Source organism: Sinocyclocheilus rhinocerous, unplaced genomic scaffold (genome assembly GCF_001515625.1).
Source record: "Sinocyclocheilus rhinocerous isolate Xijiao unplaced genomic scaffold, SAMN03320098_v1.1 scaffold1406, whole genome shotgun sequence".
NCBI classification, from domain to species: Eukaryota; Metazoa; Chordata; class Actinopteri; order Cypriniformes; family Cyprinidae; genus Sinocyclocheilus; species Sinocyclocheilus rhinocerous.
Window position 1 is genome coordinate 788,412 of NW_015647095.1, and position 57,800 is coordinate 846,211.

A 57,800-nucleotide genomic window follows, 5' to 3' on the forward strand; every position below is an offset into this window, starting at 1 on the left:
AAAGCATTCTCTCGCGCACCCCTGCTGGTCGGTCTGTGCACCCCTAGGGGTGCGCGCACTCCAGTTTGGGAACCGCTGGCCTAAAGTAACATATATATATGACTGCTGTAACTGTCAACAGACATGTTTTCAAAGAGATGTGCATATTTATGTTTCTGTTAAAAATTGATGTCAATTTGAGTTCATTTATTGTTTAAAAATATTTGACTAAAATGTATGTACGTGATATTCAAGTTAATAAGTAGAGAATGTATTCCCTTAAAATGTTTAAATTTAGGGGTTCTTTAAGAAGTTACTATTGAAGCGTAACAGGTCACATGACCAGGTTGAGTTGAACGCGGGACCGTTGCATTATGGGTTGAAGTAACATGGATGCAGAGAAACTAATGGTATGCAGAGCCTGAAAAAGAGTACCTTTATCTGCATGGTCTAAGAGGGCGCACACGGTAATTAATCTTTAAATCTGTTGCATTTGTGTATCAGCGGACATTTACATGAGAGACTTGAAAAGGACTCAACCTAAATGCATATTTTGAACATTATATGCTTTATTTCTTGTAGTTTTCACGGTGTCTGCTGAAAAGGTACAGAGACAGAGAGACCAATAAACAGCAAAAAGACATCTGTATGAAGCGTGGCTGTCTCTTTTCAGCAGACACCGTGAAAACTACAAGAAATAAAGCATATAATGTTCAAAATATGCATTTAGGTTGAGTCCTTTTCAAGTCTCTCATGTAAATGTCCGCTGATACACAAGTGAACACATGCAAAAAATCAGAATCCAATGACATCGCTATTTACACAACATTGTTTACGTAAACTGATATAGAACAACACTATACACAAAATGCAACAGATTTAAAGATTAATTACCGTGTGCGCCCTCTTATACCATGCAGATAAAGGTACTCTTTTTCAGGCTCTGCATACCATTAGCGTTTCTCTGCATCCATGTTACTTCAACCCATAATGCAACGGTCCCGCGTTCAACTCAACCTGGTCATGTGACCTGTTACGCTTCAGTAGTAACTCTTCTTAAAGAACCCCTAACTTTAAACATTTTAAGGGAATACATTCTCTACTTATTAACTTGAATATCACGTACATACATTTTAGTCAAATATTTTTAAACAATAAATGCACTCAAATTGACATTAATTTTTTAACAGAAAAAATAAATATCCACATCTCTTTGAAAACATGTCTGTTGACAGTTACATCGGCCAAATATGCCTATCCTAACAAACCATACATCAATGGAAAGCTTATTTATTCAGCTTTCAGATGATGTATACATCTCAATTTCGAAAAATTGACCCTTATGACTGGTTTTGTGGTCCAGGGTCACATATGTTGCTTGAGTTTAACGTTCAGTATAAAACTCTGTGACCTGTCGCTATCAATGACTGGTGTCCTTTAGGCAGCCAGACTCTTACTGAGTTGTCAAACAGTGTCAGTTTATGTACATGACCTCTGAACACCACTCCTGACATTTTCACCAAACAATACCTGCCTGCTTTGTGACATTCATAGCCCTCTGGATTAAACAAATATATATGTTTAGTGCAAAAGACACAAATGTTGTTTACTAGTATGTTAGACCTAGTGAAAAATAAACTACAAATACATTTACATATTTATGTACTTAATAAAAATACTCTGCATTTGTACTTTTGGGGCCAGATTTACTAAACAGGGCAAATTAGTGCAAATTAGCACAATTCCATAAAAGCGCCGATGGGAGGGAAAAATTCTGTGGGTGATTTACTGACAAGGTGCACATTAAAGAGCACAGATGCAACATCTCATTTACATAATGACCAGCGCAATCTACCAAGAGCAGCGTAAATTACCACCTGCTTTAAGACATGCTTTTTTTGGCTGTTAAAAAATGCCGCAAATACCAGTGAATTGACAAGCGCAAATCTTCATATATCATGTTGCGTGATTCATTTAAATACTCTCCTCCCAGAAATGTACCGATCGAAAGATAAACTCCTACAAATGCATATTCAATAAGGTCTCAAAAATAACTGTGTCCACACCTTTTTAGCGCTAATTTCCCACTGCGTGTCTTTAGTAAATCCTGACAGTAGTTTTTAATGCCAAATGAGGGTTTGCGCTGGCACAAGCTGATAGTAAATCTGGCCCAAAGTATGTTAAATTGGAACAACTAATTTTGTACTTAATACACTGTAATTGTGTGGAAGTAGTGCTGAAGTCCAACTAAAGATATACTGACGTATATTTGATTGTACTAAAGTGGAACTATTGCAAATATGCTTCAGGTACACTTCACTTTAAATATCTCACATTTAAAGACCGATATTATTCAAAAATCATACAATCCTTATCAATAGTGACATTAAAGGCCCGTTTACACCAAGGACGATAACTAAACATAACGATAAACTTTAAGATATAGTTCCAAAAATCGTTCTCAATATTAAAGAATAGCAGAGTCCACACCACAGCTATAACGATAAAGGCACAGAGAAACAATATCGTTGGAATCACTTTCAGAACGATTTTTTCCAGCTGATGAACGATACAAACATTGACACCCAATCAGAATCCATAACAAGCTCGCGAATTTAAAGCGGCAGACAAGCGTGCGCTTAGAATAAACAGACGATATTGTCCGCTGGTGTGGACGCTAATATAGTTATGTTTATAGTTATCGTTCTTGGTGTGAACCGGCCTTAAAACACATTTTAGGCTTAATATTAAGAAATGTGAGTAGTTAAATTATAATTTTTATATCACCAGATTTTTATATTTACTGACAAGTCTCAAGCGATATGTCAGTAAATATGGTAATAGATTTGAACTATACTTAGTATGAAATAAATGTATTTTAAATATATTACTTTTTTTCTAGGGAGCACAGGCAATACAGATTTGATTTTTACCTTCTTGCACTTTTGCCATCTCTCAATGTGTCTTTCCATTCATCAATAAACTGACACCAGAGCAAACCGCAGCCCAGCATGCCCCTGTCGCTTGGTTACCGTGCAGCAGCAGGTTGCCACAGAAACAGGCTTATCACTGCGAGGCACACACAGTTGTGAGTACTGGTGCTATAGCTCACCTGTGCTGGTCCCAGTACTTTACTATATGTTTAGTGTCAAAAGTTCAGTTAGGGAGCCAGCTTGATATTTCTGTCTCTGTCTGGATTTGGGTTACAAAAGTAACTTTGTAAGCATTTAACTCATCCTGCAACCTAACAGCCGTTCAGAACACCATAGCAACCATATAGCAATGGGCACTCTTGCCATATAGCAGTGGGCACTCACTACTCTTGGTAGTGAGTTTTGCACTTGTGGCAAATGTAAAAATCTAGTTCTGAAATACAAATGCTAAATAATTTACTGTATGTGTATGTTCACCACTGTTTCCGAAGCTGAATGTGTTGATGTGCCTCATTAATGATTCCATTAATTTATAATAATGACTGCAATTACGGAAATGGTGATTGATAACATCAGACTCTGAGTCTTGATTGGATACCATAAGGGTAATGACTGAGTTTAATTAAACATCCAATATAAAATTTTGCTTGGGGATGTGAGCTAAACCAAAGAAGAATTTATTTCAGACCTCCGTGAGATATAGTGCAATTTACAGCAACCATTTTCTTTTAATTGTACATTTAGTAGCTAATTTGAGTGTTAAACTAAAGTTGGAACCCAATTTTGTGAACTACTGTGATTAAACTGATATTAATGTTCTTCTGCAGATAACCAGTTCAGAATGTCCATCCTGGAGCGGCTGGAACAGATGGAGCGCAGGATGGCTGAGATGGCTGGTCAGCAGCAGCAGGGCAGCGGAGGAACAGCAGGGACTGGAGGGGGAGGAGGAGGAGGAAACGGAGGCTCTAATAGCCAGTCTCAGGTATAGCAGCACATCAGTAATTATGTGTGAGATTAGAATGCATTTTAAAACAAAACTGAATTTTCATTTTGTTATTAGTATGCATTTTGCAAACATCTTTAGTGTCACATGATCCTTCAGAAATCATACAAAAACAGCCATTAAGAACCTAAAGGTAAATTGCATTTACAATAAACAATACTAAAATTCAGTTACATCACTTGGCTGAAAGGTTTACTTATTTTAATAACATGGTGTTTATTAACACTGCTTTTGTGAGCCAGTTGAACCAATTCATTGAGACAGTTTGTTCACAAATTGTATATTGCTGCAGCTTTTCTACTCGTGAGTTATAGCTTGCAGTTTGAGCCATAATGATTATTGCAGAAAGTAGTGGATTGTGACAGTTCATTGAGTTTGTGAAGATGTCAGGCCCTCCATTTTCTTCTGCAGTGTATCTCGGGACAAGCAGGAAGCTCTTTTGAGAGTCGTGTGGTTGTTGTTTGTGAGAAGATGATGAACAGAGCCTGCTGGGCCAAATCTAAACATCTGATTCACTCCAAGACCTTCCGGGGCATGACCTTGCTACACCTTGCTGCAGGCCAAGGCTACGCCACCCTCATCCAGACTCTCATCAAATGGCGGTAGGTTAAGAGCATTTAGATCTGTCTACATCTATGTGTAAATATGTTTTAGCTGACTTTGTGCTGATTGCTAACTATGAGAAATGGTATTTGTTGTCTTATGCAGCACGAAGCATGCAGACAGCATTGATCTGGAACTTGAGGTGGACCCTCTCAACGTGGATCACTTCTCTTGTACTCCACTGGTGTGTTCCTTAAGCAATTCTAATTGAACTTTGACCAAATTTGGTCAATAAACAGTACCTTTCTTGCTTTTCCCACACCAATTTTTCTTTGTTTCTTTGTTGTAGATGTGGGCTTGTGCATTGGGTCACCTAGAGGCAGCTGTGGTCTTGTACAAGTGGGACCGGAGAGCACTGGCCATCCCAGACTCTCTAGGGCGCCTGCCCCTCTCCATCGCCCGCTCCCGTGGCCACACCAAGCTGGCAGAATGTCTGGAGCAGCTCCAGAGGGAGGAACAGCAGCAGCAGCAGACCCCATCCTCTTTACCCCCCACCTCTAGCATGTCTTTCTCTCCCAACCCCGACATCCCCACCTCCAACAGCTGGATGGTCAGCTGGAGCAGTGACAGTATGGTGGCCCCCTGCGGGCAGAACACTGGTACAGCCACCACTACTACAATCCCTTGCACCAACCAGAACCCTGGTGAGAACCTCTAAAGTAGTTAGCTACTCTACAAGCTGCTAACAAAAAGTTGCTAAATACATGAAAGCTATTTAAAGGGATAGTTCACCCAAAAATTACAATTCTGTCATCATTTACTCACCCTCAAGTTGTTCCAAACCTGTAGTTTTGTTTCTTCTGTTAGCACAAAAAGAAGATATTTTAAAGAATGTTGGTAACCAAACATTTGACGGTAGCCATTGACATCAATAGTATAGAAAAAAAATATTATGGAAAGCAATGGCTACCTTCAACTCATGTAAACAGTAAAACAGCAATATTGTGAAATATTATTACAATTTAAAATAACTGTGAGAAATCATTCTAATATGCTGATTTGGAACTCAAGAAACATTTCATATTGTAATTTTTGCAAACAATTTTTGCTGCTTAATATCTCTTTAGAAACCATGATGCATTATTTTAATAGAAAGTTTAAAAGCATTTATTTGAAATCTTCTGTGACATTCTAAATGTCTTTACTGAGAATGAACGAATCTTGACAACATTAAATGTTAACAGATAACAAGAAAAGTAATATATCAGAAACAAAACATTAGTGAAAAACAGCATTTAACCAATACTTTGCTATCGAAAAGATGAGAAACTTCAGGGACGTCTGCACATATCTTTTTGAACTAGTTCATTTACACACCATCTGAAAGAACTAATTCGCTACAATGAATCAGACTTTCCAGCACTACATATGAGACAGATAGGGGGCGTTTTAGGAGAGCTCACTAAGTTGTAAAGGCTGCATGTTGAAAAACTGCTGCATGTTGCTCATTACTGGAAAAGCTGCACTATTTAGAAAAAAGATGAACTACTATTGCTTTACTAAAAAGATTATAGCAGATTTGCTTGCTTAATGTAATACCTTATTACATTCGCTTCAACAAGCAGTACTTGCTGCACAATCTAATTCCAACTGTCTTTGTTTAGATTATCACTAATAGCACCTAAGAGACAGAGCAAATGTAATGGAAATATCATATCCATCCTCTGCTCTGAATGCAGCTCACTCTTTCTTTCTCTTTTGTGCCTAGATTTGAGAAGACCGAGATCAGAGCCCTCCAGCTATTACAGCAACGAGTGCCAGCGGGACATCCCCCTCGCCAAAAAACACAAGCCCAACCCCGAGCTCGTGCAAGCACAGCTGGATAAACCCATGTCGGTTCCCTTGAACATGGAGCAGCAGACACATAAACTGTCAACCAGCCCTAAGACCCTTCCTTCCACCCCACCCAGCCCGGATAAGAGCGTCTCAGAGGAGGGTTTGGGGACAGTGGGTATCCCGCAAGCCAAGATGGCCTCTTACCGCGGAGGGCATAAATGGGGCACTAGAGAAGTGCCCAGGAAGGGGGGCATCAGTGGGGTAGGGAAGGAGAAGTTGGCCAGCCGGTTGCGACAGCGTGGCGAATCCCTCAGCATGCTGGGAATGGTGGAGAGAGAGATGGTAGACACTGAGATACTTTCTTACAAGGAGGATCTAGAGAACCAGGACTGCCTCTCGCACATGGAAGACCTACAGGTGAGAGAACTGCACATAAACAAATGCGCACGGTGCCCTTAATGGCACTCACTCACAGTCAGCCAGCCTCATTTACACCTGTACTGATTCATTTGTCAGAAATAGACTCTGCAAACAAACACAGCTACAAGCGTAGAGAGGCCAAGGGAGATATAGAGCACCATCCGTCCTGCTGGCATGTGAAATCAGCGCTAGAGAGCGGCGGTTGCGGCCCTGCTCTCTGTCCAGACTTTCGTCACCACATAATACACTTCTGCCATTGATTTGCTCCCATCGCCAGGAGTTAGTCCAGCCTCATTCATCTCTGTCACTCTATGGGGATAGAGGGGCTGTAGCAGTGTGTTCCTCCAAAGTAAACACCCCGGCACTTGATTGATCTGTTGGGTTAGCAAGTGTACGTGTGCATTTTGTCACAACAGAAAGTCTGTGCTTGTTTAACACTGAATGCATGTGTTTGTGCACCTCGCAGGCGAATATGATGAGCCTGGCAGAGCACATCATTGAGGCCACTCCGGAGCGTATCAAGCGGGAACATTTACCAACCGTGGAGTCTGTTCCTCTGGACAACAGTGGGCTCACCAACACCATGAGCTGGCTAGCCAGTTACCTGGGAGACGTGGAACACTTGCCCAGCATCATCCACTTGAGGTTAGTGTTTGTCATTACTTTAATATACATATGCATATAATATGCAGCAATCAGGGGGGAAATTAACTTTTTTGCCCACCAGCCACAGTGGCTGGTGAATGCTGGTGAATGTACTAGCCACTCTTTTGTCAATTCGAAAAATATGATTTGAAAAAAGTTTTTTGAATATTCAAAAAATGTTTGAATTTTTCCATTCAAAAATAATAATAAAACAACTCGCTGTGTATGTGAACAAATACATGAAGCATTAATATTGTTAAGCATTAACCAAAACGTGAACAATGTAGATGTGGTTCTAACTCTTTTTGAAAAATCTAAAAAGAAATAAAGAACTTTTAAAGAATTAATGACAGAATCAGAACATAACAAAAATAATTAAATAATAAATATATACAAATATTCTAATCTTTTTAATCTTTTTGAACTCTATTCATCAAAGAGCACTGAAAAAACGTATCACGGTTTTCACTAAAATATTAAGCAGCGCAGTTAATGTTTTCAACAATGCTAATATGTTTTCAGCATTGATAATAATAAGAACTGTTTATTGAGCTTCAAATCAGCATATTAAAATCTTTAGATATTTCTGAATCCCATGTGACACTTAAGACTGTAGTCATGATGACTGCTGAAAATTCAGGAATTACATTTTAAAATATAGTAAAATAGAAAAAAGTTATTTCAAATTTGTTTTTATTTGGGGTTTTTTCTTTCTTTCTTTCTTTCTTTCTTTCTTTTTTTATCAAATGAATTCAGCCCTGGTGAGCATAAGAGACTTCTTTCAAAAAAAGCCTACCAGGCCTCAAACATTTGAACAGTAGTTTAAATATAATTTTTGCAACATATAACGTTTTTCTCTAAACTATAATACTAAATATCTACGAACATTCAGGCGTGTTTATGTACTGATTTTATCATCAAAGTACATTTTTGATCAGCAGCCAAAAATTTTGGTAATTGCACAAATGTCAAAGTAAAGTCAACCTGCTGCGCTTTTAATTTCCCAGCCTGGCGATGATGTGCTTAAGGAAAAACAAAATGTATGCCTAGACCCTGCTAACTCCATGTATGTATGTGTGTGTGTTTTGTTTTTCTTTGAGCAGTCCCATATACAGTGAACCCCTGACCCCTCCCTCCAACCCTATCCTGAGCCCGGGTAACTCACCCATGTGTGAGGGTCAGTTTGAGAAGCCGACCTTGCCTGCTCCGTCCGAGTGGAGTGAGTTTCTCAGAGCCTCCAACAGCAAAGTGGAGAGAGAGCTAGCCCAGCTCACGCTGTCCGACCCTGAGCAGAGGGAGCTCTACGAAGCCGCACGGCTGGTGCAGACCGCTTTCCGCAAGTACAAGGTACAGGCCAGAGGCTCGGGTGCCACGCGCTTGTGTTGATGTGTGAATAGAGACAGGATGTAAACATCTGTGCGCAGGTATTGGTAGGAACAAACACAGGACACCCTCTGTCTCCTTCCTGCTTTGTCCTTCCTTATGAGTTCATAGACACACAGGCACAGAGTAGTCAGTCCCCACAGCTTCAGCATGGGTAAGGTGGCTTAACCAGCGCATGGCCTGGCTTATTGTAAAGAGCGATTGTTGCCTCCTGTGGCTGCCTGTAATGAGTTTCCACAAAGACTCACCAGCTGGCCAGACTGGCGGCTTGTGCTCAGAGGCGTCTGCTCTCTCAGCACCAGCTGCAGTTAAGCGAGAAGGGCGTCTTTTCTCTATCACTTTCATTGTCCTGTAAGTGAAGAGCCTAGTGGGCGTCTCCCAAGTGTTGCCCACTCCTCAGACCAACCCGTTTCCCTCTCTCTTTGCAGGGACGCCCACTGCGCGAGCAACAGGAAGTAGCCACCGCTGTCATTCAGCGCTGTTACAGGAAGTACAAGCAGGTAATCCTTTAAGATGCTCTGACATTGACTTTGCCAACCTTTGCTGGATGTCTGATTAATACGTCAAGCTCCAGCAAATGCACCTGAGTCAATTATAAGGCCTGCTGTTGTGGGAATTGTTGTTTAAAAGCTTTTGAAGAGCTCTTAGTGTAAGGACACACAGTTCCCAATTCATGACAAATCTTTTTTTTTTTTCCCTTTGCAAGCTAACATGGATAGCCTTGAAGGTAATTTTTTTTGTTTGATTGTTCATGCATTATTTAAAGCAGATTTTCTTTTGTCTGCACAAATATTAAAACTAATTTAATAGCAATGGCCATTTACACACTGTGTCATTTGCATATTTTGATGGAAGTAGTTGCAAGGGACGCTCCATATACTGTGGACTAAACAGACTGATCTCGCTAGGACAAGGGTATTCAGATTGTTTCTGGAGTCCCCCAGATGGCTGCAAGAGTGTTTTAGGGGGTCCATAGAAAATCTGAGCGGGTAAAAAATGCAAATGAGAAATACAAAATGCATTTCAAAGCGGTCACAGTTAACTGTAAATTAGAAAACTGTAAATCCTCTAGAACAATATTCATTGTAAGAAACACTATAAAAATACAATTGAATTGTTTCTCTTCAGGTTTATGCATCTAATATTACATAATAATGGGTTGAACTTAATACAAAGTCAATATTTTCTAGATCATATTTTAGTAATTTGCATTGGCTTCAATAGAGTAACTATACAAAAGTCAATAATTTAATTTTGGAAACAACATGTTGCCTTTATATAAAGCATTTTGTCTCACACAGTATAAACAGCTCTTTATAAATAAAAATATATAGCTACTTTTATATTTTAGGAAATGTTCCCTGAGGGCAACATATCTTTTAGTGGTTGTTGGCTTTAAAAAGTTTGCAAACCCCTCTTCTAGATAATCAGTAATTAGGTCTGGAAGAAGAAGTAAAAGAAGCCCAAAATAAGCAATGTGCCTCAGTTAAATAAGCCAAAATACACAACTGTATTCTAAAAATAAGATTTGAAAAAAATTGCAACCTGCTACTGCCTATATTTATAAGCAACTCTGTGGAAAAACAAGCCTCAAGACACGTATAGTAAGTCATCACAGCAATATTGATGGACATAATGTCTTTAATTGACAATATTACTTATTTACAACTGCAAACACCAAAACTTTGCTATGATTTTCACTCTGTCAATCATTGCAGTTTTGAGAGTAACTCATAAACGTGTGATAATTTAGTGATGTATACTTGAAGGGATAATCCACCCACAAATGTTAATTCTGACATCATTTACTCACCCTCCTGTTGTTTAAATGTGGTTGTCACTCTCTAAAGTGTGTAGTGTGTATGTGGCCAGTGTGAGTTGAATAGGGAGCAATTACATTTTTGTCATTAATATCTTCATTAATGTGTTTATGTATCAGTATGCACTTTATAAGAAGATGACGCAGGCCGCCATCCTTATCCAGAGTAGGTTCCGCAGCTACCACGAGCAGAAGAAGTTCCAGCAGAGCCGGCGGGCGGCCGTGCTGATCCAGCAGTGCTACCGCAGCTACAGAGTGTTCGGCCGGCTGAGGCCTCACCGCAGAGCGGCCACCGCCGCTCTGGTCCAGCACAAACTCAGGTAGCACTCACTAGACTGCCCTGTGATAAATCACTGCCTCGTAAATTCAGTCCAAATCTGATTCCAACTGGCGTTTGATCTTCTGTACTCAGCCAATAGCTCTTATGAATCTGTTCCAAGTGGCATACTGTTCTGAGCTTTGCCCTGCGAGATATTTTATTCATGTACTAGATGTAATGTGCAAAATTAAATGTGTTTAAGAGTGATGTTTCTGTTTCAGAAGCAGTCTTCTAACTAAGAGGCAGGATCAGGCCGCCCGCAAGATCATGAGGTTCCTCCGCCGCTGCCGCCACAGGTATTCTCCCACCGCCACATCGCCCCCTACTGGCCATCCCATTCATCCGCTACCTGAAACACTGCTGATACAACTACAAATGTGACACTTCCCATATTTTCGATTTTATTTAGTTATAATGGAACTTATTTTTTTATCCTTGAAAGTGTGATTCATTAATCATGAGTGGTTTAGTGAGAGGTGCTCCTCCCTTCCCTTGGCTCTTTTTCCTCACCCTCCTTCTCCATCATGATATCTGCTGTGTGCTAATAGCTGTCTGGTGTTGTTTTGCTGTTAATGCAAAGCCCCTTGATGGACCATAGACTATTCAAGCGGGTGAGTGCAGCCTCAGCGATTCAGTATGTCTCCCTTTTTTTCTATCTCTCTCCCTCTCGCTTGTCACACGCACACAAAGACCCCCTTCCCATCCCCTTTTGCTCCTTCTTGCCTCCTTCATCACCACTGCTTGATGCCTGCTTGCATGACAGCTACCAACTGGACGCACAGATGACTGAGATCAAGGGCCTCAGCAAATGATCGGCCTCAGGATATCGGTTGTGTCGTGCTATACACTAACCACTGAGACACTACATTAAACAAGCACCTTTTTCTCCTGTCTTGATTATTTACGTTTCCTTTACTTACTGTATTTGTAAAGAGGAAAAGATAAGATAGACGGAAGAACAGAAGGTTGTTTGGTCTAAGCGATGTTGCATGAATATATGACAATGAGTCTTGCTCTTTGACCATGAGGCATGCTGGGAAATATGTTACCCAGAGAAAACTGGGTTTGGTTCTGACTAGTTCAGCTAAAGCCTGTTTTATTGCACATGCTGCAGTGGGAACTGACTGTCTATCTGTCCATCTCTCTTTAACTCTTTGGTAGTAGATATGATATCTGTATACAAAGAAAGCATAGTATAAAAGCTAAGTTGGTCGCATTACCCTGTGCAAATGTCACCTGTATTTCATCAGATGTTTGAGCAACATGTTTCAAAAGGACGTAGACAGAATAATCAGCAGACAGCTTTAGTTTCTTGTCAGAAGCGATGAGATGAGAAGGTTTCCACTGATTTTGTATTAAATGAAATGCAGACTATTTTAAGCTTTTTGTCCTATTTGTCCTACTTAGTGCAGAAACTTACAAGGTGAGGCAATGAAGAAAATGGGGCAAATCATCAGTGAAGAACTTGTGCATAGAGCACTGGCCAGAAGAGTGTTCTTTCAAACAAATTATATTATTATAAAAATTATTATATTAAATTCTATACGCTACCGGTATTCGACAGATATTTTAAGCAGCACAACTGTTTTCAAGAAGAAATGGTTCTTGAGCACTAAATTAGCATATTAGAATGATTACTCAAAGATCATGTGACACTGGAGTAATTGCTGCTGAAAATTCAAATTTTCTATCACAGGAACAAATTACGTTTTAAAATATATTCAAATAGAAAACAAACGCAGCTTTTAACTGGTTAAGTGTCGTAACAATCAATCCTCAAAAATTAATTTTACACTGCGCTGGATATTTAAAGATTTTAAAGGGTTTTCTTAAAGCACACCAGTGTTCTTTTCTGTTCAAAGGGATAATTTGCCCAAAAATGAACCTTTAAGTTGTTCCAAAGCTGTATGACTTTTTTGTTTATTCTTTGGAACACAAAAAGAAATGTTAAGAATGTCAAGGTTATGTTATTTCTATACAATGTATGACAGGGACAGCCATTCAGGTTCATTGTATGGAAATGAGCGGCTTGGACATTCTGCTGAAAATCTGCTTTTGTGTTCTACACAAGAAAGAAACTAAACTTTTAACCAGGGCTTGATCTGACCTTCTCTGCCTTCTGAGATAAATGCTAAAATGACTTGAGATGTGAGATGTTCAACCTGTGTCCCTTAATATCTGCCTGTTGTTTTTCAGAGTGAGAGAATTGAGAAAGGCCAGGGAACATGAGAGCGTCCAGAAGAGCCCCCTCACAATGTGACATTACTCTCCAGACTCTTCCTTTCAGTTTTTCTGTTTCAACCAGAGATGTTTTACAAGAGGAAAAAAAATAGCAAGAACACTGCAACTCTTACTACTACTGTATGACTGATACTTCGGCTACTAAACAACTGCGTTTTTTCATATCTCTTTATTCCTTCTATGTTTATTTTATGAAGGAAAGAGCCAACTGCTGTGGATCAAAAACTCTAAGGACGTTGTTTAAGGAGAAACAACATTTGCTTCATGGCATTTTTTGCACTTTTTAATGGATTGATTTGTCATTTTGGATGAGCATTAAAATGTTTTGTTTGAAAAAAGGGAAAAAAAGGATGGATGGAAGTCCTGCTCTTCAGTGGCTTGTAAAGAGAAGATAAATGAAGTGAGAAAGAAAGAGAGAAGATGACAAAATATGGAGTCGACACAGAAACATGTTCCGACTGTATTTCATAGTTTTCAAAAGAAGTGTTTAGTGAGTAAAATTGTTACCAAAAATGATGAATAATTCATGAATTAGTTTTTGTACATGCTTTACTCCACAACCAGACAAATTCGTCAGAAACTTCTTCCAGTCTGTCCCTTACGCTTACGAATGTAAGAGGGAAACGAGGCTTGGGTGACATGTCAAATGCTGATGTTGATCTGCTAAAAAGATGTGTGAAAAACACATACAATTTTAACAAACAACTATTTTCAAATTGATGATATTCTGCCAGTTCAAAGTTAGCGAGACATCACAGTGCAGTGGATCGCTCCAGGCAGATCTTGTCTTATGCATGCTTGAAACTAGGCCGCAGTCTTTTCATTGTTTTGTTTTTAACTCCATGAATGTACTGGAGACACCAAATGTCATCACCTCTGCCCATCATTTACTATTGGCAAGTTTGTAACGTTTTCTTTTGTTAATCCAATGAAACAGTCACTTTGTTCAGTTGAAAATCAACTTCAGAGGTTTTCTAAGCTCTTTAAAGGAAAATGACATGCATTGCCTTGATATCTTTGACATACTTTGAAGGGTCTCCACACCTGGGGTTAGACAAATCCATATTTTTGGCAATTGAGCGGTTCCTGTACATAAAGAGGGTTGCCGGTACGCAAAGTAAAACATTTATCTAAGCGGGATTGTATTTTAGAAATATATTATTTTACTCATTGAAAGGGATCAAAACAGATTAGCGTCAAAATCAGAATATTTGTATAGTTTTGTTTGAATGCCTAAGAAGTATGGTTGTATCGTTTGTACATAGTGTAAATACCTGGGATAAAGTCAAGCTACTGTATGTGCATGACAAAAACGAACAAAGATACAAAAAAAAAAGAGTTCAAAAGCATTAGTGGCTATGCTCTGTAAAATTATTTCACTATAAGAGTATTTTATTTTACTTTGAATGTTCTTGAGAAGAACATTTTGCTAAAGCATGACTTTCCTGCAATTGTGAAAAATACTGTATTTAAGAGGTAGGAGAAAAGGCAAAATGATCATTAGGTTATGTTTACATCTGTTTGTTTGTTTTTTTTGGGCTACCAAGAATCTTTTTGCCAATGGTGCCAAGTAATGTGAATGCTACTGCTTAAAGGAAGTTAATCATTGCTGAACAGATAATCACCTGGTAAAACGCGATCAGATTCACTTGCATTCAGCAGCATGACCTGTCAACACAGCCGGTCAAGGATGATGGTGTATTCAGGAAGGATCTTTAAGTGGATCACATATCTCATTTGGTTTCTTTGTACTGTATATTTGTTTGTTTTGTGTTTCATAAGTCTGAATACTTTTGTATTATTTCAATGAAATGATGTAAAGTATGTTTTTCTGTTATAAATGCAGGTAGTGGAGCTTACAGCAGCGTTAAGTGTAACATTCTGACAGTCTAATTCAACAAGATGTGCAAAAAAAAACCTGTGAATTGACAGTAAAGAAGCTGCCTGAAATAATGACAGAACCTCTTTCGAAATCCACACTGCTACACTGATTGAAAGATTGGGTTCCCTGTTATGCATTTAAACGGGATTCTTTTGGTGCTAAAACGTTGGCGTCAAGGGCCAGCCAGATAGACCTCCAAAGATCAATCCGTTTCACCGGTGTTGCAGTGACGTTACTTTTAACAGCAGGTGTCGCCGTGGCTTTTGAAAAGGAGAAAGTGTATGAAAGCGCTCTTGAGAATGAGTTCTAATGCACTGAAAATGTGTAGATTTCAGTTTCCCCTCATGTCAAAATGCTTTTTGTCATATTTTGTATTTGCTTCTCTGTTCAAGAGAATGATATGTAAATGTTTTCTTCAGAGTGCTTATGTTGGAAGTGCCTGATCATATTCTAAATCCAGCGAGCCGTGTCAGTCTGCATGTGAGGTTTGCGATGGACTGGCATTAGCGAGAAGTGAACTGTCCGTTTTTATTTTCCGTTACGTAACTTGTTTCTTTGTCCGTGCTTTCTCCGTGTATTTCATTTTAACACACCAGGAATTTATGGCTTCGTCATAGCTCAGTCCTCTATTGGAACTGCCAGATGAACCGGCGAGGACTGGTTCTTGCCTTGCATTCATCATTCCGGTAGCAGTTTAGGTTGTCAGCTGATGCACTGCGGTGGCAACTCGAGTCTTATTATGCTTGCATGGGTAACATAGATAACCGGGTGGCTGAAAAAGCACCCAAAGCATGCTTATTTTTGTAGATTTGGTAGTCAGGTAGACTTGTCGACGAAATACTGTTCTGTAAAGCAGCTGGTTTTATGGGTTGCAGAACTTGAAACAGACCGAGGGCTTCGAAACATAACTTTACCATACAAAAAGTCAAAACACCTGGCAATTTGTCAGTACTAGCCTACTCATATTTACAGGGGCAGCATGAATCTTTTTTTTTTTTTTCAAATAGAATTTGGCTTCCTGTTTCGTTTTCGAATTCAGTTCCACTCCACTTTCCATTTACATTCCCACTGTTTTCAACTAAACCACAAAAACAGGTAAAAAAAAACATGTGTACCTCATACGAAAACACGCGCCACAGAACTGTGTCCATATCCGCGTTAAAGTGTCCATGGCACTAGTGCAGTTGAAACCTCGGGTGTGAATCTGACGGGTTCACTTTTGTATCTTAACTCAGGTGCCAAACTGGAGAAAAGGAGGAGATAGAGCAGGTCACTTGAGAATTAGTTGCTGCTTATTGGGAAACGAGCCAGACTGTCCTGATCAAATTACTGTGATTCTGAACATGTCATGCTGTTCACCTTTTTTTAATCAACTATGTGAGCTGAGTTTGCGTAACCTTAGGTCCCTAAAAACCGGTTTGTCGAAAGTGCGGCACTGACTGGTGTTGTATAAGAGTGATTAAGCCCGTTGCAATGGAGCAGGTCTACTCTACGCGAATGCGTCTGATGCTTGTGTAAATACGCATGGATGTTTCGGTTCAGTGCAGCTTCTCCGGATCCTATAGTCACTGTATAAACACACTGCTGTGGATATACTGTATCACAATAATGAAAAAGTGCTGCTCAGATCGATTCATCAACATCATCATCACTTTATTCTAGTCATAGATAGACGTTTCAAAGCATTTAAAAGAATAGCTGTAGATTATAAACGCCAGACAATAACCTCATCTGGTCGCATACGGGTTCATTTTGACAATTCTGCTTCTCAGCTTTAACGGTATCACAGCTCAGCCCACAGAAGATACCTCATCAATTTTGTTTGTCGCATCAACGGCTTCGAACAGAGACTGCCTTTCCTAAGCATCCATTCTTTAGAAAAGGGGGAACAGAGCCCTAGGAAACATCCCACCACTCATGGACACAGCAATAAGCAATTCTTGAAGTGGAGACCTGTAGACCTAATGGGGACAGCGATCTGTTGGACACACGTAGCTGACTTACTCTTATGCAAATGCCAGTATTGTGAGATTAGAATGCAGTAGTTTAAGGACAGTGCTTATACGACACCCTTCATGGAGCTGCACGTTTTCATCCCTTGAAACCCAGAAAATAGCGGCCCTGCCTTTATTACAAGCTAAGCTTGGGGCTCTCTACACTTTGCATGTTAAACTAGTGTTAGATCTACTTTTCCTCTCCTCTCTAGCTGTCTTTTTCTGTGTCTTTCCCAATTATGTAGCCCTCTCCTTTCCTGATGACCCCTGATTATTGTTTTGTTTTTTGTTTCTCCTTTTTTAAATGTCCTTTTTTTTTTTTCTTCCTTCCCCCTGGTTTGAGCAATTTATTTTTGTAATTGTGCATGTTAAAGAGTCACTGAATCGATGGATATGTTAAAAAAGAGAATTCAGCTGCTGAAGCCATGCAAAATGTTTTGAATTGCCCTTAAAATATGAAAGATGTTTTCTGAATGCTTTATATTCTCTCTGCTGTAAAATAATAAAAGGGGAAAAACATAAGATAAGCCTGTTTTTCAAGTTATTTTAGTGTATTTTTTAAAACTAAACTAAAAGAAAATGTTTTAAACTGTATTAGTTTAATTATATTTCAGTTTGAATTGTTTTGTTGGCTCAGTTGGGCCATCTGTTGGTCACTGCAGGCCACTGCATCCTGTCATATACGTAAAGATGCTTTGACAGTTATTAGACAGTTTTAGGTCCAAATGATAATGATAATGAATTAGTGAAAGGTCATACAGTAAATTAATTTTATTATTGGTTGTCCTCAGACTATTCAAATTCAGTGATTACAGTAATGGTTAGTTACGTTGTGTGATCAGGAATGGTGGATGCTTGGTGGGAATAATAGCTTATGTTAACAGGAAATGACTGCTGTGTGTGCATTTGTGCTTGTGCTGAAGAGGCATTTTTTGCTTTATTATTGACAATAGAACAGGGGACAGTGATGGGGTCAGTTACTGGCAGGGTTTATGGGCCAGGTAACTACCCTCTAGACTCTAAACACGTGGTTATTGGTCATACTCTTCTAAGGATATAAATTGTGAAGACAATACTTTAACCTCAGTGTAGCGCTGTGTTCTGAACAACAACAACCACCTGGGAATTGCTGGAGGCTGTTCAGGTAAGGAACAAAGTGTTTGTAATTTTTGACAGTTAGCCTATGTATCATTCACTTTATTTCAGTTCTGATTTGCTTCTTTGTGCTAATCATTATGTCATATGTTTTGTAGAAAAAATACCGTTGTACATATAATGCATGTCTAAAAAACATTAAAACAACTGAAAATGTTTATTTTTTCAATTTGTACATGTATATAATAATTTATATTGTTATATATGTTATATTGTAATTTGTGTGTGCAGTAGATCTAAATGTGTGTGTAGGGGGGGTGTGTGTGTATATATATATATATATATATATATACTTTTTTTGTATTTATATTTTTATTATGGAATTTATTTTAAGCAATATGTGTTATACTATTAAAATTTAGAATTTATACTATTTAATTAATTATATATAATAATTAATATATTATATATGTGTTTGTTTAATGCGTAAAAGCTAATTCATTGGCTATTTTCTTTTATCGTGTAATTTATGTATTTATTTTATTTATGAAATGACGTTTTTTTTCAACCTATTTTATTTGTGTTCTGCTTTACAGTTATAATGCAGGGGATGTTTGGCATGTCTGTCAGCCTGTTGCTGCTGTGTGAGTTGTGGGGTGACAGTCAGCCTGTACACACTGCTGCTCACACTGTCAGAGAGGTGAAGACACTTTTAGTGCGATGTAGTCATAAAAATGAGAAATTGCTCATTCAGCTGTTTTTGTTTATGGAATATTGGACTACCCTTAACTACTGTGTGTGTGTGTGTGTGTGTGTGTGTTTGTGTTTGTGTTTGTGTGTGTGTGCTGTTAGATGATAGAGCTCCTGAGGGCAATGACTCCAGTAAATGAGCAGGAGGGACAGGACACAGAGCCTGAGGTTCTGTGGCCTAATACTGAGGATCTGGAGAAGAGAGACCTGCCACGTCTAGGAGTAGCAATTCATAGAGCCTTACCCTCAAGAGTCCACAGCAGGTAATCAAACAACCACTGAACTGCTGTTCTTGTAAAACAGCAGCAGCATGATTTTTTATGGCCATAAAAAACATTTTGGACTCCCTAAAGAATTTTAAGAGATCAGTTCTTAAGAGAACTGTTTTTTTTTTCTTAGTGTAGTGAATATTTTAATATTCCAAGGAACCTTTTCCACTATAAAGAACATTCTATGCAATGGAAAGTTCCGTGGATGTTAAAGGTTATTAATGGAACCATAGATGCCTTTATTTTTAAGACTTGGTGCCCTAGATATGACCAAAAAAGTGTTTATTTTTTAATATATATTCTTTATATTTTATATAAATAGAGTAAAGGTGGCAAGTGGTGTTGAACACGTATGATAGCTTAACTTTGGCTTGTATTTTTCTTTTTGTGTGTGTTCAGTAAGTCCGTAGATGCATCTAGATACCGATTGTCATCTCCAGCTAAGTGGATGTCCAGTCTCCAAGGTTGAAGAATAGTCACTTTTTGATTCATCAGTCTCAAAAAAGCTTGAACCAATCAATCCAAAGCTACCAGGTTTACACTCAAATCTCATCCGCATGCTCTCTCTGTGAAGAACTCGTTGTAAAACATGAAATAAAAGGAGTTACAAAATATACAAATGCGAATTCTGTATTTCAATTTACAAGGGGGGGGTAACAACGTTATTGACAAAGAATGGAGGCTTTTTATTTCTTTCTTTCTTATTATTTTATTTTTGCATTTATTTCTAGTTTACAGTTATATGTCTTATACAGTACAGCTATTGGGGTCTCTTCTCACTATAAGATAGTGTTGGCACTTATACCAAATATTCCAGAATTATATGTCATTCAAAACTTACATAGATATGTAGGAAAAAAATCCCAGATATTTTACGTTAGTGGTTTACATCAGTCTCTCTGTGAAGCAACAGTTCTGCACAAAAGTTTTTATAACTGTGTCCTGTATATTTTTGCTTTTGTATTGTGTATATTTATGTGTGGGTGTGTGTGAAAGAGAGAGTCCATACTGGTAGGAAAAGCTATAAAAGCCCTGGGACTCAGTTCAATATGTCACGAATGCCTCAAACACAGTATTTCCAGAAGCAATCTGCACCGCCGCCTCTCTTCCTGAACTGTCTCCTGCTGCCCCACAGATCGCTGGGAGGAATGAGGCGATACGGTTTTTCTAACAGTAACTTAAAAGAGAAAGAGAGGCTGTTGCTCACATATTTGCATGAAAATGTAATATAGACACATGAACACAGCATTATTTACATGCTTAGAGATTATTTCATTTACCTCTCTAAGTGCCTCTTTAGGAGTCTGCCCAGGCGCTTTGATATCTGTGAAAGAAACAGTATGAGCATACAAAAGTGTGATTTCATTTCGTCTGCAGAAGAACTTTCAGTAACTCTGAAAGATGGTGCAGTTGTAACTTTTGAGATTAAATGTCTGTGTCTGATAAATGAGTCTCACTCTCTCGGCTGAGCAGCGGGGAATATCCTACGACTGCCGCCCTCTGCAGGAGATCATTGAGATCAGAGACAGAGAAATCATCTGGACTGACGCCTCCGGCCTCTTCCACTGAATCTAAAGCAGCAATCAGACAGACGTTATTTCATCAGCTACAGCAGATTTGCCAGAATTGCTATCTGACACCAGTATTACAAAATTAATGTTACATTTCTGCACCCTGTGTACTAATGTAAGCCAGTTGTCAATGAAAATGGGTATCGGTGGAAAAGAGAGAGAGAGAGACTGTTCTAAGAATGTCTCCTTGGGCAAAAATAATGTTACATGCATGGCGAAAAGCAAGATTTATTACATATATATTATATATTTGTATATATATTATAATAATTATATACTGTGTATGTATCAAATAATCATTAGTATTGCTTGTGTTGTTATTAATATTATTATTATATGTTCAGTAGATTATTATTATTATTAAATATATAGCCTAATAATATATCATTTTAAAAATGTATAAAAAATACTTCAATATATATTTAAGTAATATTATAGTATTCATAGATCCTGAACATCCATGAGCACAACTTTGCAAGAGAAAGTAAGAGAAAATATCCAATACATATACAAAAAATAAATCAATAATCATTGCCAGGGGAAAAATATCCTATATATACAGGATATAGTATATAGTACTATATATATATACACACACACACATACACACAAATAATAACATCTGAAACATTATGTCTGAATGCACTCACCAGGGCCGCTGTAAGTCATGTCAGCTGTGTCCATAACAGGATGTGCTAACAGATGACTGCAGGAGAGCAGGAGGACAGAGCAGGACAGAAGCAGGTTACAGATCATCTCTGCAGCAGGTTGAAGGTCCTATCAGGTCAGGCTTTGGTGAATGAAGTGGATGGATGCTCTCTTATCTTATATACACCACTCTACCAAAGCTGAGTGAGTGAATCATAATAATGCAGTGTTTTTATTGAGAGTCCTATTTTAAAATGTGGATCCTGTTGAGTTAATATCCCTGAATAAATCAGGATGACTGTTGTAGCAGGTCCACAGTGGCTTTATCACCTTTGAATCTCATTGACCTGTTTTACTGAATTTGCAAATTGGGGGACACAGGTGTGCAAATGTTCGTCTATCAACTCTTGAGACAGCAGAACACATAAAGAGATTCTTTTATGAATATATCAGCCGATTTATTTAGCCCATGAATCTAGTTCTTTTACGTTGAAAATGAAAATAGCTATATCTCTTTAAATTCATAGAAAAGGCTGTTTAACTGATGCAGGTAAAAATATTTTATTGGGAATTCAGGCAGCCACACTGATTCCAACAATATAATGTCAATGAAGGTAATAAAAATGAAGCTCAGGGATATAAATTCCAGATTACCCGTCTGCTGAGGAGAGCATGGCATTTGTTTATCACCCGCTGGCAAAGATGTATTAGTGATGCACATTTGACATTTACAAAGCTTGGAGTATAATCAGACCGAGCAGACCTGAGAAATGAAGAGCCCTTTTAAAAGGATGTACGTCACTCACAGTCTGGCTACATCTGTGAATTTAATTTAATAGGCTATGTAAGATTGATTTTATGAGGAATTATTGAACACAAAATCACAACACTCAAATGCACATTAAAATCAAATGTTCAATACACATAACAAACAATGCAATACAGAATATTGAATTATCAGGTCATAACCCCCCAAAACCCCCATTCAGAATTGAAGTTGATCAATAGACCTTAGTTACTAAAGTTTAAAAAATAGCAATGACAGATTCTTACTACTTTTCTTAAATAAGTATTTTAATTATTATTTTTTATTTAGTTATATCCTGCTTCAGGGGCGTAGATTAAGCGGGGGACGCGGGGGATTTGTGTCTCCCCCCCCCCACACTTTTAATATCACGTAAATTCGTCCCCCGCACTTTTTCGGAGCGCTAAACATTCCATGCAGTGTGTGTTTCATTCACACTCGAAGCCGGAGGGTGCTCTCGCGCAGGAAGTCATATGAGGAAATTCCTAATATGGACAAAAGCGTCCAGCTATCCCTGTATGAAAACAGTTGTTTTCACAGAAAAACAGAAACGTTTGGGAATATGAAGACATTAAACATACGATTGCAACAATATATGGTTTATTTGTGTTTGTCAAGTCATCTCCAGGTAATAAATAAACGACATAGCATTTATTACAGTATAGAAACTATTCTGCCTTATTATGTGATAATAGTAAAAATATTTTACAACATTACTGCTTTTGCTGTACTTTGGATCAAATAAATGCAGGCTTGGTGAGCAGAAGAGACTTCTTTATAAAACATTAAACATCTTACTGTTCAAAGACTGTTGACTGGTAGGTTATATAGATTACAGAAATTTTATATTGTAATATATTTCTGTAATATTTCTGTCCCCCTCACTTCTGAAATGATGGCTACGCCCCTGTCCTGCTTATTCTCCGTCGAAAAAAGATGCAAGGAAACGGCAAACCATGTCTCCTAGGACAAGATAAACAAGAAGGATTATCTTGCATGTTTTGTTTGTTTCGCAATATACAATACAGTAATACAATAGACAAAACATAATTATATCATGTTTACGTGTGCTAAACTGCAGGTGTGTCATAATGAAGAGAAATGTTTCCTTCAGAATGCTTGAATTTTAAGACTCAATCACCAGTAGAGGGCAGAATATCATCCCACACCTCTGAGGAACACTTTGTAACAGAGTAAAATACTATGCATTTATTATGCACTATTCATTTAGCATAACTAGAAAATTTACTGAATAATAATTTGCTATTATTTTTAATGATATTTTGACAACTTATTGTACATTTCAATAATTACAATTAATAAAAGACTTTCGATCTAAGTATATTTCAAAGAGCTAACCAGGGCATCAAAGTTCCCCCCTCTTTATGAATTATTAAAATATATTTGTGTTAATATTTGATGTGATTGGATGCACCAGTGTGATGTAAGGAGCGCGCTGGTCGAGGGAGGGAGCGTGAAGTTTGTCCGCGCTGGCTTCCCATCCCTGTGGAAGCTTCATGCCATTGTCTCGTTGTCAAAAACAGTCTGTCTAGTCGGAAACTTTGAAACTGGGTAATTATAGTTCAGGCTTGTTTCAGACCCTGCCAAATCCAAGTATGAGTTTATGAGAAGTGAGAGTTTTTCGAGTAGCCTTAGTATGCAACAAGTAGTTGAACGCAGAAAAGAGCATTTATAGAGAAGAGAAGCGCGGAGCAGGTAAGGCACTGTGTTTGGTGTCTGTAGTGAATCGTGTTTTCAGTGTTTGATGTTTTTGGGATGAATCATTGTGGTGAAAATCGTGAGGAATGTGAAGATCCATTTACCGCACTGTCCCCATTCATTTCACTTTAGCTGGTTCGTTTGTCTTTTGGTTGTTTTAGTTTCGCTTTGTTTTGTTTCGGGGCTCTTTTGCATTAGCTGCTTTGTCATATATTGTGTCTTCACACAGTGTTTGTTTATGCTTTCTGTCAAAGCGTAAAATAGTAGGCTAAAACACAATTTATGCTCTGATTGAGTCGATATTTTGGAATTTACGTCTAAATTTGAATGTCTTTTAAACCAGTAATGAATTTGAATAATTAAATTCATTGACTGAATGAATTTAATCATTTATTTATCATGGCTGTGTTTGCATTTATTTACAGATGACTTCTTAAAGAAATTGCTTTATTTTGTTTTATTTTATATTTTTATTTTATTTATTTTATTATTTTATTTTGCAAGTAGTTTAAAGGAATTACTTATTTAATTTTACTTTATTGATGATTTCTTATGACGTTTTATTTTGAGAATTTTTTTTATGTATTTTACAAATGTTTTATACAACAACTCCTTATTCCTGTTATTTCTTTTTTTTTTTTTTTTTACAGATGATTATTTATTTTATTTATTTTTCTTCAAATATTGTAGCAGTGGTTTGTCAAAAGATTTGTGTTTGCAGTGCACTATGGTCTCAAAAGTAATATGTATTTAATGAGACAGTGGTGAACTGTGTATCTGTTGGGACACTCACAGTGACCAAATAAGCTACTTTGGCCCAGTCGTTCTAGCACTAACCAGAGTCTCTCTCTCATGAGACTAGGTGTTGCTGAATGGCATGAGTTGTTGAGCAGTGCCAGAAGTCATGGCAGAGCTGGAGGTGGATCAGTCCAACCTGCCCAGAGTCCAGGAGGGTAAGACCTGCCTGACATGCATCATAGTTACACATTGCAGACCATTTCATTTTGGGTGATTTGTGCTATTATGCTGTATGGATGCGTAAGATTCCAAAATTTGTCACATCATTGTGGGATTGATTGTTGATTCCCATTCTGATGTCTCAGATTTTCAGATGTCTCATTCTGATGTTATATCCCATGTGCAGCAAGCTTTTATTGATAAGTCTGAGATCTGATTAATATTCCAGACGTCTGCTGTATATCTCGGAAGCAAAAGAGCGGTCTTTTTTTCCATTGGTGAAAGAGCCTTTCCACATGGCTCTGTTTGCTCCAGTATTGTCTCTTATGCTTCTTTTGAAGGGGGGAATCTTGATGATGATTTCCCTTCCGTTCTCTTTCTGTACAAAGTGCTCTCATTGTTTTGCTTTGTATTTTTACGCTTAAACAAGCACTGGCTATAGAACAAAGACTCTATTAGATCACCCAATTAACTAATGTCTATGCATTACTATGCCATGTTTTCCCCATTGGTTTTATATCCTTTAAACTTGGCCTGTGAGCAACAGTGTTTTCATTTCCTCAGTTTGTTTTCAATACTAGTTCCCCAAAGCATTGTGTAATAAATATATCTTAGTGAGCTCCCTTTGTCTTCACTCTTGTTTTATCAGTTCCCGTGGATGTGTTTTTGCTCTGGTAGTTCTCTTGCCGTAGTCTTGGGAATGCTGTCTCTATACCCCAGTTCCCTTGAGAAAAAGCAGCCTATTTCCTCTCTGCACTATAACCCCTTTGCATCCTTCACTCCATGCCTTCACTGACCCTTTTCCTCTTTATGCCGTGAAACCTCTGCCCAGATAGATATTTAGGCCTATAAATGTCTGGTAGTGGCAACTATATATTACTGTTCAAATGTTTGGGGTCAGTAAGATTTTTTTTTTTTTCTGAAAGAAGTTAATATTTTTCTTCAGCAAGGGCACATTTAATTGAGCAATATCAGGTTTTACAAAATATTTTTGGTCAAGTACATGCATGTAGCCTTAGTGAGATTGGCAGATCCATTTCAGACTTCCTATCTCAGCTCAATAGTTTGTCAACCACTTGTTTGTTTTGTTTCATCTCAGTGTCTTTGTCTGTTTTGCATGCTGTGACTGCTTAATCTTATTTTTTAAATGGGCGTTTCATGTTTTTAAAGTATGCATATATGCTTTCAAACATATGTTTTGCCTGTCTTTGTAATATGAGCATGTCTTTTTGGCTTGGCTTCTGCAAAACTAGTTTGACAACTTTATATCCACACCCTCTTGCCTGCCGATCCACTCAGCGCCCCAATCAGACACTTGAATGCTGAGGTCAGGTCCACTAAACCACATCGCTGCTAGAACCGGGTCTGCAGGCTCAAATCGCTCCTCCTACAATGAGAGGAGCGTATGAAGTTAACAGGTGTTTAGACTGTCGAGAGTGAATTTTAAAGTAACACAGGTGTACAGCTTCTCCCTCATTGACTGGATAAAATGGACGATCCTTTCAGCGTGTGAATCTGTGAGTGTTGTTTTTTTGTTGACTGCAAATATAGAGACATGAGCCTCCTGCTGTTCGGGTTCTGGAGTTCCTCATCTGTTGATAAAGATGAACAGAAATCCCAGCATTGACTAAACTGTTATGGGGGTGTATACTGCTGTCAGGAATCTTATCAGTTTAGGTGTAGTTTGAAGGACAGATCAGTGTTTGGAGAGAAGACTAATGTGTTTTCCTGACCAAACCTAATCAACATACTAAATTCAACTGTCAGTAGTTCATTCTGTTGTCCTTGTGTTATTAGGATTGTTTTGACTAAAGGAATCAGACCAGATGTTTTTTATAATTGGCTGTTGGCGTATGTGCTTGGCTAGCATACTAGCTTAGGCTTCACATGTCTTTTGCTGTGTTATGCTTCCTGAGAACAGTAGCTCTGATTAAATGAGGCTGATAATTTTATAATCCAACTGATGGCCCAGTCGTGAATCTTATATTGCATGTAAACACCTTGATACAAAAGAAATTGATTGAAATGTGATCTTAAGTTTGAGAATAATGGACGGTCACTTTAGTTTGGGGAACAATTCTCACTATTAACTAACTATTATATATTACTTTTGCCTCAATAAACTCCTAATTTGCTGCTTATTAGTTAAGGTAGTTGTTAAGTTTTGGTATGGCGTGGATTAAGGGATATAGAATATGGTCATGCAAAATAAGGCATTAATATGTGCTTTATAAGTACTAATAAACAGCTAATATGCATTAATATGCATTCTAATAAGCACCTAGTTAATAGTGAGAATTGGTCCCTAAAGTGTTACCTAATTGTCATGTACTCTACAGCACCCTAAGATTGTTTAGGTTTTTAAAGCATTAAACAGCTCACCAAGGATGCATTTGTTTGATCAAAATACAATAAGACGGTAATATTGTGAAATATTTCCATTTAAAGTAGCTTTTCTATTTTTATCATATCTTTACAAAGTAATTTATTCCTGTGATAGCAAAGCTCAATTTTCAGCATCATCTTCAATGTCACGTGATCCTTAAGAAATCATTCTAATGCTGATTTGGTGCTCAAAAAACAGTTCTTATTATTATCAATTAAAACAGTTATGCTGCTTAATATTTTTGTGGAAACTCTGATAAATTGATTACAGGATTCTTTGATGAATAGAAAGAAACGGCAATTATTTTAAATAGAAATATTTTGTAACATTATAAATGTCTTTACTGTCACTTTTGATCAATTTAATGCATCCTTGCTGAATAAAAGTATTAATTTCTTTAAAAAAAAATAAAAAATCTTACTGGCCCCAAACTTTTGAACAGTTGTCTAAATCTTTAAATCTAGTTATCTTGACATTTGATGAATAGGCGTGTATGTCATTTGTAATGCAACATCATGTGCATTTTCTGGCATATGTTTAGATATTAGCAAGGAATAGGCCTATATAGGGTCCACAAATATTTTTGTAGTGTATTTCTGTTGATGTTAGCGTTCTTGTCATGCCCTGTCCCCAGGCAGAGAGTATGTTGGCTGCTGTACAAAACAAACCAGCTACTGAGTCTACAGAGCCACTGGATGTCTCAAAAGAGGACAAAGACACTGACCATTATGTTTTGCCCTTATCTGTATGCCTTTCCAAAGTAAACGCCACCAATCTCACTATCCTTCTACTCAGCTTGTGTCTTTTTCCTGCTGCTGGCACATCTGGAAACCATTCCTCCTGTGTGCAGGCGTATGTGTGTGTGCTCTGGGTGGATGTGGATGTGTGAGGGCATTGTTGGGAGGTGCTTGTGTAATCTGATATGGGTTATCGCAATATGCAGCAGGTGGGCTCAAGCAGAAAATACATTTGTCTTTTCGGATACTGAAACGGATGCATTTAAACCTGGGATACCCCACAGAAGGATTATTTCTCTCTGCTCGCATTTTTAGGGGATCGGTAGTTTCAACCCACCAGACGGGGTGGCTGGGCCTCACAGCTATACATAGATTCCCACCAGCTGCTCAGGTCAGAGGTTGTGCTGAAGTCAGAATGTCTCCATTACGATATTATGGTCATGCTACTCTAATTCAGCATGAGTCACTTTTGATCAATTTAATGCATCCTTGCTGAATAAAAGTATTAATTTCTTTAAAAAAAAATAAAAAATCTTACTGGCCCCAAACTTTTGAACAGTTGTCTAAATCTTTAAATCTAGTTATCTTGACATTTGATGAATAGGCGTGTATGTCATTTGTAATGCAACATCATGTGCATTTTCTGGCATATGTTTAGATATTAGCAAGGAATAGGCCTATATAGGGTCCACAAATATTTTTGTAGTGTATTTCTGTTGATGTTAGCGTTCTTGTCATGCCCTGTCCCCAGGCAGAGAGTATGTTGGCTGCTGTACAAAACAAACCAGCTACTGAGTCTACAGAGCCACTGGATGTCTCAAAAGAGGACAAAGACACTGACCATTATGTTTTGCCCTTATCTGTATGCCTTTCCAAAGTAAACGCCACCAATCTCACTATCCTTCTACTCAGCTTGTGTCTTTTTCCTGCTGCTGGCACATCTGGAAACCATTCCTCCTGTGTGCAGGCGTATGTGTGTGTGCTCTGGGTGGATGTGGATGTGTGAGGGCATTGTTGGGAGGTGCTTGTGTAATCTGATATGGGTTATCGCAATATGCAGCAGGTGGGCTCAAGCAGAAAATACATTTGTCTTTTCGGATACTGAAACGGATGCATTTAAACCTGGGATACCCCACAGAAGGATTATTTCTCTCTGCTCGCATTTTTAGGGGATCGGTAGTTTCAACCCACCAGACGGGGTGGCTGGGCCTCACAGCTATACATAGATTCCCACCAGCTGCTCAGGTCAGAGGTTGTGCTGAAGTCAGTATGTCTCCATTAGGATATTATGGTCATTCTATTCTAATTCAGCATAATTGCCCAGGCCATCCTGAAGTAAAGCAGATGTAGCTAAGAGTCATTTGTGTTTCAAGTTGCAATCCTGTTGAGTGTGAATCCAGCAGTTTCACTGATGGGGTGGCTCTTGATTTAGTAAAATGCTCCCTTTTACTGTTCTCAGGGTCTGTAATGTTCTCCATCCCGACCGCAGGTCCAGCACCAGCGCTAAAGCCTCAGACTCCAGCTGTTGTGTCAATTACAGGCCGTATTCTTTTCAGAAACTCTCTGCGACTCAGCCGCCCTGTAAATCGCTGAATTTAAGGTTGCCTTTTGCTAAATTTGAATTTGGCATACACTTTGTGGATATCCTGAGGGGCGGCACCACGGGATTGCTGAAGTTTTGTTGCCATGAGCGTGTTTATGAGAGCTGTATATGTTTGTTTGGTAACACCAGTGACACTGCTTCAATCAACACTACTCAACATTCACCACAACATGTAGTACCAAAGTTATTTACTCCTTGAGGGATTCTGCAGTGAACAGAACACTGTACTGAGCTTTTTTAGGTTTACTGCGTACTGTACAAAGTCACCCAAATTATTTACAGCACCTCAAGAGGTTTGAGTATAGGACTAGTATTTATTTAACTTTTTTTCTGTGATGCTTTAGTGCTCCAAAAGATCTGCGCTCAGCTCTCATATAAGCAGCAACTTTGTTACACACGTGTATTTTATGTGGCTGTATATCCGCTTGAAAGACTCTCAAGAACTGTACTTTTCGGTTCACATGCACATTTGTTAAATTCAGAGTTCACTGACCTGATACTCTGTGTTTTTGCTTCTTGTTAAAGGAATGTTCTGGGTTAAATAAAGTTTCGTTCTATCAATGGCATCAAAATGCTGCTGATTAGCACAGAAACTAATGCATGACCAGATCTTCATCCACCTAGAACAGTAGTCCTTCCATTAAAAGAACAATTTAGACAATTTTAGAGCTCGGATAGCTAAGTAACACTTTAGTACAGAAGAAAATGCAATCTTCATATTTCTGCTTTAAATCCTCTGAAATGCTTGCCCCATAGACATTACTTAAATTTTGTTTGGCTTTACAAATTGAGAGACAAATTATTTTCAATAGCACGATACAGATTTCTTTTAAGATTTTCCTTAAAGCAGCGAGAGCCTTTCTGGGTTGTCAATTATTTTAAAATAGGGTTTAAAATGAAATGTGACACTTACGGGACCAAAACCACAAGTGTAATTTTGTTTTTAACTTTCCAGGGTCAGTTATTGTCATGCAGACTGTTATTATGGCTTTATGAAATTTGAGTGTCTCGTTTTTAAAGTTAGTATATAAAGAATTTAAGACTTTTTAAAAAGGGATAAAATGTTTTTTTTTATTTGTTTTGAAATATGAGGCTTCACAAATGTGGTGCTATGAACATTTTTAAATGAGCTTTACTAAAATGACCTGAAGTGATTTCTGAAGACATGAAATAACACGGCATGTCTCTGAACACAGTCCAAATGTCTGCCAGTATTTTCTGACAAAGTCTCCTGTTACAGCCTTGAATGCAAGTAATTTATGGTTAAACTACTATAGATACTATACTTTTATAATCTGAAGTGATCATAAAGACCACAGATAAAAGATCAGGAGCATTTCTCATAGCTGTTAATTGTTAAATTTATTGCAGTTGTATTGAGTGTTGTTTTTCCTCTGCAGTATGCCAATGTTTTGCTGTACTGGAGGATGGAGCTCTAGCTCATAACCTGCAGGAGCAGGAAAGTAAGTCCCATTTCTCTAATTTCATCTGCCACACCTAAAGCATTTTAATGCAAGCTTAAAATCTGTTTTCTCAGCCTTGACATATTCAGCCGTCTTTTGTAAACTTCTAAAGTGGGCAGGTGTTCACACACACCCAGAAATACAAGGGTGTTTCAGTACATAAGGTAACAAGACCTCTCATGTGAGTCAATCTGCCTGCTTAACTAAAATATCCTGCTTGGTCAAATAAGGTAGAGTTTAGTTTTAGTCTGTTCTCTGAACAGCCGTCCACAGAGATCGCCGCATCAATATTTAAGTTAATGTTTTTCATCTCGGCCTTTTACCCGCCCCTAAATGGCATATGAAAACAAAACAAACTGTGATTAGGTTGATTTACATGTAAATCAGATGATCTCTCTGTGCAAGTTTTCACAGTAAGGCTACAGGATTTACTGAAACGAATACATCATATGTTTAGAAATAATTTTCGAGGTTTAAATATTCTGATATACACTACAGTTCAAGATTTTAGTGTCAGTAAGATTTACTCCTATGTTTATGTGAACAAAAATGCAGTAAGAACAGTAGTTATTGTAATATTGTAAAATAAATAAATAAAATATATTCAAAATGTAATTTTTTTCCTGTGATGGCAAAGCTGAATTTTCAGCAGCCATTACCCCAGGCTTCAGTGTCACATTATCTTTCAGAAATGATTCTAATATGCTTATTTGCTGCTCAAGAAACATTATTACTATATTAATTTTGGAAACCATTGCTCTGCTTAATATTTTTTGGGACCTGTTATACATTCTTTAATAAATAGAAAATTCAAAAGGACTTATTTGAAATGGAATTTTTAATAACATTATAAATTTTTTGTCTTTATTGTCACTTTTGATCAATTTAATGCGTCCTTGCTGAATAAACATTGATTTATTTTAAAATAAATCCTTTAAACAGTAGTGTGTCTTCCATGTGCTCTTCTGTAACCTTGCATGCTTTCTTCAACAGTTGAGCAGTACTACAACTCAAATGTGCAGAGGAGTCAGCTGGTGCAAAGGGACATCAGAGTAGCCAAGAGACTCCAGGATGAGGAGGAGCAGAGGGCTCAGATGCTGCAGCACCAGGCCACTCGCCAACTGTAAGATCACACACACACACACACACAGTCAAAGACTAGTCACACCACTATCAGATATGACACTGTCTGTTCATGGTTGTATACTGTTTATCAGCAGTTCAATAAATGATAACATATCCAAAGTCCACTAATGTCCAATAGTGCAACAGTCTCAGCATTTCCTCTTTACATTAAAGGAAACAGATGTGTTTTTTAGTTGTTTTCATTATATCAAAGGTGTTTTTTTCTGTGAAGGGAGGAACGAGACTCAGAATACGCACGCATGATTCAGGAGGAGATCCAGCGGCGTTCGGATGAAGCTCGGAGGAGGGAGGTGGAGGACGAGGTGTGTAACACACTCCAGGCTCAGTAAACGTCACCCCTTCTGTTTTTCATTTACACCTCTGAACCACTTTGTCTGAGGGATCAAATGGATCAATAATTAATGAGTCACTGTGGGACGCCAGTGAGATGATGTATTCAGCTAGTCTCCTGTGGAGTGTAAGTGCTGGCAAAGACCACACGGGAATGAGCATCAAGCTGCTATAAAGCAAAAATCACGCTCATACTGTGCATTAATCAACTTCAGATGCATTTAACTCCAGCCCACCTTACATAACCTCCCCAGGCACCTTTCTAGTCTTCGAGTTCAGTGAGTCACAAGCAGAAAAGCTGAGTGTGGAAATGTTCTCCTCCAGAAATAAAAGGAAATCTCTATGGATCTGCAGCTTTTCTTTAGTGAGGGCTTTGTATCAAGGGTCCCATAAATGTTATAGCAGTTCTTTGTGTTGGAGGTGGTGTGGCATAGTGGTTAAAAAGCTGCAAGCGATAATCCATAAAGTTCCGTCCAACCAGCATTGTGACCTAGTCCTTAATGGGATAGTTCACCCAAAAATTAAAAATTTGTAATCATTTACTGACGCTCATGTCGTTCCAAACCTGTATGAGTTTCTTTCTTATGTTGAAGATAAAAGAAGATATTTTGAAGAATGCTTGTAATCAAACAGTTGTTGGTCCCCATTGACTTCCATAGTATTTCTTTCCCTACTATGGAAGTCAATCGGAACCAACAAATGTTCGGTTCTTTAAAATTATTCAAAATATCTTCTTTTTTGTTCAGCATAAGAAAGAAGCTCATACAGGTTTGGAATGCCATGAGGGTGAGTAAATTATGACAAATTTTTTTGTGTGAACAATTCTTTTAATGTCTGGTTGCTCCTGTAACTGTACTAAAAGTTATTTTAGCATCAGCTAAATATGAAATCTTAAAGTTTATAAATATTAAATCTAAGTTCTCCCCCAAAATGTTTTTCTGATTTATAGTAAGGCAGTAAATATAGAAGTATTTGGCGAAACGGTTCCGGAGCATTAAAATACACAGATAAATACACACGCAGATACAGTGTGTACATATAAAAGTTTGAGAACCACTGCAACAAACATGACCAGACAATTCATTTGCCTAGAATAATAGTTGTCCTGATAAAATGATTTACACTTTTTAGTTCAAATAACACATTTTTATATTAAATAATATTTTAGCAAAGGTAAGAGATGAGCATTTCTGCATGTAAGACCTCCTGATTGCATTTGTTGAGTTATTGATTATTGTCATGTTCCAGGACAGTCTCTGAGAAATTTAAACAGGTAGCAACAAGGTTTCTGAGTCTACCAGGAAAAATAATTAACTTGTTCAGCTTTTATTTTTCTCTTGAATGACATTGCAGCGAACCTTAATTAAAGATTCTCTTGTTCAGATTTGTTTGAAGACAGACTGCCTGTGGGGGTTACTGTGGAAATCAAAGCCTAAGTGTTTTTGGGGGTGTCTTGAGAGTGGGAGAGTCCCGGGTGATTCAGGTGGCAAAGCTGGAAATTGTTGGCTCAGCAAGTAGAAAAACTAAGTCCGAGAACATTGGCATATCAAGTTATTAGATCCTGACCACCTATAATCATGCAGGTGATCTTGGAAATTTGGGTTCCAGATAAATCTGAGTCAACATCTCTGTGAGGCAGTTCAAATTACAGTATTTTGGACATTTGGGACATTTTATGATTCAGAGTTGTATAATGAGCATGATCTCTGTTTCTGCAGGTGTTTTTGACTCCTAAAAGAATCATGACTTGACCTGCCAGCTTCACTGCAGAAATCATGTTCTTAAACATTTTTGTCTTGTTTTGCAGTTAATATATCTAAACATCCTTCAAACAAAGTTTAGAACAAGACTAGTTTGAGAAAAACAAGACTTATTTGAGAAAAATAATTATTTTTAGAGAATATATCTTGAATTAAGTTTTTAATATACTTGCTTCTCAAGTATATTTATCTTATTTTATTTTAAAGATGTAACTGGAAAGCACCAAAAGTGCTCATTGCCATTTTGAAATGTTAGTTTAAAATTAAGCTTTAAAACGGACATGATAAAATATCAGTCTGCTTATTCTTGTTTAATTAATATTTACTAGTAATCTTGAAGGTGTTTTCAAACCCGTGTGGCATATTTTGCACTGACAGGCCTCGCATATTGCATAAAATGTCATTCCGCTGCATTAATTATATATATTTACACCCCTGCAGCCCTGTGTTAATTAAAGCCTGTGAGGCAGCAGGTCGCATCTAAATATCATCTCCACACACGGCTCTGAAGCCTGCTGTCCTATCGAGCTCCTACAGGAGCAGGAAGAGTAATGCTGAACTTAATTCTCATCCAGTCATTCTAATAGTTGTGTACACAAACAAACCTCATCTGGAGGGGTGATTTCTTTAGAGTCCAGGTGCCAGATAAGCTCAGAATCAGACCTCTTGAGACAGGAGCCGGTCCCTGTGTGGGGCAAAATCTCTCAGCGCAGGATGGTGGATTTAATTCGGTTGGTGCTGTGAAGTAAGAAAGGTCAGCATAACCGGTTAATTAGAATAGGAGGACACCAGGACCTGATGGCAACAGACATAGAGAGACACTGCCGAGGAGGTTAACATGACAGTTTAATGTAAGGGGCCCCTAGATATGAAGATTTCCTTCAAAGGGACACTCTTAAACGCAGATATATATTTTTATGTATGCAGACCCTTTTATGCTGTGTGTGGAAAAATATTAAGCATGGTATCATACAAAATTTTCCAAAATTAAAAGACTAGCTCTTGTCATTGGCTAAAGCCAAAACACTTACTAATTTTATACAGTATACAGGTGCATCTCAATACATTAGAATGTCGTGGAAAAGTTCATTTATTTCAGTAATTCAACTCAAATTGTGAAACTCGTGTATTAAATAAATTCAGTGCACACAGACTGAAGTAGTTTAAGTCTTTGGTTCTTTTAATTGTGATGATTTTGGCTCACATTTAACAAAAACCCACCAATTCACTATCTTTTTTTATTTGTAGTTAACAGCAAAGTCAACAGCATATTTTGCTTTTTCTACAAAACATTAGTTTTTATTTCTACTATTAGAACATTGGAGAAACATAGTTAAGTTTCACAATAAATACCTATTCAAAACGTAGTTTTAAAATACATTGCTGTAAAATCTTTTTATTTTCTCTCAAATTTTCCGCAGGTGCCTTGTAGCACCCCCTTGTGACCCATTAACGGACTCGAACTTAAAAAACCTCTGACCTAAACAGCTTGGCCATCTCTTTACTTACTGTTCTCCCATGTTCCCATTTCTCCCATTTTCAAAGGTGTTCAAAAACCTTTTTATAAATATTTAGCCCAGCTCCTTAAGTCTTACATTTTTCCTTTATGTTGAAGTATGTAAACAGCATTAAACTCCCAGATTTTAGCATCAGTAGAAGTCAAAGTTTTATGATAGTTGGAAAGAACTTGTTTTGTCATTGAGACAGAACTCTGCCATCTTCTGGTTAAGTGCTGTAAATTCTCTGTCATATACAGGGTATGTTGACACATTTATGGCTGTTTCTGCAAGACTTTTAAAGGACAGTATTTCATAACACAGTTAAAGGCAGGTAGAAATACAAAATAAGAAATCTTTCAAAGAGTAACCAAGTGAGACACTAGTGACTTACAAGCATATGTAAAATTGTAGGGGTTCAAGTAATGCTTTCACAGAAATCATAGCTTGTAACTTTCTTATGAAATGTGCATAAATTTAATCTTTATTTACATGGCACAAAATGTTGGTAGGCATGTGATAAAATAAAAGAAATGGTCACTGTGGTAATCTTACTGTAATTGATTCAGTTAATATATGTTTCAACTATACTTTGTCAGAGGAAACTTGTGAGTCATTGTGGTCAGCTTTGCGATAAATTGTGTCCCCTGTTTGCCAGTCTAGTTGCAAACCGAGCACATAGCTGTTTGAAGATTCGATATGGTGGGCTTTTTGCAGTAAGAGCAGGTAGGTCTCAAGGCCTTTGATACGTAAGCGTGGAAATTCCCCTCTGCTGACGTACGCCAACTATCGCTGGCGTCTGTGTTGAGTGTATGAGCGGATATATTTTTAGTCACAGAGCCCACGCTTAGGTTTGAGGATTTCACCTCGATGTGTCATAACTGAACAACTGTCAATCTATTTCTTTCTGATGTGCTATTATAGTAGGTTTTTGTTTTTTTTTTCAAATACAATCTACACCTATATTTTACATGCTTTTCTAAATTCATTAAAAATTTGTTTAAAAAAAAACACAGATCCTCACTTCCCCAAATGATCATTATGATCTGTAAAGCTTATTTTTGTTGTTGTTGTTTTTTTTTAGGAAGTAGCAAAAAGGATACAGGAAGAGGAAGAGCTTTATTTGAGACACTGGAGCAGTTACCAACATAAAGATGGTAGAGGTAAAATACTCCTCTGTAATTTATGGCATTATTGAACCGTTTTTATGAAGTGGTGTAACTTCAACAGTTCAGCAGGCTCACGTTGTGTTCACACTGACAGTGTTTCTGTTGTGTGACAAAGCTGCACTTCTGTATAGAAAATAAAGTTACATTTCTAGATTACTGCATTTAATATTTTCTTTCATAATGGCCATACGTTTTATAGATTATTAGGAGTGTGAAATCTAAATTACATGTCAAGGGGGTCACATTTACATTGACACTGAACCCAAGCCCCATAGTATAGCTATAAACTGTTTAAATTATCTGAATCGAGTCTGATTTTGAGTTTGATTTGTGAAAGATCATGTTGATAAATAGGTTTACAGTGCAGTTTAAATGAGTTTGTTATGTGAGGCCCAGCAAAAATATGCTCAACTGTGATGATACTTTCAGTGGAGCTTCTGGGAATCAGCGACATGTTCACATACAGTATAAATGCTGTATACTGTTAATATGGGTGCCATTCACATGCTGAGGACACAATGTGTGAAACTCAACTTACACATGATTAAAGCAGTTATTTTGCTTGTATAACAGTATTTCTGCTTGTCTCCCTCGTTTACTTAGTAGCTTTCTTGGAGAAATGAGTAGTAAACATGTTCATAGTAAGAATTTCTTATTCCAATAACATTGAGACTGTCTCAATGTCTTGTCACATGTGTTTTCTTTGTCTAATCAAATGGTTGTTTCCTGTATAAGCATCTGATTTGCTGTAAAATAATGTGACACCACGGGTGATTATTTCTTACACAGAATACTCCATCATCTTTAAGCAAATTTGGAATATTAAATCTACTGAAATAATACACAAATACTTTGTTTCAACATGCAGTGTATTGGTAATGCATCCATCATACAGTATGACACACATAGCCAGCTGCTTCATTTGCTTTTTAAGCCCCACAGGACATGATATCATCTGGGATGATGATCCTAAAGTCCAGTTCACTCATGTTTGTTTCCTGTTTGAAAAGTTCTATGGTTACACCACATCTTTTGTGTCTGACATTAAAACCTGAATTCCTTTTAATGGCATAAACAGAGTTTCAAGAAAATGTCAGATTTTGCTTTAAATACATTCTTCATTCATGCCTGCAAAATTGATGCGTTTCCACTTCTTTGTTTTGCGAAACAAGCCCAGTTAAAGTATAGTTTACCCTAAGGTGAAAATTTGTTTGGAATGACAGAGTGAATAAATGATGACACTACTAACCACGTCCTGAATCACCCTGAATTCAGTGAAGCTCCATGGTTTTTTTCTCATGTAATGCATGTTTTATTTTCATTTGTCCTTTTTACTTTTAAACAGAGCTTCATATGTTAACTGTTTTATTCTGCACCCCTCGATCTCTAACCATTTCTCAATTCCCCTGCTTTATGTTTGCATGGTTGGCTTAACTAAAGAGTCCACAAGCATTCCTGCTCGTCCATACTTACCCCAACCTGTTCATGTACCTCACAACCGGTCTCCAACCAGATGGCGGCAGCACTCCTCCTCGCCCACCTACTCAGACTCTGAGGAGGACCTGATTGAGTACAGTAGGGCTACAGTCATACGACAGGACGGCAAACCCACTGTAGGGCAGAGGAGGCTGATCGGCAGACCCCGAGCTCATTTAGAGCAGGACGACAAAAGCATGACCAGCCAAAGCAGCAGTAACAGATCTTCACACCTGTCAGGTGGATGGGGTGATGTCATTAAGCTCATAAAGAACGATATGAGTGAGCAAGGCTACCTCAGCCACAGCTCTGAGGATGATCTCTTTGAACCAGTCTATAAACTTGAGAAAATATTGCGACAGAAGCAGCAGGTCTCGGGAACGGGGCTGAGTCGACACAGCAGCATGAGGGAGGATCGTAACAGAATGTGGCAGGGAGACGGTTGTGGCCATAGAGAGAGTTTTAGGGAAAGACATGTTCATTTCCTGGATGAACGGAAGCGCTCTAACAGTTATCTTGCCAACGGTTGTAGGACCTATGAAAATGGTCACAGGGACGCTAGGGAAAGAGTTCAGTGTTCAGAAGGGATACTAAGAGATGATCACACACACCTCAGAGAAACTCAAGGTCTCCACACTCAAGCTCAGGGGTTTCGACGGAACATTTCAATGCGACGTAGTTATCATGGTAACATCAGGCGGACATCGGTGCGTGAGGGAAACAGAACATGCAGCGTAGATGATTCTAACTTGGCTAGACCAAGACCCTCAAATAATGCCCCCTCACTGCAGCCTAGAGTGCCACAGTTGATGGAGTTGGAAGTGGAGGACCGTTTGAGAGATTCGAGAAGTTGGGAGATGGCGAGAGGCAGAAACGCACGGCAGAGAGCTCGATCATTAACGGAGGATGAAAGGAGGATAGACCGATACCACAGGCGTGGAGAGTGTAGAGTGAGGCGAAGTCAAAGTGAACGCTGTCAGACCTTCGAGGAAGAGAGATCGAGCACAGAGGAAGAGTTGGAGAGGGAGAGCAGGAGGGAGGAAAGACGGATACAAAGACTCCAGTCTTGCAGTGGGCGCTCTTCTGGAGCAGGTAACCCCTCTCTGCAGTGTGGCTGAGCCTGTCCCTACATCTGCTCATTGCTTTCCAATCATCCCCAATCAGTAAACAAGAATTCCTGTGTGCTTCCGGTGTACATCTTGGGAGTTGATACCATTATTTTGGTGTCATCTGCTTTTACTTAAGCTTGATCCCTTCACCAGTGAGACTAGATCTCATCCTTGTTTCTCAAAAACCTCAAAATCTCATCTGCTTCTCTTTCTCTTAGAGCAGTTAAATATTCTTGGTTCTTCTTGACTTGGCCTTGCAATTACTTTTTGATTTGGCTCTTACTTTGTATGACCTTTAGGTGTGTTTTCAGGGCTGTAATCTACCCAGTAAGATTCCCAATGAGTTAAATCAAATGGAAATCCACATTCAGCAGTCTCAGCTAGAAGTGTCCAATCCTGGTCCTGAAGGCCACCTTCCAGGAGAAATTAGCTCCAGCCCAAATTACACCCCTGAACCAGCTAATTAAGGTCTTCAGGATTATTAGAACCTACCAGGTAAGTGTGTTGGAGCTAAACTCTGCAGGACAGTTGCCCTCAAGGAGCAGGATTGGACACCTCTGGTTGTGGCCCAACTGGCTGAAGGTGATGGTGGCCTGAAAACCCCTCTCCACATTATCTAGTTGTGATTTTGTCCTTATTGCCTGACAGGACCTGCTCTTAGAAGTGGAAGGGCTGCGCTTGACTTGGGAGATTTGGAGCAAGTGCTGCTGGACGAGGAGCTGGCCCGCAGGCTTCAGGAAGAGGAGGAGAGATTGGCCGAAGAGGTGAACTACAAGACCAAATATATCTACCGCAGTTTTGGTATATGCCACTCACTCCTTAATCAAACACACTTGATTCAGATCATCAGCTCATTAGACATTTTAAGACTCTAAGAAATTGGAGTGTCAGACAAATGAGACATTCAAAATGTTTGGTGTTGAGGGGCTCCAGGAACGTGATTGAATATCACTGGTATATTGTATACCAAGCCATCCTTCTGCTGGAGGGCCACTTTCCTGCCAAGTTTAGCTCTAACACACATGCCTGTAGGTTTTCAGGTGTGTTTAATTAGGGCTAGCACTAAACTCTGCTGGAAGGTGGCCCTCCAGGAGCAGGATTGAACACCCTTGGTATATACCATCATACGGCCCAGCTCTATAGTTTTAGTGCTCTTCCATGAAGTCTGTTTAATATCCCTATCAATAACAGTAGCAAAAATTCCTAAAATAATACTGAAGTGTGTTCTCTTCTCTCAGACTCCGCAAGGTTCCTCTCCTCTTAGAAGGGACTGTCCTATTGGAGACTTCAGGGCAGCACAGGTTGCTCAGGATGAGGTAAGCAGAGTTTGAATGAAGGCTACTTTTCCAATGCATAGATGGGTGCATAAATTGTCGTTTTGTGGCAGGAAATTGCACGTTTCATGCAGAAACAGGAGATAAAGACTAAACGGAGGTCTCGTGAGCTGGAACCTGTTCAAGAATACAGAGAGAATGATAGGAGAACAGCATGTGACAGACAGGTAGCCATACTTTTAGACTGACACTATCTTTTGTTGTTGCGTAACCATGTACTCATTACTAACTAACCAAAAATTCCAACTATCTGAATGTATCAAATGACACCTCTGCAGAATTGCCTTGTCCATGCATGTCTTGGGCACAGTTCCTTCAGATATTAGTACTGATGAACTGGTTAAACCTTACTTTTGATCATATGATTCATCAGTATTGCCACATGTGTTCTTTGGAAATATTGATCTTTCAAGGATGATTCACACTGACTCAGCAAACACCAATTTCTAACAAATTCTAAAACCCTGTTCGTGTTTGTTGGACCAGAGTGAACTGACCTTTAGTTGCCTTTTTTTGTAGTGGTACAAAGAAATTACAAAATAATATTTTAATTATGAATTTTGCTGTTTGATATACAGAGGCAGAGACTGGATTCCGAAGGTCTTCAATCCCCCGTTGATGACTTCACCCCAGACAATCAGCACCCTAGTCACATTTCCATGACAATGTAAATCACTATTTTCTCTATGAACTATGGCTTAATTTTCAGGAAATATTCTTTAACTTCCTTTGGTGTCACCACAGGCAACCGCAAGCCATCAGGAATATTGCAGAAGAGCTGGACCCCACCTTTCAAAGGAAGGACGCAGCTGAATCAGGTCAAAGTAATGATGCTCACATAACACAAACAGCTTCTAAAGTATTTATGAATGGTATGAATAATAATTATAAAAATATTAACTTATAGATTCCTGTCAAAATCAAACTTCACAACAAGTAGGTTTGTACAGCCCCTTGGAGGAACCTACTTTTGTGCCCCCCACGAAACGACTGAGTGACAAACTGGGACGAGTAAAGCCCAAGGAGAAAAAGGAAAATGCAAAACAGAAAGAGAAAGAGAACTGCAAGCAGCAGTGATGCTGGACATATAAAAGTTTGAAATCAACTGCAATACTGAATTAATAACCAAATTAGATTAAAGAAATGCATGCATGTCCTGGCAGTTTGGGGCTTTCCAGTCTTCTGCTTTCTCCAAGACTTGGGATACTTTTGTAATCAACAAATCAACTTGAACTTGCAAAACAGGGACACTCCATCCAGATAATGCTGCTATTATTAGTAAACATCTGTTTAAGCCATGTCATGCTCTTTTGGTTTGTTTCATTTTTATTTAGCAGCTGGTTAGAGGCTGGTATGTAACCACAGAGGGAAAGCTACCACTAGCAGTACTTGGCATTACACATTTGACTTCTGGGAAAACCTGAAACGATACTATGCTTTGATAAAGGAAGTTGGCACATGGTTGAGTGAACCTCTTTGGAGTTTTTCTGCATGACTCTTGATCTCTCAAGATATTCAAGCAGGCATTCTTTTTAAATTGCATGTACTTTTTTCCTGTATTCCAGGAACTACACTAGTCTTAATTTGCCCAAAGTGTTATTTTCATTTCTAATGGTCGCCTTCATTATGTAAGAACTTGTGAAAACTTTTTGCAGAACCTGGTCATGCATTCACATTGTAGAAATTAAACATTTACTGTTTATAATATTATTTTAATAATATTTAGTGGTTTACACCATTTTGGCTTGAGTCGTCTTCCTTCTTTGTAGTGTACATCAGCATAGTCTATATATATGCAGTAGTTTTGCCAGGCTGGAGGAAATGAAACTTCCATGTATTTATGTACTGATGCTGAATGCTAACATTATACTGTATTTGTTTTCATTGTATATTATGGCAACAATGTAAATAATGTGTTGTCATGAATCAGTAGGCCTTCATTGCCTATATAAAGTTTAATGAATGCTTTGTACAGAAGACATATATATATAAAATTATAATACCCATATCTTTCTTGATTCACATCAATAAACACATTTTACATTTACAGCAGCAATTGTGTGGAATTAAATTTGAACTGTAGATAAAGGTTAAGACTTTCCCTAATCAACAAATTCATGCAAATCTCTGCGGAAAGCACCTCAAACATCAATTTCTAGTGAGACCTTCTCTTCCCACAAAATGAAACTTCTGTGGGGAAAAAAAAAAAAAAAGGGATTTTTTTTTTGTTTTGTTTTTTTTCACAAGAGGTAGGAGCTGTTTTATAAACAGGATTACCCGGTATACGGCTTTACACAGTAAACCCATGGTGATGCATAAAGTGACATTAAACGGTGACCTTTTTTTGACAGTTAAAGACTAGCACCATTATCACATTGCTCACCCACCAGTTGTTCCACTCCTGTTCCATTATTGCTGTTATGCTTATAACGCCCTGAGAAAACAGCTCCTTGGAGCCAAATAATATGAGGTTTTTCTTTTTTGTGGATGCAGAGCTCAGCACGTTGGTACACGTATGTCTAGACGTGGGAGGAAAATAAAACTGGAATGCAAAATGATTCATCATGATTCCTAGATTAATAACATTACAGATACAGTAAATATTTTTCAACTCTGGTCATCAGGGAACTCCCACTGAGTCAGCAGGATATACAGTCCACTGAACAATCCTTTTAGATTAGATTAGATATGTAAAACCATGTCAGAAGCTACTCGCTTTAACTGGTTTATTGACCTCCATTCTCAGTGAGAATAAACTTAAAGGAAATCGTCCATGTTTTTGCAGTTTCAGAGGATTTTGTACCCAATAACTTGTTTAATGACCTCAGTATCCACTCCATGAACTCAAGGTATTTACCTACAGGAAATTCCCAAACACCTGGATTCTCAGAACCCTGGGGCAAGCTGATATACAATTACAATATTGCCTACAGAACAAGCCGTGCAGTATACTATAGTGCAACGGTAGGAGCTGTTTTATAAACAGGATTACCCGGTATACGGCTTTACACAGTAAACCCATGGTGATGCATAAAGTGACATTAAACGGTGACCTTTTTTTTGACAGTTAAAGACTAGCACCATTATCACATTGCTCACCCACCAGTTGTTCCACTCCTGTTCCATTATTGCTGTTATGCTTATAACGCCCTGAGAAAACAGCTCCTTGGAGCCAAATAATATGAGGTTTTTCTTTTTTGTGGATGCAGAGCTCAGCACGTTGGTACACGTATGTCTAGACGTGGGAGGAAAATAAAACTGGAATGCAAAATGATTCATCATGATTCCTAGATTAATAACATTACAGATACAGTAAATATTTTTCAACTCTGGTCATCAGGGAACTCCCACTGAGTCAGCAGGATATACAGTCCACTGAACAATCCTTTTAGATTAGATTAGATATGTAAAACCATGTCAGAAGCTACTCGCTTTAACTGGTTTATTGACCTCCATTCTCAGTGAGAATAAACTTAAAGGAAATCGTCCATGTTTTTGCAGTTTCAGAGGATTTTGTACCCAATAACTTGTTTAATGACCTCAGTATCCACTCCATGAACTCAAGGTATTTACCTACAGGAAATTCCCAAACACCTGGATTCTCAGAACCCTGGGGCAAGCTGATATACAATTACAATATTGCCTACAGAACAAGCCGTGCAGTATACTATAGTGCAACAGTGTAGTTTTTACATTCTATATGCTTTTATGGGGCTTTTCACACTGACCTTAAAGGGGTCATATGATGCGATTTCAAGTTTTCCTTTCTCTTTGGAGTGTTACGTTGTCATCTTTGCGTGTGAAACGATGCGACGTCAGAACGTAAGGGCCAACAACCAATCATAAACTAAACAGCGCTCGCCTCATTAATTACTCATGCGGTTTGTAGAGTTATCGCAACATTCAGCGTTTGAGAGGTAAATGTGAAACAGTGACGGAAACGCGTTAATTGGGGTGAAGAAACTATTTTAATTTTACAGTTGAAAGTTCGAAAAGTATGTTTAGCATAAACCGGATGGTACAGCCAGGAATAAATAAGCCCAACTGCTGCGTATGAGCGAGACAAGCTTTAATTTAAGCAGTTCATCCAATGATATTGACTATGCAAATAAGAATTTTAACCCGGGATTTACAAATGTAGCATGTGAAACCTTAAATCGAAACCTAAATGTCCAGGGTAAATTCCTAACCCCAGATAAAGAAGGAATTGTGAATGAATGAACAGTAAGTCATAATTTTGTTAACCCAGGGCTTAGAAAGGCAAGAGTTGACAATTTTACTTATTTTTAAATCCTAATGTACAAAACAGTAAAATGCACCAAAAAATCCTGAGGTCAAATGTTTAGTTTCAGCAGTTCACTTCCTACATGATACGGTCAACCACATTTAGCTACCAAAAAACTACTCTGCTGATTTCCAGACAATAAAAAAATTGAAATAAAAACTGGACAAAGAACTATTATTAAATAAAAATGGTTAAAGTGCAAACATTCCATTGAAAACAGTCTCATTGTGTTTATGTTATCCTCTTTGTTCTTGATCCAAAGATCATTTTTTTTAAATGGTGCTCTTTTAGAAAAAGTGGGGAAGCCCACCAGGGTATTTCAAGAGGGCTTTGACCTGAAAATGTGACACAAGCACCAGTAGATGACGCCTACTCTCATAAAAGTGTTGACATGCTGTCTGCTACTGCACACCTACATTAACAACCTCTCATCTTTGTGTTATTAAGGTGCACCACACTTCAGAAACTCCGACGTGAAAGTTCATTTTGTTCTTCAGAACAAATGTAACTCATTTTGTTCAAATTAATCACCGATACACCAACTGGAATGGCGGATCGACGCCCAGTCAAGTATGTATTTCACAGTTTAGTAGATGTTCAGAGGTTTTGTCCTCTTGTCCCTGTAGCAATGCTAAAGTCAGATAAAAAAAATAAATACTGTCCAGTAAACTCACACTATGAGTTTAGACTCTGAGTCTTGCGTATTGATGGATTCTGAGCTGCCACCCTGTTCCTGCTCAGGATGACGAAAACTACAGTCTTCCTGCTCAACAACCATTACCCTGGACTCGTCTGAGTGGTCTAAAAGAAAGGAATGACAATACTGTAAAATCAGACAATATCATGACAGGTAGTTTTATTCTAAGAACGCCATATAGGAAAGACAAAATGAACACAAAGGTTTAAGTGGTACCTTGGTCAGGGGTATCGGTTTTTGGCTTCTTCTCTGTTTTGTTTTGTGCCTTTACGTATGCAACCACAGATGCTATGATAAAAAGGACAGCCAAACCTGCCATCCCTGCAGCAATGAAAACTGGAAGCCAGTTTGTCTGTTCTAGAGGAAACAAAAATGCCCTTGAGGTTAGAATTTGATATTCATTTTAAAATATAAATCCAATTAACTTGAGCACAGCTCTGCAATGGTGATAATGTTTTTTTTTTTTCACTAGATATTTTAATTGACCATTTTCATCTTTTGCCCCAGTAGGTAAGAGTTTTGGTCTCGGTTCTGTAACAGACACAAAAACATTAAATGATGAGGCATGTTGCTTGCCATCCAAGTTATGTTCTCCTGTATTTTCTTCTTACCTTCTAAATATATGCATGTACTGTCACTGGTAACATTTCCTTTGACCAAAGTCTGTCCATCAGGACAACTAGAGAATGAATAAGAAAGTTTGAATGAGTTTTATGGCAAATGCATTTCAGAGAAATAATATTTAAAAAACAGCCAAGTGTACGCTACCTTTTTCTCCATTCTTTGCACACACTGTGGATTTTATCATTGAATTTTCCCTCTGGACATTTTCTACAAGATCCTGCAAGCATTAATTTACAGAATGTTATTAAAAAATAATACAGCATAACAGCAAGCAATTTGATATTAAACAGCCTGAGAGCTTCTTAATCGGAGAAGGTCAAGAATAGGGGTTAAATTCAAATCTTACGTTCTTTGGTGGGCTCCTCCCCCACCTTGCATTCATCAACACAGAAGGAACATTTGTTGTTTCCACACCGATATCCGTCCTTGCATCCACATACGGTATCGCTGCTGATAGTGCAAGGTTTATGTGTAAACTGATTTCCTGTAAACATGTACCAGAAAGATTAATGCTTACTCAGTATGATATTATGTATATATTATGTACTCGGCATGAAGCACATATCAAAGCTTATGATGATGCAGATAAATAAAATCATTTGTTCTCTCATAGCCATTTATTATCTTTTGCTAACCAAAATGGTAGTGAGGATGTAAAACTGGAGCATACCTATGCACTGGGTACATCTCAAACAAGATAATTTTAGATTGTTAACGTAAGTTCCGGGTTCACAGGGGGTACAGAGCTTTTCTGGGTCTCTTCCACAACTTTCCACCAAGCGGTTCCCTGTAACCACAAGCAGCTGCTTTCAGCATGGCCACTGAATCTCACACACATTTGACACTTATAGACGTATGACGTCAGCACTCTAATCACTAAAGGGTGTCCGAAGGTCTTAGGGATTTTTTTTTTTCATATCATTAAAATCCAGCAATAAAAAAGTTTTGACAAATATAAAGTTCAACTTTTTATCTGATAATATATTAACGTTTTAGTCCCACTGTATGTTTAACTGATGTCATACAACATAACGTCTGCTTATCTGGAATGACATAGGATAGTTACTGCTAATAGAGAATGACACCCACTGCGTCTCAGAAGGTTTGAAAATGGACATTTCGAGTAAGCTTTACAGAGCTCCTTATTTACAGTAAGATTTCTAGGACAACCCTTTGGGTTCTCTAAGGATGATCTAGTCATCTTTACGCAATGACAGAACAATTCATGGATTTCCCTTTGAGTGCTAAACCACATCCTTTTCATGTGACACTTTCAAAATGATCTGAAACTTCCTTCACTAATGTGTAATTTCAGTGATAATCTGTAATCCGCTTTTTGGCATCTTCGATATTCCAATAAATTATTTTTAAAAAGGAAAATTATTAAATTGCACCTTTTTAAAATTAAGATACATTTTTACAAGAATATGTCAGTATTACAAAAATATTATTAGGTTACATAACGCAGTACATTGCTGTCAGTAAATGTCTCTGTACCTGGCTTGCATTTCTTGCAGCAGACACCATCGTTTCCATTAAGAATCCAGTCATCACATCCAGTGTCAGCACCTAAAGTGGAGTTCAGTACTAGACTGAATATTAGCAAAATCCTTGGAAGTCCTCTGAAAGCAGCCAACATTTCTTCCTGCACAACAAATAAATCAATTTAATAACTAAGGAAGATTGTTAAGCAATTATTAATTAACTGTATGTGTGATATAATACAATATAATTGTTTAATTACACTGACACTAAATGACACTACTGTCTTCAGTAGAGCTGAACTGAACTTTCATAATGAATGAACTTTACAGTTATTGAACTGAACTAAACCAACACTGAACTGACTGGAGCTAAACAGTGACACTATTGTCTTGCTACAGCTGCTTTATAGCAGAATTTGGATTTGCCACATTTTTCAAGTTTGCATCATTTATTCTGTTACTTTCCTGTTTAATAATGTGTTGCTGCTTTGAAACAATCTCTACTGTATAAAACACTACAAAAATAGATTAATTATTGAAATATTATTATTAATTAAGTGTAATTCATTCATTAATCCATTCAACTCTGTCAGCAGTGAACAGTGAAGTAAAATAGTCTCAATTAACTTCTAAAATGCTCAAATGATTAAATATTTTTAAATGTAGCATAGAAATGTAGCATAGTTACAATTATGTATATATGATTAATATTAACGAATTAGTCACATGTAAATAATATTCTCTTACTGTTTTCAGTGTAGTGGTCCTGACTCGAAGCAAACGCGCACTAAAATGAGAATTTCCACTGGCTCATCATTTAAAGATCACAAAATTTACAATCTCTCACCCCAGTAGGCGGGTCTTTGACACGTTCTTTCTCTCTCCGTTTCTCTCCCACACACACACACACACACACTGTAGCTCTTTCACCTCTGTCAGTTTGACTTTTACTTCATCGTCTTCAGTGTTTGTGTCCTCACACATTTAATGTCGCGATATAAAGCGTTACAGCGAACAGAGAGAGAGAGAGAGAGAGAGATAGACCGCTATATACACAGACAGTACTAGCTGCGGCTCGTTTCGGAAGCTGCGTGCTCCGGAGGTCGCATTTGAAGGCTGCATAGTATGTGCAGTGCATACGTCATTAAGGATGTCTTATTTAAGAAAAGTAACCATAATAAAATTCACTGTTATTCCATGTGAGGTTTAAAATACTATAATTTCTTTTTTACTTTGCAATTTAACATTACTTTTCTTAAATGAGACTTTTCCGATGACGTATGCAGCCTTAAATGCGACCTGGAGGACGCAGCCTTCTAAACGAGACACAGCTAACTGTTTGCACTTTAACAGCTGGTTAATGACACATCATGACTCAGTTCTCTCCAAAGGACTCGTGGCCATCACCTGCCATGTCATCCACATTAGAAACTCTGCGGAACAGCAGTTTCGACTTCCTCATAAGGCTATATTTTAATTCTTTCCTTATTAGCCTACTCCTGCTTTTGGAATGGAGTATGAAAGAGGCTTGGCAGTAACCTAAATTTCCTATACTTTTTAAGAAACAGTTGATTAAGTCATTGCCCCAGCAGGCTTGTGACTTTTTTTTTTTAGGCAACACAAGGAAAAAAATACCCATAATGAAAACAAAACATGCGTGTTATGTGGTCATTAAAGCGTTTTAATGCACAATAAGATTAAGATAAATGAATTTGTATAAGACACTTTTTGTAATACAGTCTTGAGCAATGCAAAAACCCATGAAAGCCACATTACACAAATAATCCAGCCCAAACTGCAGTATCATGCTGCTTTCACGCTGTCATAATTGCCCAGTCATTCTTGAGAAGTGGGACAAAACAGGGTGCAAAATTGAAAAAATAAAACCTTGTACTCAGACAAATGAAACGACATTTATGTATCTTATATGTACTAAGCTACTGAGCTATGCTTTGATACAACCTCCCAACTTTTCTCTTTTTTAACAAAATGTGCTTTTTTACCTTGGACTGTGTAATATAATTTCAACTTTATCTTTAACAGCACTCAAGATGTTTTTAACATTTCAAAACACATTCTCGTGTTAGCAGACAGATTACACTTTCACATGTGACCAACAATTCCACAACAAATATAAAATATCATAATGAAATATTATCAAAATTTTCAACTGACGGAGGTGACAGAACTGACGGAGTTGACACAAAACAAGCTCTTTTTCATCATTAAAAAAACATTTTTATCCATTTTATTGCATATGAATGATTGAACCCTTCTCTGTGGACACACTGTTTTAGAGGTAGTGAGAGGACATTAAGAAACACAGATTTGGTATAATAATGAGAAAATTAAATTGAAGGTGATAATTGTGTTAAATACCTTCTATTATTAATCCCTCATGACATTTAAAATTAAAAATATTGTTATTTTTTAAAGCTAATAGTAGTTACCATTGCTGGACCTGTTTTGTCCCACGTCTCAAGAATGACTGTGCACCGTCATTTCTAGATGACAGTACTTGACGTAGCTACTACTATGAGCTGTTCACGTCCTCGGACTCTGACTATGAATTATGACAACACTATCAGCGTCCAAACATAGCGCCTAAGTAATAAATTGTACAGCCATACAGCCGTAGGCTACAGCCATATAGCATATAGGTAGATTGCACATTCGACCGCTCCAGTCATGTCCGCCATCTTGGAAAAGTCTATATGTCATCACCCACAATAAAAATCAATACGTTTTTTAAAATACAACAACATTGTGCAGCATCTGGTTGTAAAAATTGCCTTAATTGAAATTCCTGAATAAACTGGATAAACTTTCACAGGTAAGAATGTGTTGGTTTGTGCTTTTAATATGTAATATTACAGGTTTTTTAACTAAAGTAGGCTACCTTTTAAATGCCGTGTTAGCTAACGTATTTGTCTTGTATTGTGTTAGAAAAGGCATCTGCTGAAGCCTATATATATATATACACACATGCCTCATTACTGGTTGTTTATATGGGCTGCTATATGTAAGCCGTCAGGCCATATTGTGAACTTTCAAAGCCTGGAACAATCAAGTGCAAGTAAGCGCTATAGCAGGGGTGGGCAAACTTGGCCCTTCCAGGCCACTTTCCTTCAGAGTTTAGCTCCAACTCTAATCAAACACACCTGAACCAGCTAATCATTGTCTTCGAGACTACTAGAAAGCTACAGGCAGGTGAGTTTTATCAGGGTTGGACCAAATCTCTGCAGGAAAGTGGCCTGGAAGAGCCAAGTTTGCCCATCACTGCTCTATAGTAATTAGCTGGTAAAGTGTATTTACTTTTTGTAGAGTTCACTAAAGTTACCATGATCATTGTAATGGTCAAAGCAGATGTCAGTAGACCGGGAAGATTTGAAAATGAGTGGTTCATTCATAAAATTGTACGAACTTACCTTAACTCTGCGGAAATACAAACAGAAGACAGAAGACGATCGAATACAGCTCTAAACAAGGGCAGAGCTACGTACGGTCAGATACAAGCTGTAATTACGAGTTCTATGAAGACATGAACACTTTTTACGATCTCGTAATTATGAATCGTGCAAGACATACCCACCTTAACAATTTCAATATATATATATTTATCTTGCCAAAGTCCATACACATTACAGATAACTTCTGAAGTAACAAATAATTGACACATCCTTCTAGATACAAGAACTTTTTTAGCCACATATTCTTTTTATATCTATTTCTTGTGAAAGTGGATTCAAGAGGTTAATCAAGACATGTTAAGATGTCTAAAATTATACTGTTATTTTGTAATCTCTTTTTTTTTTTTTTTTCTATGGGCAATAAAGTGCTGCAGTGACATATTCTCGTAGGCCAACCTGGAAATCTGCATTATCCCAGTTCTCTGAAAGCGGACTAGTGAATAAAGGAGTTTTCCTGTTCAGTGTGATGATGTGTAATGCCCCCGACAACCTCTGTAGTCCCATTTAGCCACTTGTTAGCAACCACCTTTTTCAAGATAACTAAAATCCTTTTTAAAAAATCATGCTGTAAATAAAACATGAAAATATCTTAAACTTGTGTTAACCACAGACATTGTTTTAGGCATTTAACCAGAAACCTACAAAAAAAAACAGATTTTGAGACATTGGCTAAAGTGCTAAAATGCTAACACGTTTCTGGGTTTTGGCCTACAAAAATACATCATCCCCGCAGCGCTCTATTCCCAGGAGGCACTTTCAAAATACAGTAAATGACAAAAGAAACCAGCTGAGTAATGAGGAAATATGATTAATAATAAAATGTAAAATTAAAAAATTAAAAAAAGACCTGAAATGCTCTTTAGCTTTAGGCAGGAAACGATGTACCCTCCAGACATGCATTAAAGATCTCATCATACAGACAAATTAAAATAATTAAATGAATAAATGAAATAACAGTTCCTTATAACACAGATATAAGTTTTAGGTACTGAGCCATTGTCGCAGCTAACTTGAGAGGAATGCCATTTTCTTAAAGGGATGTGGCTAAACAGCTCTATCACATCTATCACTATCACAGCAGCCTGTTAGTTGCACTAATGTCACAATTTTGTACCACTTTGCTCTTTAAACATAGCCCATAGTTGCAACCTTTAAACAGACACTATTTTTCATATCCAATAACATAAGTGCTAATACTTCCAGACAGTGTCTCACACTTTTTTCCCCATTAGTTTTGTCTACATAGTCTCATCGTTTACAAAAATTAGGCTAAATTCAGTAGTGCTATTCTAAAACACTATTATGTCATGTAATTAACTAAAAAAGAAAGCTAGTAAGCTTCTGACACGTACACCTACATTATTACCACATCACACACTCCCACGCTGACCTTTTCATTGGAAGGTTAAATGTAATCGTCAGCCCACAACAAACACGTCATTTGCAGCTCGATTCACTTAAGAACCTTTGTCTAGACATCATTTGAAGTGGCCAGAAAAGAAAAAAACACCAGTCTATGCATCAGACTCAGCATATATTTTACACACGTTGCTAAAGACTCAGAGATATACATCAGTGTGTCACACCAAGGCTAAGTATCATTTAGGCATCTGTTCTTTCCACTTGACACTTTCCCTCCCTTTAAATGATAAGCATTTTGTTTGTTTGCTGTCAAATAAAAAACACTTTGTCAAGGGGCCTAAGCTCACTTCCTCATACTGAGAAGCTGCAGTAGTGTGTCACAGCCAGAGCAGGGCACACTCATGCAAATGTCTTACAAGTAGCAGGGAAAACACTTCTGTGCGTATGACAGTAAGTGTTTCAGAATCTACGTCTCAGGCTTACCATCAACTATTCTCTTTAAAGAAACTTTATAATGATGTAATATACATACATAATTTATGAGGTGTAATAGACATTTAGCACATGCAGCACATTTAGAACGGTTACTCAGAAATGTAATTTACATGGTTCATCACTATCAAGTGTGGATTAAAAAAAATACCTGAGCAGTATAAAATACCTAAAGTCATACATTGAACATACAGTAGATATATTTTTTTATATAACAATGTGTTTATTCTACGATAACTTCCAGCTGGATGTACATTATCCCATTAACTTGCCACATAAGTAATTAATTATACAGAAATATGAGAGTTCAAATATTTTATGTACATATTATAATGTATGGTCGTATCACTAATTACACATTTTTGGTATACAATTAGTATTAGTTGTGTTTTGGAAACAATTATGACAAATGATATCAAGAATGTGTTCAAAACCTACAATATTGCCAGTTATTCAGAATAGATTTCTGTCTCAAGTTTTGGTACTTGGTAACTTTAGTTTTGAGATCAACTTTTCTGATCATTGGTTCAGTGTGGAAAATATGTTGTTTTACCACTTCACCAAATCTCTGGAGATAAGACCCCTATCTGAAACTATGCTTTGGAGATGTAAAAATGATACCTTCTCACAAGTTTCATAATACTATAGATGCACACACAACACAGAGCTTGTCTTATAAATTGTATAATCTTGGGCGTACAGGACAAAAATGAGAAGACAGGAGACATCTGTTCTTTGAAAACGATCCGGTGTTGTGGCAGCACAAATCATGCAGACAAAACAGATAACAGATATCACTGCCGTAAGCTTTTACCAGAGACTCCAATGTTGTCCGCCAAATAGAAAATAGAGACCTGATGGTGCCAGACAGTAGACTAAAATAAGCTACTTTTGTAACAAGATGTGTTTTTGAATAAAGAAAAAAATAAAACACTTCCAAGACAATGGCTGGCCACTTCTTAATACATACATTTTTATTTTCTTAGATTTATATATATATATACTGGAGACCTGATGGTGCCAGACAGTAGACCAAAATAAGCTACTTTTGTAACAAGCTGTGTTCATGAATAAAGAAAAAAACAACTTCAAGACAATGGCTGGCCACTTCTTAATACTTAAAAGTTTATTTTCTCAGTTTCATATATATTTATATAATATATTTATGTTATCATATTTACAATTTATTATTCCTCTTTTGTGAAGAAACAATAAAGCAAACCTCTTTCACTGCAATCAGCGTTTCATTCTAAAGGGTCCAGAAGTTACATTCCAAAAGTGCTTAACAAACTCTTACTCTTTCCTGTTTTGGCTCAGGCAGATAGGTCAGTTCATGGTACGGAAAATTACGAACAAAGACAACACCTCACTGCTTTTCCAGTAAATTTGACCATAACAAACATCATATCCTTCCTCCAAAAACAACTGTTTTAGAACAAAAAATCATGACTCGGTAATTGTCAAGGGACTTTGGTTAGCCTATCTGTCTGTTTTAATATCTCTGTTATAACTTACAAGGCCTACTACCATTCTACTGCATTAACTGTACAGTGACGTTCGTAATACAGTGGTGAATACTAAGACAACTGGTGACATCTGAACAGTCAGTTCACAGACGCTATGAAAAGCACCTGTTTGTTATTGTTAAAAATGTATCATGTACATTTAGAGTTCATGATGGACATTTGGCAACCATGAGTCCAAAATTAACATCTGAGCATTTATTTAGTGATAGCTTAACATGCTATCAAGTTAATGAGGGAATTCTGAGTTGTAGCCTCACAAGACAATATATTCAGCAATGTTTAGGGACGTCAATTGTCATTATGATGTCTGATTGTCAACAGGGTTATGACTTTGTGAACATTTTAAGTCAAATGCAACTGTGTAAGGAAAAAAATCATCCAGAGCGTGAATACATTTAAAAGTACGGACTGTGTAAAGAATCATGTTGTCTGGCTTGTAACTTGTGCAAAGTGCAGAGCAGCTGAGTTAGGAAGCAGACAGTCTGATACACTGACTTTCCTGTTAAAAGCTTATTAGTTGTATCTTGTGCTGCTACTGCAGTATTGTAGTTTTTGTGTCAGTTTAAATTATCTCTGCAGTTGTGCTTATTTTTTTTAAGTGTCCTTCGCTGATCTAAATAACATTGAATGGACATTAAAGAAAGAGTTGACCCAAAAATGAAAAATCTGCCATCATTAGCTCACTCTTATGTTTTTTTTCCAAATACTTTTTCTCTTCTGTGGAACACAAAATTTTTTTTTTTTTTTTTAATATCCTGGTCATTCCTTTCCACATAATAGAAGTAAAAGGGGACTGGGGCTGTCCTGAAAAACTCCAAAATGACAACAACAAAAAAAAAGTAGTCCATGCAACAAAAGTGGGCTATATTTCAAGTCTTCTGAAGACATACGATACATTTTGGTCACAGAAAGCTAAGCTGGTAACTAATGATAAGCTTCTCTTTACCCTTCCTTCCTTCCTTCTCCTTTTATGGTGTTTTTTTTTGTCATTTTGTAGCTTGAAAGCCCTTGTCCCTACTCACTCTCATTATATAGAAAAGAGTTGTCAGAATATTCTGGTTAGAATATGTTCAGGAATAAAAAAAAATTGCAGTGTTAAGTATTATTTATATGCTATTATATTAATATTTTTAGTTAGCTTGATTTGAAAGTTTTAGTTAATTATGTGAATTTATCATTTTTATGAGTTCTTTTTTAATATTTCTATACAATATTTCTATATTTTATTTAGTTTAAATCATTTTAGGAACACTGCTGTTGTCAAGAAATGTTTAGTTCATTGTTTGTAAATTGCTTTAATGTATAAAAATAAAGTTAAAAAAAAAAACATTTTAGGACTTCAACATAAATGTATTTCTGTTAGTTGCCAAGGCAACATTTCTAATTTTCACTGAAGTTTTTCATCTAATATTTATATTTGATTTCAGCTTTATTTCAATTACTGAAAACTGTTTTTAATAGTTTTAGTTAACAATTACAACAGTAATTTTTTGTTCCACAAAAGAAAGAAACAGGATAAATGAGCAAGTTGCAAAAGTTCCATTATTGGGTGAACTGTCCCTTTAAATGCTTTAAATCGGGCTGTCAGTTTGTACATTCTCAGTGCAGGGATCGTCAGTAGCAAAAACTGATGAAGCAAACTGCTAATAACCCATAACCTGCAGGCTCGCTGTTACATATAGAGGAATAATTGAGTTCAAAACCATCATGGAACTGTGGGAAATACATTACATTTTAGTCTCAGTATGGGATTCAGTTGATCATTTTTCACAGTGAATCAAATCAATTTGATGTAAAATGCTATAATAGATAGATAACATAGATATGTGTGTGTGTGTGTGTGTGTGTTTGTGTGTTTAGTCGGAAGGGGCCGCCAGCAGCAGCAAACATCGGACTGAAAGCTCAGATGGTCTGTATTACAGCTTCCAGTCGGGAATGTTTACAGCTGCAAGGAGCCGTACACACGCATTGACACAAATACACTCTCAGTATTATCTAGCAAACCACTCAGAACTGAGATATTTGTTTTATTGCATGCATGTTTTAATGTGAATATGTTTTTTTTAACTTTAATAATCTTTGTGACCATTGCAGCCTTTTATTTTAGCATGATCAGAAGACTTTCTGTGGAACACAAAATTTTTTTTTTTTTTTTAATATCCTGGTCATTCCTTTCCACATAATAGAAGTAAAAGGGGACTGGGGCTGTCCTGAAAAACTCCAAAATGACAACAACAAAAAAAAGTAGTCCATGCAACAAAAGTGGGCTATATTTCAAGTCTTCTGAAGACATACGATACATTTTGGTCACAGAAAGCTAAGCTGGTAACTAATGATAAGCTTCTCTTTACCCTTCCTTCCTTCCTTCCTTCTCCTTTTATGGTGTTTTTTTTTGTCATTTTGTAGCTTGAAAGCCCTTGTCCCTACTCACTCTCATTATATAGAAAAGAGTTGTCAGAATATTCTGGTTAAAATATGTTCAGGAATAAAAAAAATTGCAGTGTTAAGTATTATTTATATGCTATTATATTAATATTTTTAGTTAGCTTGATCTGAAAGTTTTAGTTAATTATGTGAATTTATCATTTTTATGAGTTCTTTTTTAATATTTCTATACAATATTTCTATATTTTATTTAGTTTAAATCATTTTAGGAACACTGCTGTTGTCAAGAAATGTTTAGTTCATTGTTTGTAAATTGCTTTAATGTATAAAAATAAAGTAAAAAAAAAAAAACATTTTAGGACTTCAACATAAATGTATTTCTGTTAGTTGCCATGGCAACATTTCTAATTTTCATCTAATATTTATATTTGATTTCAGCTTTATTTCAATTACTGAAAACTGTTTTTAATAGTTTTAGTTAACAATTACAACAGTAATTTTTTGTTCCACAAAAGAAAGAAACAGGATAAATGAGCAAGTTGCAAAAGTTCCATTATTGGGTGAACTGTCCCTTTAAATGCTTTAAATCGGGCTGTCAGTTTGTACATTCTCAGTGCAGGGATCGTCAGTAGCAAAAACTGATGAAGCAAACTGC

At 37.5% G+C, this 57,800-nt stretch overlaps 4 protein-coding genes across 14 annotated transcripts in view; 2 read left to right on the top strand and 2 right to left on the bottom strand.

Moving 5' to 3' along the window:
- Positions 1-14,472, top strand: part of LOC107708820 (calmodulin-binding transcription activator 1-like) — a 390,706-nt gene extending 376,234 nt beyond the window's left edge. For 3 of the 6 annotated variants that reach the window (XM_016513141.1, XM_016513144.1, XM_016513143.1), the window contains 12 exons: positions 3,740-3,894; positions 4,327-4,517; positions 4,624-4,702; positions 4,808-5,162; positions 6,227-6,711; positions 7,181-7,359; positions 8,463-8,706; positions 9,171-9,242; positions 9,449-9,469; positions 10,682-10,881; positions 11,102-11,176; positions 11,461-11,782. In XM_016513141.1, coding sequence (XP_016368627.1) covers positions 3,740-3,894; positions 4,327-4,517; positions 4,624-4,702; positions 4,808-5,162; positions 6,227-6,711; positions 7,181-7,359; positions 8,463-8,706; positions 9,171-9,242; positions 9,449-9,469; positions 10,682-10,881; positions 11,102-11,176; positions 11,461-11,692 — 2,288 coding nt within the window. In that variant the 3' untranslated portion in view covers positions 11,693-11,782. Of the gene's footprint in view, positions 1-3,739; positions 3,895-4,326; positions 4,518-4,623; positions 4,703-4,807; positions 5,163-6,226; positions 6,712-7,180; positions 7,360-8,462; positions 8,707-9,170; positions 9,243-9,448; positions 9,470-10,681; positions 10,882-11,101; positions 11,177-11,460; positions 11,783-13,076 lie in introns of those variants that run through there. The other 3 variants (XM_016513145.1, XM_016513146.1, XM_016513142.1) reach the window with 3 other exon arrangements.
- A 5,702-nt stretch (positions 14,473-20,174) lies between these two features.
- uts2a (urotensin 2, alpha) lies at positions 20,175-21,438 on the bottom strand. The gene is made up of 4 exons (XM_016513094.1): positions 21,333-21,438; positions 20,569-20,682; positions 20,392-20,435; positions 20,175-20,288 (listed from the first exon to the last, which is right to left on the bottom strand). Exons 1-4 carry the CDS (start codon positions 21,436-21,438, stop codon positions 20,175-20,177), a joined length of 378 nt encoding a protein of 125 aa, XP_016368580.1.
- A 2,182-nt stretch (positions 21,439-23,620) lies between these two features.
- LOC107708822 (coiled-coil domain-containing protein 50-like) lies at positions 23,621-42,720 on the top strand. Of its 5 annotated transcripts, none has more exons than XM_016513147.1 (13): positions 23,621-23,851; positions 24,717-24,807; positions 30,938-31,000; positions 31,994-32,123; positions 32,358-32,448; positions 36,817-36,895; positions 38,342-39,469; positions 40,135-40,250; positions 40,725-40,802; positions 40,874-40,987; positions 41,399-41,487; positions 41,565-41,650; positions 41,728-42,720. In XM_016513147.1, the coding sequence occupies exons 2-13, from the start codon at positions 24,759-24,761 to the stop codon at positions 41,895-41,897; spliced, it is 2,193 nt and encodes a 730-aa protein (XP_016368633.1). In that variant the 5' UTR covers positions 23,621-23,851; positions 24,717-24,758; the 3' UTR covers positions 41,898-42,720. The 5 variants fall into 5 exon arrangements, with proteins under 5 accessions (XP_016368633.1, XP_016368634.1, XP_016368635.1 ...); XM_016513148.1 differs by having other exon boundaries at positions 41,565-41,644; XM_016513149.1 differs by having other exon boundaries at positions 41,565-41,638.
- Positions 42,721-45,324: 2,604 nt separating this feature from the next.
- Positions 45,325-48,943, bottom strand: LOC107708826 (tumor necrosis factor receptor superfamily member 9-like). Of its 2 annotated transcripts, XM_016513160.1 has the most exons (10): positions 48,841-48,906; positions 48,658-48,697; positions 47,924-48,071; positions 47,097-47,213; positions 46,773-46,910; positions 46,571-46,643; positions 46,414-46,481; positions 46,289-46,333; positions 46,019-46,159; positions 45,325-45,906 (listed from the first exon to the last, which is right to left on the bottom strand). In XM_016513160.1, exons 3-10 carry the CDS (start codon positions 48,063-48,065, stop codon positions 45,776-45,778), a joined length of 855 nt encoding a protein of 284 aa, XP_016368646.1. In that variant the 5' UTR covers positions 48,066-48,071; positions 48,658-48,697; positions 48,841-48,906; the 3' UTR covers positions 45,325-45,775. The 2 variants fall into 2 exon arrangements, with proteins under 2 accessions (XP_016368646.1, XP_016368645.1); XM_016513159.1 differs by lacking the exon at positions 48,658-48,697 and having other exon boundaries at positions 48,841-48,943.
- Between the last annotated feature and the right edge of the window lie 8,857 nt (positions 48,944-57,800).

What these genes read in the sequence shown, in the direction of transcription:
- LOC107708822 (XM_016513147.1), top strand. Translation starts at nt 24,759, where the DNA reads ATGGCAGAGCTGGAGGTGGATCAGTCCAACCTGCCCAGAGTCCAGGAG. An exon ending in GGAGGGAGGTGGAGGACGAG is followed by an intron (nt 32,449 to 36,816) that starts GTGTGTAACACA and finishes GTTTTTTTTTAG; the next exon opens with GAAGTAGCAAAAAGGATACA. An exon ending in CACAGGTTGCTCAGGATGAG is followed by an intron (nt 40,803 to 40,873) that starts GTAAGCAGAGTT and finishes GTTTTGTGGCAG; the next exon opens with GAAATTGCACGTTTCATGCA.
- uts2a (XM_016513094.1), bottom strand. Translation starts at nt 21,438, where the DNA reads ATGATCTGTAACCTGCTTCTGTCCTGCTCTGTCCTCCTGCTCTCCTGC. An exon ending in CCCGCTGCTCAGCCGAGAGA is followed by an intron (nt 20,436 to 20,568) that starts GTGAGACTCATT and finishes TTTCTTTCACAG; the next exon opens with ATATCAAAGCGCCTGGGCAG. An exon ending in CTAAAGAGGCACTTAGAGAG is followed by an intron (nt 20,289 to 20,391) that starts GTAAATGAAATA and finishes TTCTCTTTTAAG; the next exon opens with TTACTGTTAGAAAAACCGTA.
- LOC107708826 (XM_016513159.1), bottom strand. Translation starts at nt 48,894, where the DNA reads ATGTGTGAGGACACAAACACTGAAGACGATGAAGTAAAAGTCAAACTG. An exon ending in TGCAAAGAATGGAGAAAAAG is followed by an intron (nt 46,482 to 46,570) that starts GTAGCGTACACT and finishes TTCATTCTCTAG; the next exon opens with TTGTCCTGATGGACAGACTT. An exon ending in AACCGATACCCCTGACCAAG is followed by an intron (nt 45,907 to 46,018) that starts GTACCACTTAAA and finishes CCTTTCTTTTAG; the next exon opens with ACCACTCAGACGAGTCCAGG.